The sequence below is a fragment of the Apis laboriosa genome, unplaced genomic scaffold (genome assembly GCF_014066325.1).
Source record: "Apis laboriosa isolate Shangri-la unplaced genomic scaffold, ASM1406632v1 scaffold112_cov148, whole genome shotgun sequence".
Taxonomy (NCBI): domain Eukaryota; kingdom Metazoa; phylum Arthropoda; class Insecta; order Hymenoptera; family Apidae; genus Apis; species Apis laboriosa.
In genome coordinates, this window is record NW_025220865.1 from 315931 (window position 1) to 388019 (window position 72089).

At 30.9% G+C, this 72089-nt stretch overlaps 4 protein-coding genes across 5 annotated transcripts; 2 read left to right on the forward strand and 2 right to left on the reverse strand.

Moving 5' to 3' along the window:
* The first annotated feature begins 2854 nt into the window (after positions 1-2854).
* On the forward strand, positions 2855-13553 carry LOC122711389 (homeotic protein caudal-like). Its single transcript, XM_043930140.1, has 3 exons — positions 2855-3809; positions 12182-12327; positions 12957-13553. Exons 1-3 carry the CDS (start codon positions 3158-3160, stop codon positions 13227-13229), a joined length of 1071 nt encoding a protein of 356 aa, XP_043786075.1. The 5' UTR covers positions 2855-3157; the 3' UTR covers positions 13230-13553.
* Positions 13554-19606: 6053 nt separating this feature from the next.
* Positions 19607-30097, reverse strand: LOC122715258 (phosphatidylinositol 4-phosphate 3-kinase C2 domain-containing subunit beta). The gene is made up of 25 exons (XM_043937305.1): positions 29531-30097; positions 28763-29016; positions 28434-28643; positions 28110-28344; positions 27422-27683; positions 27102-27322; positions 26919-27024; positions 26670-26828; positions 26329-26558; positions 26155-26254; positions 25640-26059; positions 25359-25560; positions 25104-25277; positions 24783-25043; positions 24447-24635; positions 24153-24378; positions 23913-24059; positions 23587-23835; positions 23042-23478; positions 22821-22977; positions 21997-22232; positions 21724-21924; positions 20690-20886; positions 20353-20600; positions 19607-20268 (listed from the first exon to the last, which is right to left on the reverse strand). Exons 2-25 carry the CDS (start codon positions 29014-29016, stop codon positions 20095-20097), a joined length of 5295 nt encoding a protein of 1764 aa, XP_043793240.1. The 5' UTR covers positions 29531-30097; the 3' UTR covers positions 19607-20094.
* A 1252-nt stretch (positions 30098-31349) lies between these two features.
* LOC122715206 (probable cytochrome P450 6a13) lies at positions 31350-35631 on the reverse strand. Its single transcript, XM_043937194.1, has 5 exons — positions 35277-35631; positions 34423-34990; positions 32964-33185; positions 32068-32319; positions 31350-31612 (listed from the first exon to the last, which is right to left on the reverse strand). Exons 1-5 carry the CDS (start codon positions 35622-35624, stop codon positions 31455-31457), a joined length of 1548 nt encoding a protein of 515 aa, XP_043793129.1. The 5' UTR covers positions 35625-35631; the 3' UTR covers positions 31350-31454.
* A 6685-nt stretch (positions 35632-42316) lies between these two features.
* On the forward strand, positions 42317-50135 carry LOC122712930. 2 transcript variants are annotated; one of them, XM_043932966.1, is made up of 13 exons: positions 42317-43776; positions 43960-44148; positions 44271-44506; positions 44593-44804; positions 44991-45067; positions 45224-45420; positions 45512-45672; positions 46033-46201; positions 46329-46522; positions 46609-46738; positions 46921-47110; positions 47257-47399; positions 47499-50135. In XM_043932966.1, exons 1-13 carry the CDS (start codon positions 42492-42494, stop codon positions 49623-49625), a joined length of 5310 nt encoding a protein of 1769 aa, XP_043788901.1. In that variant the 5' UTR covers positions 42317-42491; the 3' UTR covers positions 49626-50135. The 2 variants fall into 2 exon arrangements, with proteins under 2 accessions (XP_043788901.1, XP_043788910.1); XM_043932975.1 differs by having other exon boundaries at positions 43963-44148.
* Positions 50136-72089: the final 21954 nt, after the last annotated feature.

Below are 72089 nucleotides of genomic sequence, written 5' to 3' on the forward strand. Positions count from 1 at the left end.
TTACATCTCATCATCAACGAAAATGTGATTTCTTATGATATTCATATGAATTTTTATTGACATTCACGAAACACATCATTTTTCATATATATATCTCGAATAAAGATGCGAAAATCTATGAATAATTTATTATTTTGATTTGATTCTGATCTTGATTGTAAAATAGATTGTAGGATAGATGATTGATCTTTAATTGTTGGATAGATTTTTTTTATTTTTTTGTAATTAAATAAACAAAAAATTAATAATTTTTTTGTAATTAAATAAACAAAAAGATGAACAATCTGACGTAGATAAATAAGTATACATATTATTTTAAATCAGAAACAGAAAATCAAATCGAAAAATATATGATAAGAATAAAAACATATTTATTATAAATATATATAAATTAATAATTGTTTTATTTGAAAATTAAAATTTATATAAAAAATGAAAATTTTTATTTAAGAAAACTATGACCATGATACAGTCATTATAACCTTGAATATCAAGACAAGGTCAATATCAAATATATTTCTGAAGCATGAAACATTTCTTTAAAATTTTTTTCAATAAAATTTAATTAAATATTTCATGATAAATTAAAGACTGATATTTAAGTAATTTCATAATTTTACAAATAATTAGATTTTATAAAATAAATTATTTATACTATTAAAAACGTTAAAAAAAAATTTTTTAAAGTTTAGTCAGTTTATAAGATACTTACTTACTTATCTTTCTAAATTTTAGAAAAGTTTAAAATCGATATTTTAATCATAAATATATGTAAATAAGTAAGTACTTAGATATTTTTATTGAAACTGACTTATCTTATTTCTAGAAGTATAATCGATATAGATAAAAAAAAATCAACTTTTAATCTATTATCAAATCAAATTTAATTGAATTTAGATAAAAAAAAAATATATTTACATATGTTTATATATTTTGACAAAAAGTAGATAATTTGAATTTAATTATAAGTCATAAAATGATATAAAGTCATATAATATATATATTTTTATTACTCTATTATTATTATTATTATTATTATTATTATTATTATTATTATTATTATTATTATTATTATTATTATTATTAATTTAGAAATAAAAGATAATTTTTTAAATATATTTGCAAAAGCTTGCAAGAAAATTTTACTAGGTTTTCAAATTTTTTTATCAATCATTTTTTATCATTTCTAAAACTTCTAATAAAAGTAATATGATGCGATACGTTTAAATTAATTTCCAAAATATATTTAAATGATATATATCTACGCTTATAAATTTTAATAAGTGAATTATATAGCTTAAATTAATTTAATGAAAAATATGTATTTATGTACATGTATTCTTATACACGAATGAAACATAAAGAACACGAGTTTCAAGTCACTGGAAACAAATATAGAGTATACTGATAAGCAAGGGATATCTATATTATTGTTGAAAATAGTTTGAATATAGATTGTCCGTGCAATCGTTATGCGCAAATGTTTAATTCTCATTTAACGGTTATGTAAACGTAATAAACGATAATGATCGATCTTAATCATACTCATAGCAAATTCAAGTTTTTAGCTTTAAATCATTTTCACAGCGTGGTGATTTATGAACCGAGCTGTTGCAATTTATAATTGTTATACATTCTTAATTATGTATGATTTTGTTACGACCACGCAATAAAATATCATACTAATTTGTTGGCTTGGTGCAATGAACGCGATTCCCATCCATACATCAATATATATAACTCAAAAATATACATCAATTATCTAAATATACTTATTTACATGTAATATTAAATAAAATAATATAACAATACAATATTATCGTTCATAATTATAATATTTACTGTAATAAAATAATTACTTATCATTTAAATTTTAAAATGTTTCAATTCATAAAAGTAAAATAAAATTAAAATTTAGGATATTATAAATGTAGTTTTTTCTATTATTTTTTGCATGGAATTGATTATATAAATTCCTTCTAAATTTTATATTTTTCATTTTCACAATAAAAATGAATAAAAATATTGTTAATTATGATTTTTTAAAAATGGTTATAACCATGATGTTATTTAATTTATATGATATTTAACTATAACTAATTGTAATATAACTACACAATAACAAACTTTCATAGTAACAATTTTGTTATATACATTTATATGTACGATTAACTTAAAAATTAAAAACATTAAATTATTTATATTAAAAATTATATTAAAAAATTTCTCAATTAATAAGAAATCATTATTGGGGAAAGCAAAGTGTAAAAAAAATATTAAAAATTAAATTATACTATACTATCAAAATAATATCGTGAAAGTCAAATCTAACAATTTTAACTTTCTTGTATGCATCCAATTAAAAGAATTCTCCCACTAGAAGTAGAGGTCATGTAAACACACAAAGACAGAAGATATATTTTCATAACGTGGACAAAGTGCTGGTAAAGTGCGATAAGCGGGAAAAATATTGTCTATTTCGCATCTTTTACATGGGAATCGCGTTTTCGGAGGCGTGAGGACCGCCTTCTGCGCGTATTTTATCGAATAGCGGCATGTTTGGGCGTTGGGACGATGGTCGAACGGCCATTACGGTTGGAGAGTGGAGAGCCGAATGACGATTGGCGGAAAAGTGACCGCGTGGTGGGGATAAAAGCACGCTGTAGGCGGACTTTGTTATTTAAGTAAAGCTGTCGCATCCTTCGATGGTCACAAATCAGAAAGCAGTCGTAACCAAGAACTCAATAAGATCGCGGGTGTTCAACGGCCATCTAACTGATGGCCGTTACCATTGGTTCTGTGTAGTGTACCCCGAGAATCCGTGCGTGCATCATTCCACTTTGGAGAACAGTTTCTTCGCTAAATACATAAAATATATACTCAAGTGTTAATATTTCTCGATTCTTCTCAGTGCTCCATGAAAATAATAGAAATAGACTTGAAAAATTTTAACATTTTTAAACCACAAAGTTAAATTATGAAAGACTTGACTAATTAATAATATTTTTATATTGACGACAGCTTCATTGATAAGCTGGAATATTTATTAATACAGCTTAATTGTTAAGCTGGATATTTATTAATATAGCCTAGTGATAGGCATAAATATATATATATATATTTATATAGTACAAGTGCATAATATCATCTTACCTCAATGGCGGATATCAGCGGGCTCGGTATGATGCCTTATTACACTCCGTTCGCGATGTACCGGCAACAACAACAGATTGTTGGCCAACAACCATTAGGGCAACAGATGCAACAAACTCAAGTGCAACAGACGCAACAGCACGCGAGTAGTTCATCTGTTGCCGACGGTGGCCAACAATACTGGTACGGGTACCATGGACATCCGCACGGAGTACACCATCAGGCTGCTGGACAGCAGTATTTGGATCCCGCGGAGGTTCTACCGAGCTGGTCACATCATGCTCACGCGTACACACACCTCCAATACCAGCATCATCAGCCGGTGTACCAACAGTCGCAAGTAAGCGGAGTGACAGATTGGACCGGCGATGAAGCAAACACAGGGGTTGGAGCTGGAGAGACTAGTCCGCCAAACACCATCAGCGGAAGCGAAATGAGCAATTCCAGCAATCCAACTTCTCCACCGACTAATAATAGCAACAATAGTATTTCATCTAACAACAGAAACAACAATAGTAATAATATGGGACACAATAGCAATGTGAGCAACACTAACACCAACGTGCACAACAACAGCACGACACCGAGACCAGCTCAGGTTAGAAGTCCATACGAATGGATGAAGAAGACATCATATCAGAGTCAGCCGAATCCAGGTAAATGAGAAAAAAATTTATTATTAAGTAAGAAAAATTATTGTAATAATTGATAGTTTTTTGAATTAATTTTTTAAATTTTAAAATTAAAAATTAAAATAAAAATTCAAAACCGTGAATTGCAACAAATAATTTGATATCGATATAATGATGTAGTATCTAATAAATAAAGCGCGATAAGAATAGAAAATAAAATTTAAAAAGTAAATATGTTCATATTTACAAAATATACTAATTAATATTCTATAAGATCATTCCACTAGTTCAAGATCTAGAAATTGAAGAAGTTTAATTTTCCTTTTTTTTTTTTTTTACATTTAATAACTAATAATTGATGATATTAATAATATTGATCTATAAGATATATCTCAAGATATTCACCAAAGTGAATTGCATTAAATAACGCTATTACATAAATTCGAATTAGTAAATCAAATAGAAAAACGAAAAATATATATAATATATAGTGTAAATATATATAATATAATATTAAATATATATAAAATATATAATAATAATAATAATTATATATAATACAATATATTATATAATAATAATAATAATATAATAATAATATATATAATATATAATATATAGTGTTTCACAATTTTCAATTTACCTATATAGAATATAGTTAAATTATTCGATTCACTGATGTTCTATTATGATGTTCTATTTAAATTCTAAGATATTTTAAACTCTAAGTACAATTAATTAAAAAATTCGAAATAATATTTTATGAAATCATTACCGGTTAAATTTTAATCCATGTATGATGAGATAATGGAAATGAAAATGAATAGAGATACGAAATTATTTATTTTTTCTAATAAAATTCGTGTAAAGATCTGAATTACTGAATTCGTCAGACTGATTGATATAAGTACGTAATGAAAAGAAAATGATAGATAATAAAATTTTACAAAATCGTTCGTTAAAATCTTAATGCCTTTTCCAATGTATCAAATTCGACATCAATCGTATTTATACAACATTTATACAACTCGTTAATGATAAGAAAGCAATTTTTCGATTTGAAAAATATATAAATATATAAGTTGATAAATTTTAACATTACATAATTTTAACATAAATTTTAGCGTAATTACTTTGTTCACGATTCGTTCGTAAAATAAAATTCATTCTTTAAACGAAATTTTAATTATCACATTAAAGCAATTTAAAATTTCTTAATACCGATAAAATATCCGTGTTAATGGAGTCGCGACAAAATCTTTTCATTTCACGTACTTTGTACATAATTCTATTTTTTTAATCATATTATTATTCCTGTAAAATTAATAAATAAATCTACAAAGAAATATTTTTGATAAATTCTATTTCAGCTATTATATCGTATTTTATAGTTATTAAAATATTTGTTTGATTTAAAATATATTTGAACGAATTATAATTTTTACAGGACGTTAGTTTTCTATGTCGACAAATACGATGTTTTTTTGTTTACAACAAAAAATTCGAAATAATATGTATGTCTACTTACACTTTTGTTGTATATCCTGTAGAATATTTTTCGTTAATGTTTTGAAGATATTTTGAATTTCTTCTTGAGCCGAATTTTTCTTGTTAAGAAATTCTTATAATATAAAAAATATAAATTCAACATAATGATTAATTAAATTTTATAACATATTATAAATTGATTAATTATGCGAATATACGAATAAATGAAAGAAAATTTAAATGAAATATCCATGGAGAACTTGGTGTACATCGTGCACGGTTACAAACACGTCTGCGGTCTAGATACGAAGAACAATGTAAACACGGTAACAGACGAGCAAACATCTAATTGCTCTCAAATATTTGTGAGATAATCTCCGTCCTCTCTTGCTGTCGCCCCGATTTTCAACCGGACCAACGAAAGCGGGAATGCTACTCTTTCGTGTCATGGTGGTTTCAGCAATCATGTAATGACAAAAGATTTCGTTAAAAACTTATTTACCACTTATTAAAATGGAAACATTTTAATAATGTTATTAAATTGAATTTCAAAATTTCAAACTAGATTGTATAAAAAAAATTTAGCAAACAAGTAACGTATAAAAGTTTTATACAGATACATATATATTAATGACGGTATACATACATTCAAACGAAAGGTCAAGTCAATAGTTTTAAAGAATTTATATTTTAAAATTATATTTAAAATTATAAATTTTTATATTGAAATTATTTCTTGATTTATGATATTATAGATTTTAATTATTTTGGTAAATTTTTCGGTTTCTTAATTAATTTCTCATATAGATATAATTTATCATTTGAGCTTCCTATTATAGTATTATATCTATTTGCGGTAGAAAAGATTTATGGCTTAGAAAATTACGATGTAATTTCGAATTGAAGAAAATATAATGTTTAAAATTAATAGATAAACGAATTAATAAATTATTATTAAGAATTATTAAGAAATTTATAAAAGAAAATTTAGATACTACATCTTAGTAATTTTAATAGTTGGATGATTCCGAAGATAAAAATTCGATTCGATATAATTGATAAATCCATTTTTTATTGATTAGGATGCCAAGGATATTTATGTCGCGATAAAAATATTTAATTATTTAGTGTAATTATTTAGATGTATTTTCTATCATTGCAGCATGCAACATAACAATAAACAACAATGCAGATTCAACGGTTCATGAAGTCTGCATCATTGATACTATTGGTACGATAATATATCGTTTGCTATATTTTATATTATTTTTATTTAAATAAATGTTTATATATGTATGTATGCATATAGATGTGTTATTCTCGAATATTTTATGATTTGCATGCTACAATTATAAATTACGTTGAAGCAATTATCATTTTAATTAATCATTTTATATTTTGAAGCTCGTTTTATATAATTTGAGCATGTTTTATATAATTTTATTCATTATTTCATAAAAATTATTTTACTAATAATATAAATGTAATATAAATTGATGATAATATATTTAGTATTAGATATATATATCTGAATGTTTCTCTAAATATATTTCTATATATTTCTAAATATATTTCAAACATTTTTCAAATTTTTTTCAATTACTTTTCATATATATATATATATTGTCAAATGTAATTGCATGATGTTAAGAAATGATATTACGATTGAAATAATTTTTAATTTCTTAATTAATTTTGTATTGAATCTTTAATTAATTTGAATTATTAGTATCAACAATCAGTTTCAAAAAAAGTCGAATTCAAAATTTCGAAAAAAAATCCTCAACATCTATTCTAGTTTATTTTCAACGTTTCGTATCCACTGACTTTTTCTCGTATATAAACATAAAACTATTAATTTTAAACCGTCGTATTCAAATTGTCTACGAAAATATAAACACAAAAGGTCCTTATTTTCAACTGACAACAATTCAAATACAGACAATACAGTTAGTAGTAGCATGTATACGAAATAATCGTGAAGACGTCAGAACGAGCATCAAAGCTCTATCCTGTTTTCTTCTTGCTGCTCAATTTCATCCTGTTTTTTCTTTTTTCTACGGTTTCACAACCGTGCGACCCTTCAATACCTTCTAGCGGCTATTATCTGCATTTTATGGTTATATTGCAGGCAGCCGTTGCTCGTATAAAGACGACTCTCGCATTCAGAATACGTATTACAATTTCGTGGCGGGTATTCGCATATTCCTGTCGATGTGCGATTTTTCCTCGTAATTATTAGTCCTTCGAAACGACCGCGTTTGCTCGATTCTTCGATAGAAATAGGTATATTCGCGATTTCTCCGGACTTTATTACTGAAGCCATTTTAGTTGCATCGTGAGAAGATTGGTGAACGATCGGATAATAATATTTTTAATAGTAATAATCTTTACATAAGGATGAAAAGAAATTTGATTTAGTTATCACTTTAAAAGATAATAAGATAATAGTTACGATGTACGAATATTCGTACAAAATTATATAATCATTTTATTAGAAATATAAAATATTTAAATAGCTCTAATTTTTTAATACTTTAACATAGAATTTACAATTTTTCATCTACTCTTCTTTTAAAACAGATCATATAAATCTTAAAAATTTAACATCATATAATAAATGTATTTGAAAAACTTAATCATTTACTTAAAAATTTTATTAGACTATTTTTAATCGCTTTGAAACTAATTTTATCGCACGAAGAAGAAGAAATTATCAAATTTATTCAATATCAATATTATAATTATATCGTAAAATATTTTCGAACGATTTGTTTTGCCAATAGTAAAGATTAATTAAATTAGTCACCAGTTGAAGTCGACGGGAGATTTACCATTCATCTAAATCTTAAATTCTTTTAAGAGAAAAATATCTTTGTTCAGTAAACGGTATCGAATGATTCATTTCTTCTTTTACCTGACCCTTTGTTATTTGGCCACAACTTAAGAACTGACTGGTAAACTTCTTTGCACGGTAATATCATAATAAGATGAGGGTCAAAGTAGGGATTTTTCTCGACACTTAGAGTGGCCAGAGGATCAATGACATTTTAATCCTCTATATTGTTTCTTGTACCTCTTTTGGGAAACAAAAACATAAATTGTTTCCGGATTTGCTATCATTATTTATTACTCATCTTTACATTTCAATTTATAATTTGCAATTTACAATCTTGGTACTTTTAAACGTTGTAATGTTGGGGGACGATCATTGTATTACATACTACGAAATATACCTGCGAACCACTCGAGATTGCAATTCAATTAAATTCATAGGATCAGTCGAATCAGATTTTTGTAAACGTTAGTGTTTATGGTATCGCTGTGACACGCGTAAGTGCTGCTATCGAAGATAAATATCTCATACTTCGTTTAATTACAGATAACGATTTCTACGATTCAGAAAACTGTGTATATTGCGTTTTACTCTTCGATTTTGATCTTCATTGGTGAAAAAGAGAAAAGTAATTTTGTGTGTCAAGTAATTTTTTTATCTAAAGTCATCTTTATTTTTGCAATTATAACTTAAATTATACTATCCAATCAATGGAAGAAGATATTACCTGCAAAAAAAATGTGAAATGTTAAATAACAATAAAATATAATATTTTATTGAAAAATTAATTGCTAATAATTGTTGGTTATTAATAATTGAAACAGTTAAAATTTATCATTCGATTATTTTTTCAATAAATATTGCTTTCCTTCATAGTAGAATAGAAAAAATTTCCTTCACCTAACTATTACTATTATTATCACCTAAAATTAATAGAAAAAAATCTCATACAAGTAACAAGTTTAATCAAGAAAGCAGTGTCTTGCTACCGATATTTGATATGCAATATACAAATGTTACACGGTACAATAGAGGTAATGCCACTGACGAATGGTACCCGAGCGGATCCAGAAGCATCGGTTAAAGCGGAGGAGTATGGGGATCGCGGTTAAGAGGGTGACAGAGAGTAGTCGAGAACATCAGTGGAGAGTGGCAGGAAAAACGGGGCACGCGCTTTCACCATTTCGCCATGCGAAATGGAAGAGCAAATGCTATAATGGGGTGGCAACGAGCCCCAAGAGTCCTGTTTCTTTGCTCCCTCACTCGCTTCTTCTCTGTCTCACTTTTCTACCGTATCGTACGCAAAATATTCATCCCTCTTGTTCTATCAAAATATCGAACAACGAAATCGTGGTACGGATTTGGTTAATTAAAGTTCAAGGACCGTGCTGTCTAATAATGATTTTATATGCTCAGAAATAGTCAAGTGTCTAGTAAGTTTAATCATTTAAAATTTACGTAAATGTAAAAATGTAAAAGTTATGTATTCAATATAATATAATACATTGTGTTTTTGATATTTTTTGAGATATTTATTTGAAATTGCTACACAGATAAAAAAAAATCGACATATCTATTCCATCAATTCAATATGTTATGAAAGATTTTCCATGTAAAAATTAGGGTTGATCTCGCGTTGGATTCTTTTACGAGTATGTTGACTCGACTTTTAACGATGGAATACATTTGATGCTTAAGGCAGGCGAAGGTTTCGAAAGAAGTTTCTTTGTAATCTCTGAATAAATATCGTACGATATATTTCTATGTAATGCTTAAATTCTTCCATTTGTAGTACATACACACTGTGCTGACGATTTACATTCATGGGTGTTACGTTGTTTTTTTTTTCTTATCGAACATTAGAAGAGTTCTTGTTAATATATGAGTTACATAATTTTCGTGAATTAATAACTGTTCGAGAAATAATTAAATAATTATGAATATCATTTGGAATGTAAAATTTAAAGAAAATATTTTTCTCTTATATATATTATCTTGACTGACCTGGTGTAACAATTACGCTATTCAAAGTACTAGTAGATCGAGTGTTGACAAGGAACCAGAGGCGGATAATCGTAGGTGCGAGTTTCGATATCAGAAAGATGAAAAAGACCGACGGTAATCCTTGCCGACTCACACAACTAAGCGTTTCTTATATCGAAAAACCGACTATTCTCCCCTTCAAACAACATTCTCCGTTGGGATTCCGATAGACTTTTTCGGATATATAAAAGTTCAAGTGGTACAACTTGAACAGTTAAAAATCGGAGTGCCACGAAAGAAATCGGTTTATGATTCGACACAGATTAATTCCTACGTTCTGCAGATCTTCTCGTTTATTACCTTCTTTATTTTCTAATATTATCTTTTATCCATTTATTTAGTTTCGTATGTTTCTTATAATATTTAAATGACCAAAAACGTTACGTTTTCACGATAATTGAATGAAATCTTTCAAGAAATTTTTACTTATAGTATATAGAAGTACTTACTTATATTGTGCGTAGGAAAATTTATCATAATTAAGATGTAATATTGCATAGAATTTGGAATTTTTTTTTTTGTTTCTGATGACAATCTTCCAAGATAAAACGTCTGTCGATAAGATTTAATGATGTTTTACATTTGTTTATATACATTGGTTTTCAGCAACGATCGTGTTTAATATGGCAAATATTTGTGGTTTTGAACAATGTTGAAAATGAAATGATATTCGAATATATCATGAATGAATTCTCGATGATACTATTTTGAAGAATGATATATATTTCTTATGTTTAAATTGTATGAAGTTTCTTGTTGAAAAAATAAAATATTCACAGAACTCATAATTATATTCGTAATTTTGCAAAATATTTCATTAAATTTTATCCATATTCGATATGGATAGAATAATTTATTTTATATTTGTAATAATTTATTTCGTTTAATGTTATTTTGTGTTAACATAATCACCAGCGCGAAAAATTGAAAATGTTCAATGATTCAATGTTCTATAATTATAATCTGGACAAGATTCGAAATTCGATGTATTATAATATATTTGAACAGACACGATAAATATCTTCTGAATCTCATTCGCTTGCAATAGTCAAATATCTATTAAATATCTACTTTAATACAGTTTAATGATAAAACAGAAATAAAAAAGAAAAACTCGAAACACAAAGTTGTCATATTCATCAAGGACACTTTTTAATTGGAATCGATTTCTCTTTGGCACAAATTTTCTGTAATCTCGATGATTTTGTGCCAGCCATGCTGAATTCAACTTATATACCATCGAAAAAGTCTAAGGTCGAAGCTTATTCGTGATGTCTCGAAGGCCTCGAGCACTGTTATCGAGGAGTGGTGGATTAACGTGCACGCCTTTGATCTTGCCGACCTGGTCTTATCTAATCGTTTTCCTTTCTCCCGTTCCGTCCCATTCCCAACCATGGCCTCTTTCTCTTATTCTCTTTCACTGCGTTTAATCCTTTTCTCATTTTGTATTTCATACTGTTATTGCAATCATTTCGAATGCCACGTTGAATTCACATTATCATCGACATCAACTTGTCGGCTCCTCTTTTGCTATTTTCCTCATTCGAAATTCGTAATCCGCGAAGAAATATTCTATGCTATTTTCTTCACCTTTCTCCCCGTGAAAACTTTTACTAGAGAGAAGTTTCTTCTTCTTTTGTTTCTACAAGCAATTTTCAATTAATATAGATAAGTTATTAATAATTAATATTAGAGTAATCATATATTTCAGTTTCTTTAATTTAATAATATTTTAATAAATATTATAGATATTTATTTACATAATGATTAGTATCTATTTATTTTTTTATCATGATTTATCGTTCGTATGGATTTATAGATTGTTGCATGTATTGAACATTTTTTAAATCTCGTTTTACTTACTTTATTAATTCCTCTTTGTTCGAGATGTGTCTACGAGTATGATCGTCAAAAGCGTTATCTCTGTTAACACGTTATTGACAAGAGAATTAGGGAAGCAGATATTAAATGTGTAATAACGTCAGTTGTTATCTTCGTTTTCTATTTTCTTTTATTTTTTTTTTTGCAGGAAAAACCAGAACAAAAGATAAATATAGAGTGGTCTACACAGATCATCAGAGACTGGAGCTTGAGAAAGAATTTCATTATAGTCGTTATATCACAATCCGTCGTAAAGCCGAGCTTGCACTCAGTCTTTCACTCTCTGAACGACAAGTAAGTATATCGAAAACATATATCTATTAATATTAATCTACAAAGCCTATTAATGTGCCTATGTGCCTATTAATACGAAATATAAATCGCATAATAAATAAAAAGAGATTTTAAGCAATATATATTAATAAAATCGAATAATGTTAAAAAGTAATTGATAATTCACTTTCGATATTTATAATTCCTTAAATTAATCGTGAAAATTTTACTTTTATTCTTAAAATATCTAATATTCTTCTTTGTTATAATATTTTTTTTTATAATCATTTGATTTATAATTATTAAAAATTAGATATTTATTAACTATAATATATTAACTATAATATCTGAAATATTTCATGAAGATTCCATTGTTCTCAATTTTTAGGAACCGGGTCTATCAAAATAATTAATAAATTATTTTATTTATCAAATTATTTGAAAATTTTTTCTTCTTTCACTATTAAAGCATCTAAAATTTATTAAAACTTCTAAAAAATTCTTTTCGTGCAAAATTCATTTCATTTGATTTCACAATTATAATACTAACCTGTAATAAATCTAAAATTTTATGCTTACATTATACTTTTCATATTCCATTATTTTTGATTATTTTTATTTATAAAGAGAATGTTTTGTTGATGTTATAGGTAAAGATCTGGTTTCAAAATCGTCGGGCAAAAGAACGCAAACAGATGAAAAAACGGGAAGAAATGGAGAGAGAAAGAGAGTTGAAGGCAGCAGAAAGTGTTACAAGCGCGAGCGGTGCAATGGCGAGTCTATCACTTGGAGGAATGCTGGGTGGATTGATGCACAACGGTAACTCATCGTCCCTGGGTCATAGTTCACAGATGTTTAGTTTGAACCACGCACCCCCTACGCTGCAGGCCACACAAACGCAATCTATGCCAAACAATCTATGACCTGAATATTCAGTAACTTGGTCCAATCATGACTGACCATTTTTTTCCGTCATATGCAATACAGAAAAAATGATATTGATAGAATAAGAAAAAGAAAAATAGAAATAGATATATATTGTGATATATGATCTCACGATAATTTGAGGACTCGTGAAAATCGCTTTCTATAATTACTCCTATTAATTAATTATATCTTTTTCTTAGTTTATAATTAAATAATTTATTACTTGATTATCGATAGTTTAAGTTTAAATAAGATTGATTCAAGGCTCCATTAAACTTGAATGTGTTATATAAAAAGAAATTTGTAGCTATATGTTAAAGATGTAAACATCGAAATGTACATATGTAATTATTTCTTAAATAATATAATGTATATATTATGATAATTATTTCAAAGGATTCGATTATAAAATTACTCTTTATAAATTATAAAAATATAATTATATTTTTATAATTTACGATGGGTAATTTTATTATATTATCTGGTTGCAATACTATCAATTTTTACGTCTATCTATTTATAGGAAATTAAAAGAAAGTTGTGCAATTATATACTAACTTTAGCAAATGTTTGTTAAAAAATTAGTAGAAGAAATTTATAACAAATCATAATACTTTCTTATCGATAAATGCAATATATTATTTTTTAAATACAGTCATTGAAATCACATGAGAGAAAAATGTGAAATTACTTTTATATAAATAAATATTTATAATATTCCATTTATATAGACTATTAATATATTCGTGGGATCTTTCTAAAAAATTGATTTTAGAAGGTAAAACAAACGCAAAAATTGATATAAAAAATATTGATATTTATTTATTTATTTAAAAAATTTAAATTCACTAATGATAGAAACAATTAGGCAATAATATAATAGAAATAAAGTTATATTACTTTATTTCATATTATTTAATGCGAATTTAAATTGTTTCTAAAAGTTTTATTTTATACATCGATTTTTGTGTTTGTTTTTTGATTTCTAAAATCATTCCTTCAAGATATCCTACGAATATGTTAACATTTTGTATAAATATATGCCTCAAAAAAAGGACACGAAAGATAGAACGTATCGTTTTTATGTAATTTTCTTTTTTATTAATTTTAATCAGACTTATTAATTTTAATCATCGACTTTTATTATGATTATATTTTATTATGATTCTCAAATTTCTCGTTTAAACTCATTTTTCTTTTTATTTCTTTTTTTAATTCCATGTTAATATGTTTTAATATGTGTATATATATTGCTACAACTTCAATCAGGAAAAATTTCGAATTTTAATCACGACAATAAAAGAAATGAACGATGACGCTATTGTTAATAAGACGGAAAAAAATAAAAAAAAATTGCTGATGTTTTATGCGTGCCTTGAAAGCGTAGTTATTAATTAAGTATTATACATATGCAGACTGCAATTATAATGTTATTATAGATGAAGATATAAAAGAATATGAATGAAAATGTTGAATGAAAATGTGCATGTGAATTTGTATGATTGGATATATTGTATATATATATATACATGTATATATATACATATATATAAACATTAAAATTTGTAAATTATTATTATATAACAAATTAATAATATAATAGTGTAAATGTTACATAATCATTAAATTTAGCATTATTCTGATATGTGATCAAAATAGATAGCATTATATTTAATAATAATCCTTTAGCTCTTTATTATCCTATGAATTTATTATCCTATAATAACGCAAATACTATAATTTAAAAATTTGAATTAATATAATTTAATTTGTTAAAATTATTATTAAAATATTAAAATTATTATTAAAAATTACTATAAATAAAAATTTAAGTATAAAATAATGTCCCTTTTATAAAAACATTACTAAATATAATTTATCATATTATCAAATTTTATCAATTTCAATAAAATTGTACACAATATTTTCAATTATTGAAAATTATCGATAATATCGAACTATTAATCAAAATTTGTCAAGATTCAAGTGTGAAATATGATTAATAATTAAATCTATAGAATAGTAAATAAGTTTATGATGCCATAATTTATAACAATATTCTTAATTACTAAAAATCGACAAACAATAACTATTAAAATTCTATTAAAATTTATCGAGATACAATCATGAAATACGATTAAATCTATAGAATAGTAACGCAGAATAGTAATAATAACATTTACGATCTTTCGATTTGTTTGCGATTTCTCCGAGATGGAAAATTTTTCGCTTCATCTCGAGCAACGCGACGGCCGTTCGAATGGCTCTCGTTAAATCGTACATAAATACGAATGTAAAAACGTGTAATGCGGTTTATGTGAATGGCAAGGAAACGATACCGATGGCAACATGTATCTGCAGAATACACACAAAGAGTGGTGCAAATAAAGCAAGAGGAGGAGACGAAGCTGCGAAGGTAGCAACGAGTCCCTTGAGAGCCCTGAACTTAACTACCAGATCGATGTCCGACCCCAGTCTCTCTTTATCCCCTGAAAGTAACTTCCGCTGTTTACACGCAACCGAGTTCTCTCTACATAGTTTCTCTCTCCTCTGTTCTTGATCTTCTCATTTTTTTCTTCTATTTTTCTTTTTTGCTCTTTTTATAAATATCTATTTGTTTTCTTTTTCTTATTTCTTTTTTTTTAGTTTTTTTTTTTATTTCTTTTTATTCTATTAGATTTCTTTCCTATAATTTTTTTCTATTCTTTTTATAATGTCGATACTTTTATTCTGATTTCATATATCATTAATAAAGAAATTTAAATTGTTTCATACTTGATCGAATTAACTGAAATCAAATTAACTTTATAAATTTCTAATAAATTCGAAATAATTTAAAAAGCAAGTAAATAATCTTTTTTTACCTTTCTATAAAATTTCATTTTTGTCAGATGATAATGTTAGAATGTAACGGTACAGAAGTTCCACTAATGCAATATATGGAATAGGTATCTAATACCGGATATTAATCATTTTTGATAATTGAAATGCTACCAAATCTTTACTTGTAAAACTTGTTAAATAGATAAAATAACATTTTTCATATTTATTAGATACTTTTTCACGTTTCAGTCATACATGCTTAGCTAAAAAAATTGATTAATTATTGCGCTTATAGAAAAATTTGTGTATTGTATAATTTAGATTATTATATATATTTTCATGATCAAAAAAGTGATTTATGAGTTGCGTTATTATATTTTTTGATAAATATTCTTTCTAATTACTTTTGTATTTTATATCGTTACGAATATTGTATACGAATATTTTTCATAAAAAAAACTCTAATGGATCCTTGATTTCGGACAAAACATTATCCTCTATTATCGTATAATCTTGTGTGTCTCTATTTCTATTATATTCAATCGTCATCATATTTTTAAAGTTTCATTCATAATTTTTAAATTCATAAAAATTCATCGAAATTTTTAATATTTAATTCGAGGTTAATAAGAAACAGCACAAATAGAAATATTTCGAATATTTTCCTAAAAAAATAAATAAAGAAGTATTAAACATATAATCATTCATAATTTTATTGTAAACATTTATAAAAACATTATAAATATTATTCCTGATATCAGATGCTAGAAAAAAATAAACAAAAATAAGAATATAATAAAAATAAGAAAATAATAATTGAAAATAAACAAAATAAAAAAAATTAAAAAACGAAAAAAAAATTAAGAAATAAGTTCAACAAAATTAAAATACCAAGAATGAGAAAAATATAAATTATGTAATTGCGTAATTTGTTTAGAAAATAATGAAAAGGATATAATGTTTAAATTATCAAAAATGGTCGCACAAACCTTGTACTGATATTCCCAAGTATTTTTACAATTATATTTATGATCGTAATGAATTATATTAAAATTAATAAATAATAAAAAATAAATAAATTTCCAATTTATATTAAGAACTTTCACTATTCGCATTAGATACTTTTTGATCACTTTTTAACTTCTTACAAATATACAAAACGTTTATTGCATTATATATTACATTTCTATATTACTAAAAAATTGACACAATTATATTATACATTTAATTTCATCAATTTCAAATTCATTAATATCTTTTTTTTTTTTTAGTAAAAAATATTTTTTCTATTCTTTTCAAATATGATATGCTATAAAATATAAAAATGTTACTGATAATTGCGATATATAACCTGAAAATAGAAACGAATATGATTAATTAAATTAGTATAATTTTATAATATATAATTAAGTATAATATGATATTACTGGCCAATAGTTTGAAATCAATAACCAATTTTATAAAATTCAAATATAAATTTATTTAAAAAATATTTAAATTTAAAGATTAAAATTAAATTTCATCATACAAAATTCTATTATCAAAAATCTATCAAATTAAATAAAAAAATTAATGTCTGTAATATTAATTATACATTAATAATAATGAAAAAGATTCAATATAATTAGGAAAAGGTAATGATTTCAAATTTTCAATTGATAATATAAATATCTAGTCTGAACAATAAAAATTTGATTTCCAACCTTTTTTCCTACTAGCTATGATTTACGACATAGAACTGACAAAATCGTCTGAAATGGTATAAACTAAAAATCTCAACGTATTCAAGGATAAAGTTCACGACGAAGTCAAAAAATGCTTTTTCATGGACACATACAAATATAACCTTAAGAGCAGTGTATATTATATTTAGGCATGTTTCACGATGAACGATAGAAATCAAGATAAAAAGGAAAAGAAAGGGATGCGCAACGTCTTTGGAATTGTGTGTGCGTACGATGCTGGTCGGCAATCCGTACGTAATTGGACCCTGAAACATACAACGTTTCACGTATACTGAGAAATTCTGAGGGATACACGGAGAATACCTTTTTGTTCGAATTGCTTGGTCCAGTCGGTCCAGCCGAAAACACCAAATAGATACTTTTATGGAGGGCAATAAAGTTCTGAATTGAGTATCGATGGTTCCAAAGGGGCTAATCTGCGGATGAAAACTGTAATAAAACGTTTTCTCTACGTATGTATCTGAAATCCTTTTACAGTAATGTGCGCCCTTACTTTACGTGCTACCGACTCAGGTATAGAATTCCTTTTGTTGGCATAGCAAAAATGTTGTTTCTTTCGTCAGTAAAGTTCCATTTAATCATGTATTTCATATTAAATTGAATTTGTTCGTGCATTTTTTTTAAATCGAATCAATCGTGAAGTAATTAGATAAGTAATTATTTAATAATATATTATTATGTTCTTATTTATTGTCACTATTTATACATACTTTGAATTATTATTTTTTTAATTATACACATTTAGAAAGAGAAATAAACCAAAATTTAAATTATCAATATTTACTATATATATATATATATATATTTTTGTTTCAATATAGAGTTTAAGAACTCTATTGAAAAATATTAACAAAAAAGGAATCATTAAAATCTAATAAATCAAAATACATTTAAATTATCTTTTTCTATATTTATGTCAAATAATTGAAAAATCACAAATAAATCCAAAATATAAATAAGTTATTAAAATTTACATGATTTTATATCACAATATAAAGAGTGTAGAAAGCACATGCAAAAGCATTTGTAATGCAAAAGCAATAAGCTTGAGCATTTATTAGCGCAATTCCTTTTTTAGAATTATAATAAAAAAGTTACGCAATTGTAAATAATGCAACTTGTACCATTAAATTATTTCACTAAATTGTAAATATATTTATAATAAAAATTAAAGTTAAAGTTAATTATATTAATATACTAATAACAGGAGACTAAATTAAGTATATTGTTTCATATTTTGCAAAATCATTTCTTTTATAAGATAATAAAATCATGATAATAAAAGTCTATTTCTTGCAATACATGTCAAATAATAAAATTTTTTAAAAATGAAAAAAAGAATTGAAAAAAAGCCATTATTTATAAAGTTAGAATTTAATTTAGTAATCACCTGTTGATATATTAACATATATCTGAAATATAATACTTTATATTATTTATCAAGAAAAACGCTATGAAATATTACAGTATATAAAATAATTATAAAAAACATTTGTAAATTTAGCATATTTACATAATTTCATTCTCCTTTTTCATGCAATAAAAAAATTCCTATTAAATATTGACATATGCAATTTTCTTAAATAGATTTTCCTATTTTAATAAATAGAATCATATTTTGATTATTCTTATATATAATTTTAAATTTTTATATGAAAGTAAAAAAGTTTTCTTTTTATTTTAGATAATTATAGGCAAGTAACTTATGAATAAAATTTCTATTATGCACTTATAAAGATCTATATTGTTCATATAAATATTTAAGAAATCTTATATTTATTTTGCTATAATAGAATAGAATAGCAAAGTTTTAACATTTATTAATATCATACATATTAGAGATTATCTTTCGGAAGAAATAGTAGAAATATCTTTTATAAAATCCTTAATAGATTTAGCACTGTAAACTTAAAATTTTTTACAGTTTTTATTAAAACATTTATATTAATCGAATTAATCGAATTATTGTGATTCGTTAAACACGAGATATTTATTTTTTATACTTTGGCAATTCTTGCAAAGAGAATAATTTTATGAAATATGCCTCTCTTGTTTATGTATACATTAGTTGAATGTAATTTTATATAATAGATTGTACAATGTTATAACTTTTTAAGAAGCATTTTCACTAAATATTAAAAGCACGTGTCGATTATTCTATTTTTCTTATTGCACTATTATAGTTGTGCATTTTAATTCAAAAAAATTTTATAGTTAGTATTGTGCGTATTATTTAGAGCAAATATTCATAAATATTAATAAATTTTTTCTTAAATTTCAATTGACAATTCATTCATCGAATACTTCCAAGTGAAAACCATTCAATTGTTTCAATTGTTAAATCAAAACGTCTAAGCGGTAAACGTATTCCTCCAAGAAATTCGTTTTCTTGTAAAGTATCGTGATTCCATATTGTAGCTTCCAGAGTTCTTTCTTTAATAACATCCAAAGCCATTCTATATTCTAGCTGTAATAAATAAATATATTTTATTTATATATTAAATTTGAAAAATTTGAGTGATTCATTTATTTAAATTTATTTCCATCATACCATTTCCATAAATGAGGGATGACAATTTTTCTTTACAACCTTTGTTTTTCGTTTTGTCTTTTTAGTAGGATCTGGTTTAAGATAAACTTTAACATATGTATTTGGTTCCTGACAATTAGCTACTTTAGGCAAGCCTCTAGCATGATAAACCATCACATAAAATGTTCCACGTGTATAATGAAGAGACATTTTAATTTGTCCGCTTTGTACGTTATCTCTTACTCGTTTTTCAGCCCACCAATTACCAACTAATTAAAAAGGGAAAAAATGACATTTAAAAAACTTATGATAAATTTTATAGAATTTCTTTATCAATATTTTAGAAAATTTTATATACCTTTTACTTTGCTTAAATGAATATCAGCATTTTGTTGATCTCTTAACAATGGATGAAAGAAAGTATATACTAAATCACTCTGAGAAATTTCTGGTGCCATTTTGAATAAACTTACAAGAAATTTTTCAATATCTGCTCGTCTTTTATCAGCAACTTGTTTTATGTTAGATCTTCCGACGCTAATACCACTTGGTAAGCTACATTAAAATAAATTATCACTTATATCATTATTTTATAAATAAATTAAATAAAATTTGCAATTATTTTTTAAAATATTGAAAAGAGAAATACAATTTAATTTATTATTAATCTAAATTTAAATTTAGCTTTAAAAAAAGATTGTTTTATATATCATAAATTTTGATCTGATTAGATAGTATGAAGCAAGATAATATATCACAATTCTTAATATCATAATATAAAATATCAATCAAACAAAAATAATAATAAAATATATTGTTATTTCATATTTACAGTTATTGCAGCATTGATTTAAAGTATTTAAATAAAAATAAAATAGGTATGTATTTTATTATTAAATTAATTAATTTATTATCAAATGAGATTTAATTATATCGATTTTTAAAGGAAATTTGAAATAATTAAAAATGGGTATCAAACCATTCCGTGCTCAAATATCAGTACAAAAAAATTTATCTAAGAGATCAATTATGCTTGAATTTTATCGAAAAATATCACAAACTGATTCTGCTATGCAAAAAAATATAAATAATAATTTTAAGAAATCTGTTAATGTTGATATCAAACAAAATAAATTTTCATCTTAATAATACAAAAATAAGGTAAATTATTAAATGATATTATATTTATATTTTATTCAATAGATATAAAAAATAGATATAAAAAAATCATTTATAATATATTTTTATAATATATATATTAGTATAATATATATATTATTATTATAAAAAATTACAAAAAAATTAAAATTAAAAGATATAAAATTAAATTATTAAGAATAAAAAATCTTACATTGTTAAAAATAAAACAATAATATATAATTTTGTACTTACCTAGCAAGTTTTGCAAGAGGAAAATGTATACATAATTTTTGATAAAATTCACAAAATTCTTTATATGATCGAAATAAATAAGTAGGGTCTGCATGACCCTTTCGTTCTATACGCAAGATATACATATAATATTTTTCAGGATCGTATCGTTTTTGATATCCATGTACTTGAACGCTTGTTAACTGTCCTTCTTGTTGCATTCTATAATAAACACGTATGTATAAATAATTTTAAATTTTTATATAATTATAAGAAGCAAATTACTAAACTTACGTATATGTACGAGGTATAAAAGATAATAATGCTCCATCATTATGATCACTCGAAAATCTAAGTTGTGCTAAATTATGTAGAAAGAAATTAAATTGTGTAAACCAACTTTTGAGTGAACTTTCTATCATTCGAGCAAATGTTGCAGCTGCTTCAGGATTTGTTTGCTCTGGAAGAAGAGCTTTTTGTACATAACTAACTGCATCCACAGTCACACCAGAAATACCAGATGAAGTCATCTGTGAATTTGTGTAATTATTCATTTTAGATTTATTTACTAATTCTTTAATTTCAATGTCACTAAGCTTTTGTTGTATAATACGCAATTTATATAAATCAGTCATATTATATATATTTTTTTGAGACAATAAACCATCCATCTTTGTCAATATTAATTCTTAAAATTGTATTAAATTAACAACTATTTATTATTAATCTATTAGTTTTCACTTGTTTGCTTTACTTTTAATTAATTCAGACTGCTGCATTATTTGGTATTACAGGTCGATTCATTAACGATAAATGCTAATTAACTACGCATTGTATATAATTTAATGTGATACGCGAACCGCTTTCTGATAAAAGACTTAGATAAGTTCTTCCGTTATGGTTTTGTTATTCTCATAAGACAAATTAGATTTAAATTATATAAATATTAAATTAAAAATTTTTTTTTGTTTTTTTAAACATAATTATTTTACAAAATAAAGTAAATCATTTTTTATAATAAATGAATGAATTATCGTTCAATAATATTACAATAAAAATTTTTATACTATAATAATATAAAACTTTCAATATAAATAATTTAATACAAAAATAAATACCAATCCAAAAAGATGGAGAAGTAAATTTCCATGTTTTCGTACTACATTAAATGCTTGACAACATAAATCCACGAAATGATGAAATTTAGCTGATGGTTTATCTCCACCATTTATAACATAAGCCATGTCAGATGTTAATACGAATGGCGTTCTATCCCTAATTAAAAATATGAAAAATATTAAAGTTTAGTTTTACAAATATTGAATAAAAATATATATACCTTTTAAAATTTCCAAACATTTGTGCATCACCCAAAAATTTTCCAAAATCAATATGAAATAAATGACCTGATGTTTTTAACATAATATTGTCATTATGTCTATCACAAATTCCTAAAATATAAGTAGCAACGCTATAACCCGCACAAGATGCTGTGAAATTCTCAACTGCTCGTTCGTATTCCAATTCTGAAGGATTATGCTTTGCCAACCATTCAGCAATCGGACGATCTTTAAATGATCCAGTTAAGCCAAATTCAACCTGTATTTTTCTTAACGTTTCTGCATTTGTAACCATTTCTATCATTCCACGTTTATGACCAGTAGGTACACATGCAAATGTTACCATTTTGAGATCAAGACCTTCTTTTAACCAGAGTTTATCCATAATACGAACCATTTGAAGAGTTAACATATCTTGCTGTAAATCATCTCCAACCTTAAATATATTAGTTTGATATAAAATTAATCATTAATAATTTAAATAATTATGAAATTCTATATAAAACAATTATGATGAACTATTGCAAATGTTTATTAAACTTACTTTAAAAATCGCTGAACAAATTACATCATCACAACTAATGAAATTAATTTTCAAAGGAAGAGTAAGTGATGGAAAATACGAACAACTTTGTACATTTATACCAAATACTTGTTTACTAGGAGATAATGGTAAACAAGTACCATCATCTTCCATTAATTGACAATGTATATTTTGTAAACCAACTTTAAGAGTATCCAGACGTAATGATTCTTTTGTCTGCTTAATATTTTCTGCTACTTCATGTAAGTTCTGTAATAATGTAATAATGTGAATGTATTAATTTACAATTTTATAAAAAAATATAAATAAATATTAAAAAACTTTACTTTAACAAGTAATTGTTGCGTAAGAAAACTATTTCTTAATGCATCTCCTATAACGGCCAATAATGCTCGTAGCATTAATTGCAATCTTCTATGATAACGTGCTGAACTAATATTTTTATCGTCTTCTGGTGTAGTTTCAGCAGAATTCTAAAAATAAATATATGTTAAAATATACTAAATATTCGTTTAATTTTTTAAATTAATAGAAATTAAAAAATCATTTCAATTTGAATTACATACTTGAGGACTTTGTCCTGGTAATGCTTGGGTTAATAACCAATAAATATGATGAGCTACACGTGGAGAGAGTAAGGCTCGTTCTAATAAAAACTTTGTAAGTGGAGATGTTTCATATGTTTCATGTTTTAATGCTTGTAATAATTGTGGTAAATAATCTACAAGTTCGTCATTACTTAATTCTCGAATCCATCCAACTGCCATTTCTCTAACTTTCATATCTGGAAAACTATAAAATATCTTTGATTAATTATAATTATTAATGATTTTCTATTCATATTTAGAATATCAAATTACCAAGGTAATAATAATTGTAAAGCTTGAACAGGAGGCAAAGGATTCCAAATTCTAAGAGATGCATGAAGATCAGGTAAACATGCCCAATCCCAACTATGAGCAGCTAAAAGTACTTTAGGTAAAGCTTCAGGTTTATTGTGTAAATAATGTCGTTTTTCCCATAAAATTTCTCTTTCTTCAATAAGTGGTCTATTTAATTAATAAAGAAGAAAAAATAAATATATATATATATATATTTATTTTATATATATATATATATATATATATTAATAATCTTTGTTATCAATATTTATAATTTAAAAATAAATATTTATAATTAAAAATTTAAAAATTTACTTTGAAAATGTAGTTTGTTGTGTGATATCTATTAATAATTCTTGTGTATTCTGATCCAATGAATTAAAATCAAGAGATTCTACATCATAATCACGTAATTCTGTCGGGAATAATACTCTTCCTCCATAATCAGGTAATTCCACACCAATAATAGCATGAGTATCTCCATGAGGATGAATTCCAGGTGCTGGAGCAGGACCTAATCTTTTATCAGCAATTGCTGGCCAAAGTGATAAAAAAAAGCTTCCTTGGCTCATAATTCTGTAATGAAAAAAAGATATAATCAAATATTTTTTTATTTTTATAAATATAATTACTTACCCTTCATAATCAAAAAATTGAATTGCTCCCCATCCTAATTCTTCTTTCTGCATGATATTCTCTGCTGAGGAATTAGATTCATGTTCAGTAGGTTGCAATGTACGACCATACAAAACCAGTACTAATCTAGCTTCTCTTGGTACTTGACATACGCTTATTCCGCGAAATTCTAGCCTTTTATATGAATGAAAAAATAACTTACATATTCATAAATTTAAAAAATAATTTTAAATAAATTTAAAATAAAATCATTACCATGCATTAAATAAAATTCTCGGATAAAAATTAGAACTGACTGCCATAGGTTCAGATAAAACAGGAGTTCCAACAGGCCTTGTTCCATGAAATATTTGAGCTGCGATGATATAATCATCATGCTTCCATGATCCCGGTAATCTGTGCAATGCTCCAACGCGAACTAAAATAGTATCTAATACTTCAGACGAGATTAATATATCTGAAAATACATAATATGAATTAATTCTTTTTGTAATTTATTATGTTTGAATATAATTTTATAAATTTAATATTCTCACTTGTTGGAATTTCTCCCTTGCTATTTAATTCAAAATCAACTTTAAATGCATGACAATAAGTTTCTACAAGATCTTGAATTGCATTGCGAATTTTTCGACAATGAGATGCAATAACGTCTGGAAATTTTGTTCTTAAAGTCACTACTGAATAATCTCCATCTTCATGCAAAATTTCGGGTTTTTTGCATTCTATATTTGTTGTATGAACTTGAGGTAAAAATTGACAACATGCGTTTACGAAATTATCAACAGCTTCTGTGATTTCAAATGTTTCTATATTTCCCATTAATGCACACACTGCTTTTATTGCTTGAACAACACCACGGGGTTGTAATTGTGGTAAAAGACTGGATCCATGATTAGTAGTTGCCAATTGTATAGCAGCAGTTTCTATACGTTCCATTTCTTTTTCTACAGTTTCTATAATTTTTTATATATAAAAATATTAATTATTATAATTATTTTAATTTACTTTTTTTACATAATTCTATAAAAATAATGTTTTGATTTCATACCTAACAAAATAAGAAGCGTATCATACGAAATAGGTTGTACTGGTTCATTTGGAAGAATATCTTCTAGTTTAAGACATTGATCACGATTATCATCTTGCAGCTTTTAAAAAAACTGAATAATGTAATATCAATAGTGATTGAATTAAATATTTTTATATTCAAACGTGTACTTACTGTTCGTGCTATTGATCGTTTTATTTGTGCTTTAGTTAAAATAGCTAATTCAATATCTTTTTCTAATTTGATACATTGATGTATATATTCATATTGTGCTAAAGTTGTACTAGGTGCAAAATATTCTGCTAAACCCCATACTCTCAAACAATATTTTTCTATATTTACTGTACCTTCATCTTCTAAGGAACAAGCGACATTAAGAATAACATGCTCAATACTACAGTTTACTGAAAAAAAAAAAAAAAATGTATATTATATATTAAATTATTAAAATTTATTTAATATTTATAAATTTATAATGATTTTATATTATAAAATTTTTGTATATAAAAGCTTACCATCGCACGTGAACGAAATGGACGGAATATTTTCGTCAAAATCTATTAATTGTGGATGTACTACTAATTTTATACTTGTGCCTTCAGGATATAAATTCTCCATCATTGGACTGATTATATGTCCAATATTTGTACTAGGATTATTAAATGGAAATTCACCTAAACATATTTTATGTTAATATAAATATAAGTATATAAATATAAGTTATAAATATTATAAAAACATTAAATTTGTTATATTTTACTAACTTCGTACAGATTTTATCATTTCATAGAAAGCTCTAAGATCGCAATCACGAAGTGATGGTCTAGTTTTCCTTACTGTTACATTTTCATATAAACGTGTTTGTCGTTTCTGAAAAATTAAAATTATTAACATTTTTATTATTAATTATTCATTTAGAAAATTAATTATTGAAAATATGTATATACTCTTCTATCTAAGGAAGTTCTTCTTCTTTCAATAGTATTCCAAGCTGATGAATTTCTAGGAGGTAGTGGAGGTGGTGCAGCTGGAGATACTGCTGGAGATTTAGCAGATTTTTCAACAGCAACATATACTGGATCTGAATTAACACTTTCATTTGTGCTATACATATAATCAAAAGGATCAAATGGGTCATATACCGATCCAGTAACTTGTGATTGCATTTCTGTTTATACATATTAATTATATTATTATGAGATTATATGTTATATTATCAAATATTTATATAATTATTTCTAATTATATATCTTTAAAAAAATATTACCATCTTTATGCCCTTGCGCATTATCATTTTGATCTTCAGTCTTAACAAGTAATGGATCAAATGCTTCTAATACACTAACTCGAACATTTGTTTTATCTTCTATTTGATCAAAAGAACTCAAATCTATAAGATTATTATTTGGCTTTTTCTCTATCACTTTTAATACATTTAGTTGTTCATCATCCGTACAAAATGTAGATTTTTGAACACCACATATAGATGGAGTAATACTTGATCTGTAATTTATAGGTAGTGGAGGTATCTGTAAAACAAATTATGAAACTTTATTTTTAATTTTATATCTAATAAATAATAAGTTTCATAATTAAATTTAAAATAAAATAAATAATAATAATACAAATAAAAATAATAAATTTTATATTTTGCTAGAAAATTATAAATAAATTTAAAATTAATATTTTTTTTAAATTTCAGATTATTCAGGATATCATAAAGGATATTAGGAAAGAAAATATACGTACTAGGAATATTAGGATATTAGGTTAAACTGAATTTAAAATTCTTGCATATATATATGTATACCTGTGTAAAAAAATAATATTTAAAATCATTAAGATTCCATGCAGGCTGCAAGAATTATTAATAAAATTATTTCTATAATAAAATAATAATACACCAATGCATTCTATATTAATCATATTTAAAAAAATATTATCATACTACTTACTTGTGGTGTTATGTCAGGTACATTACTGTTAATACTACTAGATCTTGACATGATAGGACTAATTTTTGGAGTTCCTGGTGTACAAGGTGCAGTAGAAGATCTAGGGCCTGGAGAAAGAGATTGATATCTAAAATCTCTGGAATGATAACCTGCAGAACTAGTGCTACGTGATATTCTTCCTTGTTTTTTCAACAATGAAGAATGAGTTTCCCATTTTGGTTCCAGAGATGTTTTTCTATTATGAAAATATAATTTATAGTTATAATTTTAAGAAATATTTATATAATAATAGTAATTTATTAGTAGAATTAATTTTATTCTTACGGAGGTGGAAATGGAGGTGAACAATAATCATTTAAATTATCTTGTTTAACTGGACTTGTAAAATTAATCAAATCAACAGTATGTTCTTGACTTGTTGTAGCTGTTGTTGAATTTCTTCTAGATGGAACAGGTGGTGGTGCTAATATCACAGCATTTCTAGATTGATTAGTATTACAGAAACCAGGCCTTGGTCTACTTCTACACTGAAATCTATCATTTTTTTTATTATAAACAATTTAACTTCTAGAATAAATAAATAACAAGATAAATATGATTTCTATAATATAAACAAGATAATTATAAGATAACAATATTAAGATTTTATTTACTTTTCAAATTGCATATTATCTCTGTCTGATGAACTATTATGTACAGAATTATTTCCTCCATGTTCATGACTTTGTGCAATATGTTGTTGTTGAATATTATTAAATTCTGATCGTTGTTTTTGTAATTTAAATTTTTCTAATGCCAAACTTTCTAAACTTAATGCTTGAGCACGTTCTAAATCTTCTTGAAACTGACGTTCATAATCAATCACCGCAGATCTTTGATTATTTGTACTTCTATTATAGTGTGACATCTATAATTAAATTAAAAGCTAATTAACACATATATATAAAATAATAAATATGTTACAAACATATATATGTACATAAATATATTTAATATTTAAATATGACATGAATATAAATAAACTACTAATGAAAAAAGATTTGAGATATATATTTCAAAAATATAGGACATAGTCATTTTAACCTATACTTGAAGTATAAAAATAAATAATAATATATTTATATACATTATAAACAAAATGAAAATAAAAGATAATATTAATTTATTTATATATTATTAATTTATTAATATTATCGAAGATATTAATCTACAATTAAATATATATTTTTAAGTAATAAAAATTATAATAAAAAAGTAAAAAAAATAAAAAAAGTAAAAAAAAATTATTTATATTGATTGTAATCATAGCACGTGTTATAAAAAATGAAAGAAATATTGGCATATACTTTATCGTTAAAACTATACTATTTACTAAGCTGACAGACACGTTATGCATCTACGTAAACAGATTTACAGCTCACCCTGGCATTATTTTCAGCGAAATATTTCGCTCTTATAAATTGCAGAAAATTTTCAAGCAGAAGAGGGATACAGTTTGAAGAAAAAGCACTGTCACTTAATTAAGAAAATGACATTTTTGATCGTATAATTAGCTGTCGTATACTGTACACTCAGCTTGAATACCTATACACAAATCGCTCTACGAAGAGTGCACTGACTTGAAGCTGCTGCCACTGATAGACAATGCATTGGTAAAAGACATAACAAATATAGCTAGCATATATGTAATGAAATACTGTATTATATATACATATATATATGATACATCTTATAATCAATACAAAGATACGATATAACGAAAGACTGACTATAGTGCGGATGTAATTGAAAGTGGTGACGGTATACAGTTAGGTTACATTAACTCTTTCCGGTGTATTGACTATTTGGATAGTTAATTTGTTTAACCAGCAAACTTTATTTGATTAAAGCTATGCCCTATATGAAACGCATGAGATTGCTTAGAGTTAGAAATTCTAATTTCGTGTTAACATGCATTATATATCTATTCATGGAAAGAAGTTTATAAATCTAATTTTATATCTAAAAGTTTTTATCATATCAAAAATTTGTTTTATTTTTTATATTTTATAGTTACAATTGTAAATCGTATTGAATATTTTTTTTTAATATTTATTGTATGTTAATAAATTTTTAATAGATTTATTGATTTATATATTTTTCGAATAAATCTATTTATAAATGTTTAAATTATTAATAGTAAATTATTTAATAAAAAAACACTGAAAATTTCTTTTTTATAATTTTTTTTTTTATTAATACGCATAAATGAATCAAAATAATACTCAAATAATATAAAAAGACTCAAATAATATAAAAATATTTTTATGAAATAAATTGCACTGAAATAAATAATATTCTACAGATATTTAAAGATGTTCTTTCAAAAGTTTGTTATAAAAGAACATCAAAATAGGTTATTTTATAATAAATGTATAATAAATTTATAATAATGTGTTTTTAAATTATATAATATTTCATATATATTTATATATCTATCTTGGTTTATTAGTAAAATAACTGGAATAAAATTATTATAATAAATTATATTACTATAAACATATAATATATAATTATATTACTATAAACGAATATAAAAGTATAATTATATTACTATAAACATAAATATATATGTTTATATTACTATAAACATATATTAATAAAAAATAAATATTTAAAAAGTATATTATAAGATTATTATAAAATATATTTTATTATATATATAAATTTATAATAATGTATAAAATGTTTACAAAAATATAAATGTTTTATTTTTATAATAGAATCATTTTTAAAAATATTTATATAGTATAATAATATTAATTACTCTCAAGTACGATCCATTAAGATATGTAATACATTGCATGTAAAACAATTGTATTCAATTCAAAAAAATATTATTATATTTATATATATATATTATTATATATATATAATATAATATATAATATATATATAATATATAATTATATATTATATTATTAATTATAACTATGTATATATATATATAATTAATATATATAATAAATATATATATATAGAACTATAAGTATACATACATTTATTGTTGATAATAATGTAAAATATATCATTGAAATTTTTTAATTATTGTGAAAAGTGATACTAATTATTTTAAATAAATAATATAATGTATTTATAATGTATTTAATTATTTCAATAATGTATAAAAGTAAAAAAAAAGTAATAAAATATAAATATCAAAATTAAAATTTTTTACTGGCCTCACTAATATTAAGAATACTAAGAAAAAAATTATTAATATTGATCATTTTTTGAGGTATTTTAAGTACATAATAAATATTATATTTATATAATTTTTTTTCAAATTTTTTAAATTTAAAAATATTATTTAATTCTAAGCCAAAATCCTTTCTCGCTAGTTGTTACGAGACTTCGTCTACTAAATTTTATCGGTGTAATTGTTTTCTGACATGTTTCCACTCTATGGTTTCTAAGAAACGAGATTATTCCCACTTTGATTTGTAATAATGCAAATCGCATTCCTGGAACAAAAACGGTGCTATTAAATATAGTTAATAACAATTTAATCTCTGGAATGTCATTTGATATTAGCTAATGATTGTAAAAATTGTAAAAAAAGTTATGATTTATCGGATTAATATCGGATTAATAAATGTTATGATTAAAAAATTTACAAATATATTTATATTTTAAGATCTTATTATAATATCATATTGCATAACAATATGAAGTTATTTATACTAAAAATTAAGAATAATGTGTACATATACATAAGCGATTTCAATTGCAATTGAATGCATAATTGTTAATAATTTATGTTATAATGTTTAAAAGCAGAAATAAAATTTAGAAGAAATATATTTTAGTAGATATTTTTATGAGTAATTCTATATTATTATTTATATTTTAAAAATTTACAAAATAAAATTTATTTTATTTTTTAAATGAATCGAATTAAAATATACTTGATAATTACCTATGCAATTTCGTGGTCCTTCACCAAATGGAAGATACGCATATGGATGTCTGGTTCGTTTATTCTCTTCTGTGAATCTTTCAGGATTAAATATTGCAGGACTTGGATAATAATCTGGATCATGATGAAGTCCATAAATTGGTATAATTACCCGTATGCCTGCTGGTAATTCGACCTTACTATTTGGTATTTGGTATTGATATTCGCATCTCCGAGATAGCATTGAAGCTGGAGGATATTTTCGAAGCGTTTCTAAAAAGAATTTGAAAAATTAAGTTATTTTTAAATAATAATATTTTAATATATCACAATAATATTATTTAATATGTAAAATAATGAATAAAATAACGAATAAAATAATGAATAAGAAAAATAAAGATTTAAATGATAATTTCAAATGATGAAATTTCTAACAATTTAAATCTAATGTGATCTAATATTTGTATAATTTAAAATTAAGATGAAATAAAAATGGTACATAATTTACGTATTTAGATTTAAAGAAAATATTTAATTGAAAATAGTTTAAATTATATATATATATATATGTACTTAGATATCAATGATATAAAATATATTTTTTTTATATATTCTATAGTTTATTTTTATTTTAAATAATTTTTATTAATATAATTTTTAATTAAAAAATTGTTAGCTATTTCAATAAAAGATTATTTTTTAATCTCAGTGATATTTTTAAACTACGAATATAAATCACTATATCTATTACGAAATTTATAGAGCAACAAACAATTCAAAAAAATCATAACTGTATAATGAAAAATGTATAATATGTATAATAGATACAAGAAAATAATTAGTAAGAATATTTCATGATAAATATTTCAAAATATATAATTTATAGTATATGAAGATTGATGAAAATGAATTTTCACCTGCAATCACCATATCAAGATATTTCATATCTTGTACAGCATCATAAGTCAGTTTGCCATTTCTGCTGTCGATGGCATCTTGTATATCGCGTCTCGTTTTTTCCTGAATTTCAGTATTCAACGCTAACTCATGAAGACAGAATGCAATAGTGTTTGACGATGTTTCATAGCCGGCGGCGAAAAACACAAACGCTTGCGCTGCAATGCTGTTCTCGTCCAATTCTATAAATAACAGCGCCTTATATGATAAAGTTCATGAACAAAAACTTTCTTTATAAAATATATTCATTTAGTGATTAAATGCGATAAATTCTCAATATATACGTATGTTTTTAAGAAGAAAATGGAGTGATTTTTAATTTTTTATTATTAATTATGAATCAGATTATTATAAAGAATCATATAAGTATATTTTATTTATTGAAATGTATGATGAAAATATGATATTGATTATTTAAACCAAATATATATGATATATTTAATAAACTGTCCTATTTTTCTTAAAAATAATAAATTGAAATTTCGCAATTAAGTAATATTAAATGCAGGTTTCAATTATGAATTGATAATGTTTCTCTTTTATAAATAAAACATTCATTAATTTAACAATTTTATTGTTATTATGTGAATCTTGTGACAAGTATATATATAGATAAAGCACTTACTGTCAATTTTATCTTGATTAATTTGTTAGGGAATTGCATCGTTTGTAGTTAATCATTACAACTGTTTGAAACGTGCAATGAACAGCTTATATTGAGTGAAGAGACTTATCAATTATTATGTAACTTTCTTCTTTCATTGATACAATTAAATTATTAGGAAACAGTGCGAATCAGTATAAAAATTAAACTAGTATATTTCCAATAATAATTTTCATATGCTCTAAATTTTGCAATTATTGTTTATTCTATTTTAATGTTATATGTATATGTAATATTTTAAAAAAGTGATATAGTATGAGAATTAAATTTATAAATTTTTATATTTCAAATATTTATTTACATTTCTATTTTTTTTAATAATTTTGCTCTTATATTGAATTATGTGAAAGTTATTTTCACATCAATTTCTTTTTTCTTTTTCAATTCATTATTATATTTAATATTTGAAAATAAAAAAATCTTAATCTATTTGATATATTTTAATTAATATTTTTCTAATGCTAAATTCATTTATAGAAATTAGAATTTATTTGGCATTGTTTTTTCGAAAAAAAATTTGTACGATGAAATAGTACAACACTATCAAGCATATATCAGGCCACATGTTAAAACGAACGATTTCTCTTGTAAAATATACAATTTATCTTCGTATAAAGTAATCTATATAAATGATACAGGCATAGTGATACACTGAATTTATCCAGTTTCAACGCTTTCGCAAGTATTTTCGTGTTTTTCCTCTTCGATTTGAACTATTATCATTTATCTGCATACATGTTTAAAAATTAACATACCTATTTCATCTGCTGTTTCTGCATCTTCATCATTGCAAACCAGTCCACTTCCAATCTCATCTAAAGTACCTTTATTTTTTAATTCAATTAATAAATCCATAAAATCATGCCTTTTAATACCATATTTACGTTGTTTAATCATCTGTGATACAACATCTTTAAAAAACTTGGTCACTTCAGGATCTATCACCTGAACCCCTAAAAATTTGTATAATCTTGGCATGGCAGTTCTGAGCATTCTCCAAAGGGTAGCTTTGTAACTCGGTTTCGAAAGTTTTTTAGCAGCTCTATGAAATTCAGATTCTTCATCAGTAAGTGCATTTATTTGTATGCCAAAGGCACAAGTACCAATAACATCTATTGTAAATTTTGCGGCCAATTCACGAATCTCATATGGCCGATCGGTTTCGGAAGATATATCAATTAATTTTTGAAATTCTTCGCCGCATTCTGCTAGCAGATAGAACATCCTTTTTAATTTGCCGGATGAAAAGGCTGGAGTTAATTTTGATCTTAAACTTTTCCATTTTTTCCCTTCTAAGTTAAACAGATGGGCAGATAATGGATCCTAGTAAAAAGAAAACATATTATTTAATTAGCTTTACTTTAATATTACGCATTATGTATTTTTTAACAAATTTTTAGAGAAATTTTTTTTTCTAAACAATAAAATTTTTAATTAAAAAAAATTTAATATCAAAAGTAATTTATAAAATAAAAATAAAATAAAATAAAAAAATTATGGTTTAAATATTTAATATGTAAAATCAAATAAAATATTTAATATGTAAAATCGATATTTGAAACTAATTCTCAAACAAATTCATTTATGAAGCAAAATATTTTTCTTTTACCTGAGAGTTCACTGGTATGCCACGATTCGAGAAACAAGTAAAATTTTTTATGCAAATGTTCTTCACGAGATCTGGGTCCCGTAGGATCAGTACAGGTGATCTAACACGGAACGCTCCAAAATATCTTTCATCTTTGAACCATTCGTACATTTCTTTTATACCTTCTGGTAAGGATTTTCGGAACAATAACATAGGAGCAAAATTTCCGAATAATACAGTGGGTTTTCGAAAGGGTACACCGCGATTCTTCCAAAAATCAAATGTGGAAGTAAGAAAACAATATAAAATACCTAAGAATAATCCCGGTAAAAGAAATTGTTCCAATAATTCTCTTATTATGTTCCACATTTTGAATTCAATAGAATTTTTAAAACTTTTTATTATATTGTATTTATACGATTATCTTTTTGAATATATTTATAATCACAGCACGATTGTTGTATTTTTTTTATTTTTAACATTAATAGTAATATTTATTATGTATCGTAGCAGAGATTATGTGTATAATGTAATACTCTGATAAATACTAACACAAAATTTTTTTTTTTTTTAATAATCTACTATACATATAAATAATTTATTACATATCATTTCAATCAAATTTCTCTTCTCTTTTTCATTTTAAAATAAAATCATATACAGGACATTATGTTTTACCGGAACGTCAGAGTGCACCGGATATCGGTTCAACGTTATCGATGCGAGGTCAACAGTAATAATAAAACAAAGGATTACTTGATGTTTGTCGCGGTTCGAATTACGCAGTTCGATATTCCAATCGAATCCCTGGAGCTGTTTATAAAAGTGGAAGTACACTTGTCGGTGAGACTGACTCACGAGCGCGCGTATTTGCACTCTCTTGTTTCTCCTGGTGAAATGTCAGTGATAGATGTTCGCTCGAATTTTCTTGGTACGCAGATGTTTCGTCTAAGCATGTGATTACCAAGCATCAATTTCAATATTCGAATGTTAACAATATGTTAATGATTGTATTTAACACTATTTATTTGAATTCTAATCGCTTTACTAATCATATTACTAATCATTTTATCAAGTGCGCATTTCGCGCATATTTTTCCAACGTCTAATTAAGATGATGAACATGTCACGCTTTCGTTTACGATCGTTGGAATGTGAAAACTATAAGACAATGCTTTTTAAATAATTAGCCAGTTATTATTGTATGAAGAATCAAGAAAGTTTCATATGCTTTCGCATGCACTCTTTATAATGTTCTACAATTAAAATTTAGAGAACGAAAAATTCTTCTGAATTTTGTTTTATGACATTTTTTTTGTTTGAATATCTATGAAGAATATTCGAAAGAATTTGTTTTAAAACAATAATTATTATTTTATAAATTTTTAACACTTGATTTTTATTAATTTGTGATATAGATGTTTATGATTGATTATCACTGCATTAATTTAAATTTTTTTTTCATTTTATATAATGTTCCGTTTCAATGTTTTTATTTCTATGAGATTAACATTATCACACAATACTTTTCTTGAATAAACGCATATGTGAATACACGCGAGCATAAAGGACGTAATGTTATTAAAGTACACTGCACAAGTTTAAAAACAAAAAAAAAAAAAAGATAGAGAAAGAAAAATGAGTGAAAGAAAGAGAATAAATAGAGGAATAGAGAACGTCACATATACGCAACGAATATCGTTCTTGCCGAAAGGCTGACCTCCCACCGACTGGAAATCATGAACGCACGCACGCACGCATTTATAGAGACCTTGTGTTCCTGCTTCGGCCAGTTCGTACCCAAACTCGTGTTCCGGTCAAATGTCGTGTGTTTATGTTTAACTTCTTGTTCCTTCTCTCTTTCTCCTTTTAGATAATTAGCTGATTTTATTCATAAATTTTCATATTCAAAATAATTCGTAACTTTCTATTCAGATATATCTTTTTATTCATTGTGCTGCATGATTAATCAGATGAATTATGAATAATATCAATTTGAAAAGAGATATCAACTATTAGATTAATAACAAATATTAAAAATAAAATGGAATGGTAAGTGAAATTTCTTATACAAACCCAAAAGAAAAGATTAAATTTGTAGTTCCACATCATATCAAATTTTTAGAATGTAGTTTTATGTTATATATTATAGATAATATGGTTTACGTCACGATTTGGACGCATATCTGTCAGCAATCTGCTGCAAATGAATATAGATCTTACTTTTACTGTGAGTTTGAACTCTTCTTCTTATGCTTTTAGATGAAAACAGATGGTAGAGCATGAAGGAGCTCGTTCGACTTCTTCCTGCGTGCCTTTCTCTACCTTCTATCTCCTTATGATATACTAGGTTACCAGAAAAATAGAAGCAATGCAAATGAAAATTCGAACAAATTGAAACAATACACCTGTCTTTTTATTTGTGACTTGTTTTTTTCATTACTATTATTATTATATATATATTATTATTATTATAGTAATATTTATGCATTTATGCATTTAAATTTTATAAGGAAATAATTTTAGGTTAGAATTTATAAAAAATTTTCAAAAGCAAAAAAAAAAAAATCAAAATTTTGAAAAGTGATGTCAATTGTGTTTTATCAAACGAAGAGATAACTGTATCAAGAACCTACCTGTAAAAATTTTTAGTCTAGCATTTTTATTCTATTTTCTTATGTTTGTTATTCCCATGAAATATAAAATATATGCGATAGAAATACAAAATTATATATTAATACAAAAATTTATTTATATAAAATATATATACCTGGAATATATAAAAATTAAATGAAATAGATTTTATTGACATTTTTAATTAACAAATTGGATATGGACGCAATAAACCTCATAAAAAAATCACTACGATATTTTCAGTCCATGTGAATTCATAAGAACAAGGAAAGTAAATAATGAGAAAAAGATGGAGATAGTTAAAAATTGTGAAATCAACGCCATCTCTAGAGTGCCGTAGATGAAACATACACAGATAAGGAAAATATATAATATAAGAAGGACAGAGATAGTTAAGAATTAATCATCCATGCCATCTTTTGAATATTAAAAGTATCTTTTGAGAAATATGATAAGATAGAATAAGAATTAGCGTTATTTGCTGAATATTTCTGACAAATGTTCTTGACATTCAAAAGATGGCATTCAATAGTTTTTAATTTTTATCCTTTATCTTTCGAAGAAATATATTTATAAATAAATAAATAAAAAAGAAAATTATTAATAAATTGATAAAAAAAATTAAATAAATAATTAAATGAATAAATAAATGATAATATAAATATATATATATAATTTATAATATATAATATATATAATTTATAAATAAAAAAATAACCATAAATATTTAAAAGAACAAGTAAATTATTAAATAAAAGTTGGAATAAATGAATAAATAAAACTATAAATAAATAAAAAACAAAAATTAATAAATAAATTAAAATAAAATTAAAATTAAAATTAATAAAAATTGTTGAAAAATTATAAATAAATAAAAGAATAAATTTAGAAATAAATTAATTAGTAAATGAAAAGTAAAAAATAAACAATTAGAATAATAATAAAAATAATTAGAATAATAAGTAAATCAAGAAAAATATATATAATAAATATATAAATATATAAATGAATATATAAATAAATATAGTAATAAAAAAAACATAAATTAAAAATAAAATTAATAAATAATATACAATATAATTAAAACAGTAGTATTAAATGTTAATTTAGAATAAATATTATAAATATAAGTAATAGAAAATTATCCTTTGTATTATAAAAATTTAATCAAAGTATTCTATAATTCTGATCTATTCACGAAGCGAGCTCGTTAGTAAATGATGACTTTCTCGCAATTTGCCTCGTATTTATATACAATCATAATAATCGTTATGAAAAACGAATGTTTATATTAAAACTAACTTTTCGAATTTATGGATATTATATAAATATAATAATTTATCAATTTTTATATTTTTATTGTTAATAATGATTGTAACAATTTATTGCAATTAAAAATTTATATATTAAACTGTAAAAATGTATTTATATGATATTATTTTTCTATTTTTTGTATTTTTTTTATAATTTTATTTATTATTTATTTTTTTATTTTTTATTTATTTATTATTATTTCATATAGTTTATTTACTTATTTATTATTTTATCTATTTATTTATTGATTTATATATTCAATTATTTATTTATCTATTTAATTATTAATTAATTTATTTATAAAATTATCAATCCGTTTATTAAATATCTCATTGATAAAAGTGAGAAAAAAATAAGAATTAACTGTTAGCGCCATCTTTTAATGTTGCAGATAAAACAAATATAAACAAGGAAAGAGAATAGCTAAAGAAAGACAGAGATATATTAAAAATATTGAAATCAGCGCCATCTTCAGAGTGCCGCAAATGAAACTCATAAAGAAAGGACGGAAAATAGTGGAAGAAGGATAGATATAATAAGAATTAACAGCTAGCGCCATCTCTTATATTTTAAAAGTACTTCTTCGGAATTATTCTTCCAAAAAATCTTAAAAGATGGCGTTTATTGTCAATTCTTTCTACCTTATCTTACTTTTGATGAAATATTTTTAGGAATTATCAAAAGATGGCACTTGTTGTCAATTCTTATTTATTTTCTACCTTATCTTACTTTTGATGAAATACTTTTGGGAATTATAAAAAGATGGCGTTTATTGTTAATTCTTATTTATTTTCTATCTTATCTTACTTTTGATGAAATACTTTTAGGAATTATCAGAAGATGGCGCTGATAGCCAATTCTTATACTATCTCTATCCTTCTCTTATTATTGCTCTTTGTCTATATTTGAGTTTCATTTGCGGCACTCTGAAGATGGCGCTGATTTCAATATTTTTACTCTATCTCTGTCCTTATTTCATTATTTTCTCTCTTTATCTATCTTATTATAAAAAATTCACATCTATGGTACATAATAGACTTATCAAAGGGCTTCGGTGTAACATTTTAATATCATTCGTAATTTTACCGATTATCTTATGCAATTTCTTTTTAATTAATTTTTTTATTATCATTTAAGTAAAATATAATTAAAATTTTGTAATTGAACTGTTTTTCTTATGAAAAAAAAAAAAAGAAAAAAAATTAATTAACATAAAAATGTTGCGATTCTTATAGATCTTGTATGTAAAGATGAAAATTGAAAAATTTTAAGATTGAACAATTGAAAAAATTTTATTTTTAATAAAAAGAAAAATATAAAATGTTTTTCCACAATTAAGAAATTTAATAATCAAATAAAAGAATGAAACGAAGAAATAAATTTTATATTTAAATAGATTTTACCCAAATATATCTGTTAATATATATTACAAATTTAATTTTATATTTCGCTACATTCGACGATATCATGGATTCATCGTCATTGAATATATTTCTTAAAAACTATTATAGATTTTCTCGAATTTTGCGTGAGCAACAGTTTCGATCAAAAAAATATACAAAAAACAGAAAACTGTTCTCGAAAAACACGTTGAAATATAAATCCTCTGATTCTTTTTTCCCAGAAAAATGACTAATAAAATCAAACATCGATCTCGATCGAAATATCAGACTTTCTCAGTATCTGGACGATTCCCAAAAGTTGCATACCAGACGGCGCACCGTCGAGCTAATTCAACGAGACTCGATGCCAGAAGAAAATCGCGACAACCTTCGCAAAGGTAAGTGGTGTCGTGGGCGAGCAAGCGGGCATTATTTTCGAACTGTATTCGAAAATCTCGGCGATCGGTCGAGGAATAGATTGAACTAGGGATGCTTAATTGGTTGCTCCGAGCCACATTCGGCTCGTTTCTCCACTTGGTTTATTTTGCTAAAGCCTTCTGTCTATGATGCATCGTATCAAAGACGCGTATACGTATGAGCTGTAAACGAACATAAATGTAGTCTCCTATTCAAAGGAATTATTATAGCAAGTTTTATAGCATCAATTATTAATGAATGACAATGAGAGACAATTCTGATGCTTTATAATTATTTTCGAGATGAAATATGAAAAAAAAAAAATTTATGCAAAATGTTTGTAACTGCAAAAGAAAGAAGTCATGCAGATGCAGCGTAAGAAATAAATGTTCAGAACAGTTTTTTTGACTGATTTGATTTATTTTATCGAATTGGTAAATAATCGATATATTTCATTTTCATATACAGTTATACAATGATATTTTCATATACAGTGATGTGGTAATGTTGGATTACCCAACGAGTAAAACAAACGTGCGCTTAAGCCCAATCGAGAGAAGGGGGCACCACTTTAGAAATTTTCTAATTTTTTACAAAAAACAAAATTTCATAATCTCTATCATTTACGATTTATTTTTTAACACATTCTGATACTAAAAATTAATTAATCTCCTTTCGTAAGCTTTCATTAGAAAAAAAAAAAAAAAACATTTTTCGATCACTTTACTAAATATCAATAATTTATAAATACTCGGTTGAAAATTTCTCTATAATAAGAAAAAAACTCTCCCCTCTCTCCCGTACAAGAAACTTCTCAAAATCTTTGTAAAAATGCTCAGGGCTTGAAAAACGCTTGATCCGACGTTGATGGCTCGCGACAAGGAGGAGGAGAAGAGGAGGAGAAGAGAAGGAGGAGGAGAAGAAAGAGAAGAAGGAGAAGTTGGGCAGCGAGTTCAAGCGTTGAACGGTCGTCGTGGTCTGTGGAGGAAGCATTGCGCAACCAGGTTTGGCGGAAACGTGGGGGACCACATGGCGCGGCGATTCCGTGGAAGGCGCCTGCGTGCTCACGATCAAGCATCAAGCCAGCCGAGAGCTTCCGAGATGTTGATGCTAAATAAAACTTCTAGCTGGTTGGGACGATGCCATGCGTTCTAATTTTCACGAAGGCCGCTGGTGGATGTCGGTAGCCCGGGGACGTGGTACATTGTTGGAGTCGGATGATACGATAGTATCCGGAGAAGCTGTCCGGGTTACCTGTTCTTCGTGGCGGAGGAGAGGAAAGAAAAAAAAAAAAAAAAAAAANAAAAAAAAAAAAAAAAAAAACTTTCGTCGAGGGCAAGGGAAGAGGAGGAAGAGAGAGGAGGATCGACGCGTATCGAAAGAAATATATACGTATATATACATATACATTTTCGAGATAATTTTTTTCTCGTGTGAAGATACATCATCCGGTGGTGCGATACTTTTCGATACGAAACGTTGAGGTGATATGGCCGTCGCCCTTTTGGGCAAGTGCGTCGGTTTGTTGGCTCTGGTGCTGTTCCTCTACACCTGCTATGCCTTCCGCATACGCGATCATACAATGGGGCAAATGGCCTTTACATCATCGGCGGAGCAGCCGCATCGCGCTGCTTGCGCTTCTGCCTCCGGTAGATGCCAGGAGAAGAGGATCGCGGGTACGTTGACCAAGAGGCACGACACCACGGCACAGACTCATGCCAGCATCGCTCGGAAACCACCTGCCGAGCTGGTGTCGTCGCTCGACGAGGGGGGAGGGTTGGAGGGGGTGCGCGTGAAACACGAAAAGACCGCGGGGGTGAAGGATGGCGGGGCATCGCGGAGTGCTGAGGATCTTGAGGAGGAAGAGGAGGAGGAGGAGGATGAAGAGGAGGTGATTGTGGAAGTGGAGACAGTGGAGGAGATCGCATCGAGCGATGACGAGGACGACGACGATGATGGTAAAAGGGAGGGCGAGGAGGATGATGGCGAGGATTACGACGGAGGCAGGGAGGAAGAAGAAAAGGAGGAAGAAGAAAAGGAGAAAGATGCGGAGGATTCTCGGGGAAGAGTAAGCGGAATAACGGTGAAGGGTAGGAGGAAAATTGTGGAAGATGAAGAGGATGAAGAGGAAAGCGGGAAGATGGATTTAAAGAAAAAAGTTAGTCCGGAGAAAGGATTGAAGGAGATAATTAGAGCTAAGAAGCTAGGCAAGATAGATAAAGATGAAGATAAAAAGGAAGACGATGATAATGATGATGATGAAGAGGAAGAGGAAGACGAAGACCAAGACGAGGATGAAGACGAAGATGAAGACGAAGACGAGGAAGAATCGAAAGAAGTAGTTGCTACTCCTCCACCGAAAAGGCTAGAAAAAGTTAGATACGCGGACAAAGATAAGATTAAATCGGTGGAAATTACATATGATGAGAAGTCAAAAGTTGATAACGTGATAAAAGCAAAAGCCGATGCGATTAAACAATCAAAATTAGAGAGGAAACCAGAGGAAATTGCAAGAAGCAAGATCGAAACGACGAAGGCGGATGAGAAAAAGTTGGTCGAGGGATTGTCCAAACCGGTTGAAGCCACGAAGAAGATCGAGCCCGTTAAGATAACGAAATCTGAATCAGAATCGTCCAAATTGAAGATGAAACCGGCGGAAAAAGCGAAAATTCCGGTGAAACCGGAAGTGTCGAAGACGCGAGAACCGTCGAAAAAAGAAACAACGAGTCCTCAATCTGCTCGAATTAAAGTCTCAAAAATTAAACGATCCGACAGTGAGTATCGTGAAAGATCGAATATCCATTTTTGGATGTTTTGATTTTCAGAATTTATGCATTATTATATTATCTAAGAAGATGAGGAAAAAATTATCGGTTGTTTTTTTCTTTCTCTCTCTCTCTCTCTCTCTCTCTTAATTTTTGTTGTATAGAATGAAAGGACTATGATATTGTTTATAGAAGATGAAACGAAAGTAAAAACGAAAACGCACGTGGATGCTGCTTTCGCTTTGGCTCGATTGAACGATGCGATATTACGCGTGCCGACCTTCGTGCCAAATTTCACAGCCATTGAAAATTTCGAGTGTCAGCAGCATATCAAAATTTTTCTACGACAGTTAAGGGGCCACAAGTTATGGGCGTTGCAAAGTAAGTCGACATTTTCATTCACATTACGAAAATTCAAAAATTTCAAAAATTATATCGCGATTGAACGATCGAAGATGATTTTTAATTTTGTAAATTTTTGTATTGTTATTTGCACGAATCAGTGTTAGACTCGAGCGCGAAAATTCCATCGGGTCTATTGCGAGGAAATATAAATCAATTTGGAGATTTTGACGAGTGTTTGGGCGTAATGGCGCACGTGAAATTAGATGAAAATACGATAAAGGTCCAAGGCAAATATTGCTTGGCTTACATAGACTTGTCTCCGTCTCGTCCAGACATGAAGCTTCCTGTCAATATGATGCAAGCACGTGCCGCTATCAGAGCGAGCATGCACGATGTAAGTAGATTTAAATTAATTAAAATTCCTTAAAATTTATTTGTTAAGATTAATATCTGCATCGTAACGAACGTTCGACTTTTCAGAGTGGTTATTTTATTCCAAGATTCCAGACCGTGAAGTGGGCATTGTGTCTTCCGGCAGCGTGCACCGCGGAGGACGCCCAAAGCATCGTTGAACAGGCGTTGAACGACTATAATTCTACTGTAGGAATTCAATTTATAGTAGATGTCGATCCTAAAATGTGCTATGTCAAACAAAAATCACGAAGCTATTCAAAAGAGACGATCTGTGTTTTGTATGTATCCGTATCTACGACTTTCAAATATTCAAATTGAGATAATATAAAAAAAGAAAAATTCGCTTTCGACTCGTTTTAATCTTTCTTAAAAAAAAAAAAAAAAAAAAAAAAAAAAAGAAAAGATTATTAATCGAAGAATACATCGAAGAAATGGAACGAAATTTTTTTTTCTTTTTTTTACAGATATTTCTACGCGATGGTCGTTTGTCTCGCCATTGTAGCAACCGTGAGAGATTATTTGGTGGTATCGGAAGGAAAAGGTAGATTCTCATTACTATCTATATTTTCTGTAAGTTAATGCGCTTACAAAGGATTTAGCTTTGTTTGTACGCATTTCAAAAAAAAAAAAAGGTAATACAGAATGTTTGAAACGAGATGTTACAATTGATTTTTTTTTTTTTTATGGTTTACCGCAGGAAATTATTCGGAGAGAATAATAATGTCTTTTTCCTTACGAAGAACCGTCAGATCTTTATTGAAGAAGGAATCGGGCAAAGGTGGGATCCCGTGCATTCACGGGATCAGATCGCTCATCACGATTATGCTTTACATTTCCCATCAAGTCATAACAATCTCGATGTTACCATTTTCTAATCGAATCGAGTTCACCGAGGTAACTATAAAAAAAATATCGTTAATTTAATCGATCTTTATCTTTCGTTTATCTGTTTGATTTTTCGTAAATCATATCGATGTTGAAATAGGTGACGAATAATCCTTTAACTACCATTCTAAGGGGTGGACTTCTTTACACGGACACGTTTTTATTACTTAGCGGTACCTTAACGTCTTTCAACATGGCACACGAGTTTATAACACGAGGTGAGATTCGCTGGTTTTGCCGTTTTATTGCCAGATATATCAGGTAAGTTGATTATCGATTAATCGACAGTTTTATTATTAAACGAGTTTTTAGATAGCCATTTTGTTTAATAATCTCTTGAATAAAGGATGTGAATGATTTCAAATACGATACACAACGAAAAATAGTAGAAAAAATTAAACTGTGTAAACTGAATTTTTGTTCAATTAAATTATTGATAAAAAATCAATATTTTTTTTCTGCTTTTTAAAAATGTAATATAAAAGTAAAATATATTCAATTTTGAAACTAAATTCGTAATAGTATTTTTCATTTTTATTTATAGGGAACACTTATTGCTTGTACAAGTTTTTTTTTTTGAAAAAATATTAATTTCTCTATTCGTTGTTACTTGTTGTTCAGACTCACCCCAATGTTACTCGTAGTGGTGTTTTGGTATGCATTTATAATGGAGCATACCGGATCGGGACCACAATGGAACGACATTATATTAGGAAATGCTGATCTTTGCAAAAGCAGCGCGTGGATGAATTTGTTGTATATACAAAATTTCTTACCTTTCGAAGAAGAGGTAATTCTAATTCCTTTTTAATTATCACAAATTATTTAAAATAATTAAAGAAAAATTGTCAATATAATTTATATCATTTTAATCGTACATTATTATACAATTAAATTTTTTTCTTCTTCATTGATAGTGCGCAACTCACACCCATCATTTGGCTTTGGACGTGCAATTATCGTTATTAGCACCCATGTTGGTATTCTTTTTGCAATGCAAGCCCATCATTGGGATTCTCGTAATATTTTTCTTCATTTTATTATCAGCCACACTCCGTTACATAACAACGATGAGTAACTATCTTTCCATCGTTGTTTTCCACGGAATGTCGTAAGTATATATAATATTCTTCAATTTTTTTTTAATTCACACATCGCATCTTTCGTCACGTTGAATATTAATTCTTTTTATTTTAGATTGAAACACATTTATAAGACTGTCAATTTAATTTATATAGTACCTATATACAGAATCACGCCATATCTGTTCGGTGTAACGCTCGGTGTTCTATTACGTTACACTGGGCCAGAAGTAAGGATACCCAAGGTATATGAAATCATTATTTTTATAAAATATTATTCAATTTGGATATTACTCAAATAAATTTTACTTTTGAACGTTTTTCAAATTTGATTTTTCTCGTATACAATTTATATTGTCGTGAGTTTTCATTTCACAATTCCAAGATCATGATCAGATCATGACCAAACTTGACGCACTAATTTCAGGTGTTAGTGATCTTGGGATGGTTGATCGCAATGGCCTTGGCATCGTGGTCGTTAGGATCACCCTGGCAGTTGGCCAAAAGGGACTACGTTTACGATGTTGTAGAAGCAACTAATTACATCGTGATCAGTCCAGTTGTGTCAGCTTTGGCTTTGTCTTGGATCGTGTTTGCGTGCTACACGAATCACGGAGGTTTGCCCCCTTTTTATAACTTCGATTATAAAAATATATCGAATCGCATTACGTGCATCACACCTTCATCTTTATTCTCAATCAGACAGAAATATATTACTTTAAAAATCTAGAATCTTTAGATTTTAATTTTTAATTCTCTACAGGTATAATAAACCGATTCCTTTCACATCACTGGTTAATAATCTTCAGCAGGATATCGTACGCCGTATACTTGACCCAATTCATAGTATTTTTCTACAACGTTGGAACCGCCAGATACTCCAACGAATTCCATTTCTATAGATTCGTACGTACTTCTAAACAAAAAAAAAAAAAAAAAAAAAAAAAAAAAAACCAAATATTCAACCAAATTCAAACAATCTCGATTATCACATTTCTGTAACAGTTAGATCCGTTGGAGGCGGGTGCAACGATATCGATATCGATCGTTCTCACTTTGCTGTTCGATCTTCCGATGCAAGAGATCAAAAACGTGTTGATGGAGAGCACGGACATCCTGAAAGTAACCGTGCCGAGCGAGGAAGGATCGACGAGGACGGTGAATCTCGAGAAAGTCGCGAGGCGGATTGAGGAGGCGAAGACGCGGGAGAGGAAAGCGTTCGAGGAAGACGAGGTGGCGTCGACCGGTTGGGACTGGCAACGAGACATAGTTGACGGTGGGAGTACAAGGTACAGAGATAACGAGAACGTGGAGGACGAGGAACAGGTGCACATGCCGATTCTGAAGGCGTCGATCGGCCGAAGGAGATCGTTCATCAGCCGCGAGCCAACCGAGGCCGAGGCCCCGGAGATCTTGACCAGGGATTGGGCAAAGGATGCGAACAAAAGGTGGTCAAGGGACAGCGACGAGTACAGGGAGCAAGGGAAGAGGAGCAGAAGCGTTCAAAGGGATTATCGGGAGCAAGGAAACGACGTAGCATCCGGTAGTCTTTCCAGGATGCAACAGGAGCGGGAAGAAGCTGTTAAGCGAGGCAGGCGTTCGCTCTCGAGAAGTTTCGACGCTAAGAGATTGTCAACACGGGGCAGCGAGGAGGAGGAGGAGGAGGAGGAGGAGGAAGAGGCGGAGGAAGAGAAGGAGGAGGAGGATCGAAGGAGGTACAGGAGATCTAGGTCCAGAGGGAGATCCGTGATTACGGAATCGGACGATTATCGTTCTTGGGAGTTGGTCGGTAAGGAACGTTCATCCTCCGGGGGCCCGGACTCTAAAAGGCTCTCGAGAAAATCGGAGGAGCGCGAGGCTCCGCTCCAAAGACAAACAAGACCGCCACTCTCGAGATACGGGGAGGCGAGGAGAGCTCGCTCCTCCGAGAACGAGGACGAGGTATCCTCGCAACAGAGGAAAATTGAAAAAAGGCATCCGCCCGTGGAGCCGAGGATAAGCGACGAGGAGGATTGGGAGAGCGAGTTGAGGATACGGAGGAAACAATTTATGGAGAGGCACGCGATCCGGGAACGGGATCCTCGTTTCGAGGACGAGGAAGATTTAAGCTCGCCGAGAAGGAGATCCTCGGCTGAGGGTAAGATAGCCCTGCTGAAGGACCCCGGCTCGGACGATAATATGGACTCGTGGACGGTGAGCGTTGGAACGCATGCCGCCGCCCAGCTCGGCTCGTCTCAAGAGCGGAGCGAAGAGGAGGAGGAGGAGGAGGATGTCGCGTATACGTTTCGGCGAAGGGAGTATCGCGAGCGAGCGCCGCCACCGAGGGAGGAGGTGGAGGGAGAGGGGGAGGAGGCGAGGAGGAGGCCGTCTTACGCGAGCAGCAGCGAGGTGACTTCTATGGAGGAAGACAGCGACGTTGCAGGTTATAACTTCGTGCTGACGAAGGACAGTAGGAAAAAGTCTTTGCAGGATCTCTCGAAGCTGTCCCGGGATGACTCTGATCTGACGGAATCTGGATGGAACGTTGTGAGGCAAGATAGCGGGGAAGGATTGCCCAGATCTTCGTCCACGGGCCTGTACAAACGCGAGTCGATCGTAAAGAGCCAGGCCAGCGAGGAAGATCCGGAATATCTCGTCGTGGAGAGACCGAAGCTCGTTCAGCAAGAACGGGAACATCCGTTCAAGAAGGCTTGGCAGATGCAGAAATCTCGTTCCGAGGAGGATGGTTCCGCGTATACGATCAAAGAACCGAAAGAACAATCTAAAACGGAGACGGCGAGATCGAGGGACGAGGATCCTCCGTCGAAAGAGAAGGAAAAGGAAGGGGATGGGGAGCAGCAGTACGGGGAGGACACAGGCGCGTCTCCCGACGATGATTCGGAATTGACGCACAGCAGAAGCAGCGACACGGAGGAGTACACGACGAGGAGTTCGAGATCGGAGGGAGCGGAATCTTCGTCAACGGAGAGGAGCAAGAGTTTCGAGAGCAACAAATTTGGTCTGAGATCATCGGACGTCGAGGAGGACTCCTCAAGGTCTAATTGGCCATCCGAGGACGAGCAAGTTTATAAAACAAGTCCGAGGAGTAAATTGGAGGAGACGGAATGGATCTGGGAGAGGGAAGAGACTTGATGGATTTGGAGCGACTATCGAAGCAAGAAAAAAGATAATAAACGTAACTATAACGAGATAAATTATTCGTGGGGAAGTTATTGGTTGGATTCCTCCAGAGAAGAATGGACGAATTTTTCGACTGGTTGGGAGAAAGGTTGACGGTGGGTTTTGAAAGGAAGATTGTGAATCTTCGAAAAGTTTGGTGATCGACGATTTAAATCGTTGTTCCCTTGTGAGAAGCATTATCGAGAGATTTTTAGAAGAGTATCGATTTATAGGATATTTTTACAATCTGTGTATTATCTTTACGTGTATTAAAAAGAGAAACGATTTGTATCCGCTCTGTAGTTCTCTAGATGTTGGAATTTTAAACGTTGAGAATGACAAGACCAAAGTAAAAAAAACTACTTTTCGTTGAACAAAAGTTCATTATCAATAGCCTGTTATACTTAATTATATTATTGAAATTTGATGAGACGTGTTCATTGTAAAAATATTGATAATAAAATGATTCTAAAGAAATGGAAACTTCATGTAACGAAGTTTTCTTTCGAAAATATCACAAAAATTAATCGTTCATTAATTTCAAATTTTACTTTATTTATAAGATATATACGTTAGAAAAGCAAATCGAGATACGATTTCATAATATTTCAAAGAAAGTCTACTTACATTACCTATGTTCAAGCAATTTTCATCACACGTCTCACACGTGATCTCTTATCCTCGTTTGCCAATAACTTACGATCTACTACTAAGAGCTTGGTTCACTAAGAAAGAATATCAGCGAACGCAATGGAATCAGAGTAAAAAGAAAAGATTGCTCTCCCTCGTCGTTAGTTTACGACAGGAGGCCTCGTAAAGAGCTCATACGAGCACATAATGGCCGCCGTTTGTTCGCAAGCTGATTCTCGTTGTGGACGTTATCCAAGGGCGGGTGATGTACACGCGCGTTTATAGCGCCGTAGGGATTACTTCCGTTCAGCATAGGAAGCGACCGCAGGAGATGGCCGCTTACGGTGCTTTTCATTGCATCGCAAGCTCGATCGGCGTGGCTTGGCCCGTTTACGTCTGTCACACGGGATCAGCGATGTCTTCATACCATGTACACATCCCACGAATGGATCAGATACTCACCTATACGTTCGAGCTAAGTTGATCGAAAGATACGTCGTATTTCATGTTCCAATCTTTCTTTTATTATCGTTCCTTTCCTTCCTGTGCACTCTTCTCTGCAAAAATGTGATTTAGAAAAATTATGTATATTTCTTTCTCCTGCTTCTAATTTCGTTTTGATTTTGACTTTTCTATTGAATTCTCTGTAGTTTTTTTTAAATCTCTCTATTTTATTAACGGAATTACCAAAAAAGAAAGAAAGAGGAAAATAATCGAGACACGTAAGTTGATATATTAAAGTCTTAATACATTCGATTGAATGTTATTATTTGATCCAGGGATGGATATTAATTTTTACACTCAAATATGACAGACTCGAGCGTACATTTGAATAACATCTCAATAATTCACGTAATCATTGACCAAATGAAAGCCATCTGGTGGATCCTTCAACCCCAATTGTCCTAGCGCAGGCCGGACATGAATGTAGCCGGAATTTATACGTATAAACGGAGCTATGGATCGGGGCGATGCGATATCAAATTATCTAACAGAATCCTGGCGCGAAATATACGAATACTCGAGGACTTCGATAAGTGGTTCCAGTCCCTAGGCGTTCTCAGGTATGAAACCACAAAATGGCATAGCCATCGTGAACACGGACGTTCGAGGAATTCGAAACGGTCGAAACGCGAGCGGTACGACCTTCCACGGATCACTTGCCACCAGTTTGGACTACCACGGGTTCACGGTGCCGTGGCTGTGAGCGAAAGCTTGGAACGGGACTCTTGAGATTCTAGAATCCAGGGCCACGAGCTGCACGACCCTTCATAAGCTAGGAATGCGACCGCGGTTCTGATTCAGGTGTTTCGAATCTTTGATTGTTTACTCGTGCAAAAATACTATCCTTTTCTTAACTCTTTGCCTCGATTCAGTCGAGATTGAAATCGATGATGATCTAGATTGTTATAACGTTTTGTCATAGAGAAAGAAACGTAAAATTGGAATATTCTTCTCTTTATCTATTTTGCTTTCACCATAACAATTATATACTTATAGCTTAAATTTATTTTTAAAAATTCAGTTTCCACGTAATGCTTTAATTATAAAAAGTACCTCAGATCTATCTCAAAAGTGTTCAACTCAACAACATCAAAAGAACAAAAAATCTATTTCGTCTTATTTTTTATCAATATCATTCATTCAATGATTATATTTATTAACGTGCTAGCAAAATTTTTCAATTTTTCTCGAAAATAACACACACGTCTCTTTCAGTTCTATCGTGTCTCTTCCTACTTATTTTATCGTTGAGTCTTTCCTCGAACGATCTTCCCAATCTTATTCAGACTTATTCCCTTTATCGTTTGATGGCAGGTATGTTGAAATCGCGGCCGTTTCGTCAAAAACACGATCCATCGGATGTGATCTCTTGTCCATCGTCTCGTTAGTAGGCTGCTTATCCGCTTTCCTCCTCGACGAGCTATGCGAACCTCGTGTTCCCCCATCGTCGTTGATTTTCCTGCCCTGCGTCCACGTGTACACGCGCCTTTGTTGATACACGTGCACATACGTACACGGATTCCAGCAGCTGTGTACATGATGTCCCGAACTATATCTCGTTCGAGATATAACGTTTAAACTGATAGGTTATGATGTTGCACACATGGCTGTAATAATTTTCTTACGCGCATTTCAATCTATTTTTAAAGAAAAGCTTTTTTTTTCTTCTCTTCGTAGAAGAAAAATTATATTTAAGTTTCATCTCGAAACGATCATAAAAATCTGAATAAATAATATTAAAATATTATTTCTATATATATTTATACGTATATCATTAAAAGATATTCGAATTTTAAGTCGAAAACTTATTTCACGAGGGACAGAAGAGTACCACTTTGTTCTCGTGTTAAATTTTACGACATTTAACAAGACAAAATAACTTCTAAGTTAATGCTTTTTTTATATAACCGGATTTACTTCATAAAGTTCCACACATTTTTCACTTTGGAAAGATAAAGTTAGAAAGTTCATACGTAACTTTGTAGAGATCTACAAGCAAGAACAAAGAAACGCGCGCGCGCGCAAAAGAAAGATATAATATCATATCGCCAAAAATCTTCAAAAGTTATTTAAAAGCTTTATCCAAAACAACTTTATCAACTAAAATCATTACTCGCAGACTAATCAAAACAGTTTCCAATTACAAACACGCTCTCCACTCTGTATACACTGCAATTGCTATAATCGTATAACCTATATAACCCAAAGTATCATTTGAAGCGATAGTCCTCCCGAGACACCCCGTATACGTGTATATATACATATACACTGCATCTGGTGGATCGTGCAAACACGAGACACAGTCCTCTCTTCTCCCCATACCGAACGACGTGGCCAGACTGCGGAAATCGGTGATTTCCACAATGCGTTCCTTTACAGTTGCGCCTGTAGCGTTTCCAGCGTGCACACAACAGGCTTTCCTTTTGGAGACCGTATTCGATGTACTTGCCAAAATAAATACCGATGCACCCGTGAACCCGGGGCACGCCTACTGTCTTAACCGCCACACGGCACAGTGGTAGTCGTCGTAGCTCGATCTCGACCGGTGCAAGAGGCGCCTCCTTGGCCACTCAACGTGTTTACTTTGGTCGAACACGTTTCGGTCCCTGCCAATCACGAGCAATTAAAGTGGACGAAAGATGACTGCGGTTCTCGCTACGTGATTTTTATCGAAGATTCGATTTCGATATCGAAATTTCTATGAATTTTATTTATTTATTTCGACACGATTATTCAAGTTTTTCAGTAAGTTTTCTTTTTTTTTCAAGTGACTTCGTAAAATCAAATTGTTTCTCTTTTATCGTTATAGATGTACTGGTTGTATGTTCCATATTTTCCTATAAGTTGATCTAATTTGATAAATATGTGTGAACAATATCAGCAGTGTTAAAGAGATGTAAAATGTATCGATATTATTGTTCAAATCGATCTCAGGAAAAGAGTTTTTACCTGTAATATGGTAGCTATAAGGAAGAGGGGAGAGAAACGTCTAACGAAAAGGACCCTCGAGTGATGTTCGAAGGCGAAGAGAAACGTCTAATGCCGTGGTGGCATTTGCATACTTGGGTATTCATGCAGGGAAAGCTTTCGTCGGCGCATTACACGATCCGGGATTGTTGTGCGAATACGCAACAGTTCTCGCAAAGTAAGTGAGAGAACGTTGAAGAGGTTGTAGATACGTTGTTGCTACGTTGAGAACACTTGAAACTATGAGTATATAATATACATTGGATGTCACTCATTCGATAAAATTCTCAGAATTATTTCACAAAGTTGACATTGTATGATAACTGATAATTTATTCATCGTAATTTACCTCTTTCCCATGCACAACTCTAAGTCTTTTATTCTCCAGATTTGATTTTTTATTTTTCTTAAATTTTTCTCAAAAAAAAAAAAAAAAGATCTGAAAACAATTCAGAAACAATTTAGTTTAATTTCTAATTTAATAATAAAAACTTATTTCGAAGAAAATTTAATTTCAATAGAACTTCTTCTCAGTCTTCATCGATTCACAGATTCTTCTTTACGAAGATTATTGATGTATAAATTTTATAAATAGAAAAATTTATTTATAAATCGAAAGAATCGATATGATAGATAGATTATTTATGACGATTAGAATATGACGGGCATTGTTCGCGCCGGGCTCATAAAATATCACCACGTGAATCTTTCTCAGTCGTAGTAAGTTTCAATTTATCCCTCGACGTCAAACACTCGCGCAGGGAGGTCTGCCACCCAATTTCCGGCGCAGCAATTTCCCGTAGCGTGGAGACAGCTAAACACGTAGGAGACATCTCCTTAACATTGGGAGGAGAGACACGCTTTTGGCATGGGGGCTCATCTACTCGAGCCGATATTATCAATCGATTCGATAGAACGCCGGTAACACGAAATAAAACTTTTATTTTCGAATAGAAGGGAGGATGTTTCCTCTTTCGTATCGTGTCGCTCAGGCCTCGGTTGGATAATTGCTTCGATTATTTACAAGATTTTCTCCCAAGGCGGATTAAAGCAATACCTCCATCCCCCTCCTGTTACTGTTGAGGGCGATACTTCGTCTACTTTGAAGAATGCTTCTCCTCCTTTCTTTCATCTTCATCCTCTATCCGTTTATCGTCTCCTGGTCCCTTCCATTCCTGCCTGTACGCGTCCTCGTCGATCTGTCTTGAACTCGATGGCCCCTCTCGTTCTGTCTTTCAAGCCCTAATCGGATTACCACGGAACGAGGTGTTCGTTCGGGTGTAACTTCGCGATAATGGATATTGCTATTCAAAGTATTTCTCGCGTTAAATGACGTTCTCCGTATATATCCAACCGAGGAGAAGATTTTGCGGTTCGATGCGACACTTAATTCTTTTCCTTTTTTTCTTGTCCCCCATCCTAATATTCTATAGGCAACGATGCTCGTTTCCCGCTCGAGTATCTATGTACTTGTTGTTTCTATATACGAGAGAATATCCGCCATTATGGATTTTAACGAAATGATGTATCTTTTTCGAATGTTATTTTTATTTAAAATTTTTAGTCAGAATTCAAAGATTTTTAAGTTGGATCGCTATCGTCCTCGGCACATTGATCTAGACTTCAAGATTTTATTGCTAGAAAAATTATTGAAATTCGAAGAATAATTGTTTCAATATTTAACGATTAGTAATAGTAATTATATTTTACACAATCTTAAGAGGTCATATATATATATATACTTGGAGGCTGTCATGAAAAAGAAAAGAGGAATAAATCAAACTCGTTCAAGGGTTAAAGGGTCGAAGAGGCCGATAAGTGGTGCTTGACATTGAATTATGAATGCGTAGCGACGCAAGGAAAGGGAGGGTGTCTATAAGCGAAACGATAGCGTCAAGAGGGTGACAGTAGGTAGGTAGAAGCGTGCCGCAACCGATCCCACATCGTAGGTATTATAAGTTCTGTCGAATCCTTCGTGGGAATGAGCGGCTTGCTCTTGTGAGACTCACCTCTGCATTACTACTAGCTCGTCCCAAGTGTAATCTCTAAGCTCCTAAAAGGTGCTCTTCCCTCCAAATTCAACCACTCCGTTATACACTATCCGCCCTCTCCCTTTCTATAAATCTGGATCGCACGCAATGATGCGGGCGCTTTTAAATATAATAACAGTGAGAAGTCAGTGAGATTTTCCCGATTCCTGCCTGTATTTGCATTGAATATGCAATGTCTATGAAACAATGAATTAGGAAAGGAACAAAACTCGTTTTCGAGAACAATGCAATCGTTCATAACTATGGAATCGAAATCCTGGAACGCTGAAGGGTATTAATAATCATCTCAGGATCGAATAATAATGGTATTCACAAATGAAAGGTAGAATATCACCGATTCCCCTAAAACTATTCATAGAATTATAACATTGGAAATTAATAGCGTTAATTTTGAATCATAAGCAAATCCGATTTCTCGATTCCAGATTAAACTAGAGTTATCGTGATTTTCAAATTATTTTTTAATTCTCATCGAATTCGTACAAATGTTAATAGAAATCCACCTTATTGTCAATTATCCATCTTTTATGCTGTGTCTTATTCCATCGATCTTCTCTCACTCGCATTCCTACACACGCTTGAAAACAGTTTATTCGTAGATACACGTTGGCGCCATCCCCTGGCGCGGATGCGTGCGGTTGAATTTTATTACAGGACAAAGGGGTGTCGATAATTGCGCGATCGGTGCAATCAAACGCGGCCGACAATGAACAATATATAATATTCGTATCACATCAAACGGCAGGCTGATCTCGAATGCCTCGCGAAATTTTCAGACGCATAATGGCCGATTGCGTAAAGCAATTTCGCGGGTCATTGCCACTGAAAGGCATCGGTCCCTTCACCCATCTCGATGAATCGATGTCCTCGTGGGATCCACTAATTTTTCCGTTGAACGGTTTAAATCTTTGTAACGGTAAGGTGTTATTTATTTCTCCGGAACGAAATTGAGTTATCTCTTGCGTTAACTCGTTTATAGAAATATTTATGAAGGGATTTGTAGACGCATATTTGATTCGAGTCACGTGCTGCTTAGTGGGGTAGTTGTACTATTGTATTAGTTATCGTGTACATATATGCAATTATATGATCCTTATAAAAATTGAAAATTATAAATATAGTGGAAACTATAGTATTTTAATATTTTACCAATTTTTAAAGAGAATTATAAAAAAAAAATGTATTTGTCTATTATAAATTTGAAATACATTCAATCGAATTAATGAGAACGAAACGTTGTATCATTATCAAAAATTGATAACGAAAAGAGATCGAGAAAGGATCGAAAAGATTAAAAAGGTAAAATTTGATTAAAGAACGTGAATTGTAGTATCGTTGAATTGTAGTTTACGATGTTGGAAGTCAAATTGACACAACGTGATTCCCAATGGTGTATAAGAGGGAAGCGATCCTACTTTACTAGCCTCCTTTGGGAACTATTGCTATGTAATACAGTGAACAGAAGTTCTAACTAGGGCAACTCGACGTAATAAGAAATAAATATTCGAAATTGATCGTCCATGCACGATGAAACAAGGCGGAAGAAATCTTATAAATTTTTAAAATTTAATAATTTTTTTTAAAGTGGAGAAACAACTATTAAAAAAATAATTCACGAGAATGGTTAAAAGTTAAAGAAAGCTGGAAAGAAAGTAGAAAGGAACCGTGTTCTCCACGGTTGGTTCTCGTGATCTATTACAAAGAATGGAAGTCCTTTTGTGACGAATAAGATGCTTTAACTTTTATACAGGACGCTTCATCGGATGATATGGCAGTTCGTGCAACAAGTCACGAAGCTTCTTGACATTTTCTTTGTAACTAAATACGAGAAGACAGAAAAGACAAAGAGCTTAATTACTTAGCAACACTATTATCCGGATTAAAGGCGAGGGAGTGTCTATTAGAGAGAGTACAAGACTCAAAAACATCTGCAATAAGACGTTTAATCGACGAATATTGATCGAAATGCGATCTTGTCTAATTATTTTGCACCTTCGAAGTTTAAATGTATTATCTTGAGATAAGATATCAGTACGATAAACATTAAAGAAAAGAGATTATTTCTTATTTACATCTATCATATCTATTTCGATGATATTCAATTTTACTTAATCTCTTTAATCTATTCAAAAATTTATATTCGCGAAAGATGAATACTAAATAAATATAAAACAATAATCTTTACATCCTACCCAAATATTAATGCGAAACTATATTCAATCACGGATCTTTTTTGAGAGAATATTCTCTCGTTGAATATAAAGATATCTATAATACGAATAATGAGAAATAATATGCGGATATGAACAATGATCAATCGATCGAATCGCGATTCGATCAGCTAAGCAATTCTAATTCCGATTAACCAAAGGTTAATATTTGATCGTGATAAACGAATTTCCATCCGAAATTCTCGTCTATTATCTTTTTTCCACCCCCTCCCGTATCAGTGATTCTTTGGTGTCTCGTTATAGGATACAGGATAGTGAAAATGCAGCGTTACCATTATCATCGGTGTCGGAGAACGTCATTGGCTTAATTGGTGTTGGTCGGTCGAACGTTTGGCCGGTGGTCGGGCATGTATTCGGTGCAACCGTGCAGTTGAGCGCAGCCACGCGTGATTTCCCTGTGCACGGCCATCTGCACGCATCACAAACCCCAAAAGGGTGCTCTTTCACCCGGCCACCATCGGCCGGGCGGATGGGTGGGTGGCACGAGATATTGCCGGTTGCCTGGGTGAAGAGTCGAGATGGCGGCTGAAGGGAGGAGGGGGCCGCCGGTGGTCTGGAAAGCGACGGTGCGCAAGTTCCAAAACAAACATACGACTTGAACGGCTCGAATCGTTTTCTGGTTGGAAACCTGCCCTGGAAAATCGACACGAAACTTTGTAGAGTAGAAGGGCAGCGGCGTGGCGAGTTATGGTCATCAACCTCCACGATCCTTCAACCCGTCGATTCCCAAATACTCGTTATTTTTTCAACACCGGCTAGACCAGGATTTGTCGTCCCTTTTTTGTACCGGATCGAACCCCGGTTCGATTCCACGATTATCGACGTTAAACGCTTCGTTTTTTTACGAGTGGAGATTTTTTCACAATTTTGACAATTTTTACTTGAATAAATAAGCTTTGATTAATATGCACATCATCTCGATTCAGAGACAGATATAGAAGTTGATACGTGAAAGTCTCGCTTATTAATTTAACAATTTGTTCGAATTATGAAGAGTTATCTTCATTCATTTGATGTCTAGAATTAATCCTCCAAGAATGTTCTGTTAAATTCTATTGAATTTATATCGCATATATACATATTTCGAAAGTGACGAAACTTTGAGAGAAAATTTAAAAAAATCCAAAACATTCACTCAAGGAATTGACGTTCTACATGCGAAATAAACATGCGAAATGAAACACAATTATTCTCATCATCGTGAAATCTTGGAATATCTCGAATTATCGAGTTATATGGGATCGAGTTCCAAGAATTGAGTCCTAATACTAGTAACAGTAGGTACGATAAGGAGGAAAAAAGAATTCTATTCTTTCCACCGCGCGAAAGAGATAGAGGGTATTATCAGGGAAGTAATTAAACTGGGGCATAAGAAGTGGAATAAAAGAAATGATTGTCGAATGATTATCGTTCTTTCGGGTGAAGATCGATGCGCGTTCCGTTTCGACATCCTTCCAACGTTTCCAAGAGGAATGCAGACCGTCTGTCCGGGAACGTAACTGTGGACTGTTACATGGAGAATGGCGGCGGTAAGTCGATGGAGGTAACGGTGTCTGTAACTCTGCCCTGGTTCTACGAGCGTTGGTACCGGAGGCCGGAAAGTAATTAGGCTGCAGGCGAGAGATGTAGCGGATATTGTAGCACGCTGCCTGTTACCTTGCCACGCCACCGACTCGGTTATACAGTTGTTGTTATCTAACTTAAATGAACCGTGTAATAATATCGTTAGAGGTATTTCGCCGTTGAGAACACCGGCCTCTTTTCGTTACTTCAACGTCCTGGCCGTTGGGCCGAGAGAGCGAGAGAGAGAGATATGTATATATGTGTACGTACTTTACGTGTTGCGCGTGTTAGATGCAGATTCGTGGATGAGCAATAAGTGGCGAGTATGTAGGAAATTAGTGTTGTAGTTATCGTTACGTACAGATAGACAGGGAGATAGGATAAGTGTCCAATAACAACCAGCGACTAATAATTTTACCGAATAGAATGATGTGTAATACGACGTACCGATAAAAAATAATTTTATGATTAAATTTGGAATTTAAGAAAAAAATGAGATTGTGTAATGAAGGTGTGAGAAAAAATTGGAACAAAAGATCAAGATTATATTTATTATATAAAATCAATTATTATAGACGTATAAGATTCATCTTAAAAATGGAACGAATAAATAAATAAGTGATATTTAATTACTTAAAAAATAACAGTTATTGAAACAAAAGCAGTCGAATGATTTTAGAAATAAATCACAGATCGAGAGAGAAACAAGAAAATGATTCGGGTAAAGAGCATATGGACGGATGTAACGTTGAAACATGACGGATACGTCACGTGGTCGACGAAGGAAGTAACGATACGTGTAACGCAATCAATTTCGACCTGGGCGCGTGTCAAATGTTCGGTTCCGCTCATTCCCGGCGGGACCGAAAATTCCGAGATTTTCCACGGGAATAAACGGCCCGTTTTTTCGCGCTCTGATGCGTCCAGCAGCGGGCAAACAACGCCTAAATCGTTTGAAAAACAAGGGGTAGGGTGTTTTGTTTCCAGCGCGTTGAAGCGGCCACGCCGCGACCCACGCGCCGCCAATCTGTCATTGACGACAAAGTGACTGACGACGAACAATCTCGTCGGTGGGACGGGGTGTGTTCTCGTATACGAGGATCGACGATGATAGAGGATATTTCCATCCAACGATGATTTAGATCGAAGGAGATCAATGGAAAACGATAACAGAGGATAATATCTATCGTCAATGACAATTGTTATCTCGACGAGAGAGAGAAAGAAAGAGAGAGAGACGCTTAAGAGTTAATCTCATGACAAAGAATATTTCCATCCAGCTTCCATGATTATTTGTAGAAAGGATATCTTTTTTTCAACTTCGTGACTAGTTATCGATGGAAAGGAGACGCAGATAGAAAGTGATATGATAGGGATATTTCCTTATCACAATGACGATCGTTATCTAGATGAAACAGGTAGAAGAGAACGATGACGCAGGATATTTGGATCGGTGATTCCGAAGCGTTATCTAGGCGAAGGAGAAAGTTGGAAATTAAACGAGGCATCGCGGATGAAACAATTTTTCGATGAACCGAGATGGAGGCGGGTGGTGAAAAGGTGGAGAAGACCTCTCTCAAGGGTGTGAAAAGAGAAAGAGAGAGAGAGAGAAAGAGAGAGAAGGAAGAGAGACGAGATCGAAGGAAACGGCGAAGCGTAAGAGGGTAAGTGGGTGGGATTTTAGGTGGGACGCTATCTCGACTTATTTTCACGGATCGGATTTCTTCCAGGGCCAGGGGTACCGGTATCAGCGGTTTTCACGTCCCGCGGCAATTACATTAAAAGTTTCTTTAAGGGGCGCGAGAATTGAGCGGGAAGACTGGGATAAAGAGAGAAAATTTCGAGCGAAGCGAGAGACCAAGATCTAAGGGAGGGTGGAAGAGGATCTCGCGGCGAGGGTACGCGGAGAGGGAGAGAAAGAGGGAGAGACGTTGGACGGAGGAGCGGAGGAGTCCATTTAGGGAAGGGGGAGAGAGGGGAGAGAGGCGGGGGGAAGAATAAGAAATAGCCGAGACGCCTGCTAACGATCCACCAAGGTTTTTATCTCGTCATCCCTTAACGGTTCTCGTTGTTATTTAATGCCTCGTCATTATAACTCGACCCGCTCGCACTTCTTATTCCATCTTCACTATTAATTGTTCATTCACCCCTTATCGGGGGCGCACGCCTCATCGTTTTCCAGTTTTCTTTCCTTTCTTACTTTTCGATTTCACCTTCCGTTGCTCGATCTTTCGCGATTCGTCTCTCCCACGATAATAATAAACGATAAACTTGCTCGTCGTTGGAATAATGAGATTATGAGATCGTCGCTCGCCAACGTTAAAAACTTCGTTGTATATTTTTCTTAAAGAGCGAGCCGAGCAGGGAACTTCGTAATTGGAGCGTAGCCCGTGTTAAATTGAAGATCATATTTCGAGATAGCTTATTCAATACTATTTCTCGATTAAGTGTTTTCACTCGAGCCACTTTTGATGGCGAGCACCGTGATATCTTTTTGAGGATCGTTCGATTTTTTTCTCCCGCTCCAACTTCGATATTTTGATTCGAAAGATCAATTTTTCTTTTTTTTTTTTTTTTTCCCTGTCTAAATTTCTCTCTCGTTGTTTTTTATAAAACGCGATGGTTTCTATTTTGGTAAATAAATGGAGACAGTCCTGTTCAGCGGAAAGTTTCGATGATTCGACAATGAAATTTAAATCAGGGAGGGAGAGGAGAATACGGAGAGGAAGAGAAAGAATTCCTAAGCGGGGATAAGACGTCTGGGCAACCTCTAAGGATTCACGATAATCCGTGTCTTGGGAAATTTTAATCAGGTCGATATCCCGAGGCAAGGATACCACCTTGTATTTACATATCAAAATTATTGGAGCTCTTCACGGAATTATCGGGTGACTATCGTTCCTGGAATGAAGCTACGCTTCCGCGAGGAAGATCGTCCCCGATTCTTTAACGAGCAATCGGGAGAGCTCTCTGCTCCTCGAATATCGGTAGTCGTAGTAGTTGGATACGATGGATACCCGGCCAATGAATAAGGAAGTCGTTTCCTAAAGGCGAAGAAAAGATCTTTAAATTCCACCGCTCTTTGATTCGCGAACAGCTTTAATTACTTGTCGATCGGTAGCCCGGTTTCTTTCTTTCCGATCTTTTTCTCCGTATTGTGCCATTAGGAAGTCGACGACCTTTATTCGTGCATCGTTCGTGAATCTAGAGATGAGTCCGCATTAATCGTGCCAATCGTTTCTTGTAATTGAATTTTACGTATACAATTATATTTATTTGTATATAATTTAATTATATGTATCAATAAATTAGTATATTTTAGTATATTTTCATTTTAATGTAAAATTCTTGAATGATTCTAAAAGAGCTTCGTTATAAATTGAAATTATTATTTAAAACGATATTACTCACGGAATGACTTAATAGATGTTTCAACATAGAATTCAATAAATTGATTCGTTTTATATTCTTCACTCAACATAGATTTATATTCCGATTCATATATTCTAAATTATTAAATGATATTTTTTTCTTGGAATTATACATTGTTTCGAACGACGATTCCGTGGAAAAAGCGGAGTAACCATAATCTAATACGCGGTCCACCCATCCCCTACCCAACCCTCCCGTTTACATAATTCTTTTGGAATTCACCTCGTAGCGGCGCGAAGTTTTCCCTTCGTTATTTCCCTTTCCAAACCGATTAATACAACCAACGGGAGCGATAATATCGCGGGGATATGAAAAATGCATTCCTCGCGGTGTAGTTGATGGCGGGACCGTTGGGAAGGGGCCAAACTTTCGAGACTTCGGTTTCACCAGGCTCGGGCGCAGCTTCTTCGAGCGAGGAGACACGCGGAGGGGCGGTCAGGAGGGGCGGTTTAAGGAGGAACGAAGGGTGTACCGTGGCGCACGACACGTCTCGTTCCTCCTCATAATAATATTTAATCCGATCCATTGCATGGTACAGCGGTTCGCTCTTACCCCAACCTTCGAAATCTTTCTTGAGGTTTTCTGCCTTCTGGAGAAAGAACCCGCCATTCTGGATTTTGCCCCGATGTAACCCGTTGCTCGATCTATCCGCTAAACTATGCATTTTGTGAAAGGGTGGATGCCCCTTGTCGAATAATTATTGCTCGATCGTAATTGATTAGACTTTTTTTTTTTATAATATTCTTTAGATAAGTTCCAATGAGAGTATTTTCTATAAATTATATTAAGGAATTATACGTATCTACGTTTGAATTTTTTTTAAGATTTCAAAGATCTTTCAATGTTATAAAATAAAAAAAAAAAAAAAAAAAGAAAAAGAAATATTCCGATTTCAATTGTATTTCAATTACTGGTCAAGATGCGCGATTTATATATTAATATTAATTATAAAACGTGACGAGAAGGGAAACGAGACGAAACGAGGATATTTTTGCGGGTGCAAATTAGGCTAAAATAAATTTTTGGCGAATATGGAAACCGCTTTAATCTCGGACACACGAGCTAGAAACAGTGCGGTTTCACGGGCTGGTGCATCCGCTTTGTTTACCGCCTGCTAAATTCTCGGCCAATTATATGAGGTTTGTGATGCGTCTCGCGTTTAGCTTTTGTATCTTCACCGTGACAGAGGTCTCGTTAAATTTCACCTTGACTCTGAGGGTGCCTCGGTCGTGAAGTATACTTCAAAGGAAGGCAGGGGTAAACGCTGTAACAACCTGAACGTATGAAAGTATAACTGCAATTAGTGCTAGGAAACAGGCTTGGTGCTTCTGGAAAATTGTAGTGCAGAATTAACAACGTACTCATTCCGTGTCTAACATCTAAGTTTTGATGTCAGTCTCATTAAGAGTGCAGTTCGACAGCATTGCCTCGACAGAATTCTTTTCTTGTTTCTAAGATATTGTTTATTTTTATTAGAAGAAAATTAATCACGATTTTCCTGGATTTAATTCAACAATTTTGAAAGAGAGATTTAATTATCAATCGAATTTTGCGTATATCTTTTAACATATTTGTTGAATGATTAAAAATGTTGAAAGCGACGAATGTTTCGATTTTTTAAAGTATATATTAATTTTAATAATTATTAGTCACATTTGTGCTTGCAAGGAATGCGCAAACACGATCGAAAATTTCTAGAAAAATTAGTAGCCATAGCGGAGAGGAGTTTGACAAATATTCTGGAATAAGACTCCTTGATATAGGATATATTACAGTGAAATTGGATCTATAGGTGCGTATTTCACATTCGATGTCATCGTGCCAACATACTGTCCTAAAATTGGTAGTAATTTGGAGAATGTCCAATCTGGAGCGGAACTAGAAGAGAAATCATTTTAAAATCTTTCGCGGAAATTCGTATCCCAATAATTTTTACTTTTAAATAGCTTTTATGCAAAATTTAAAACTTTTTATATTTTAATCTTTCAAAAAAATTTCAATAATTCTTTTTTTTTCATAATAAATAAATTCATATTACTCAAATTTCATCAATACTGAAATTGAAACACGTTTTGGAAGCTAATATTAAAGTTATAAGTGCGCGAAAAACGAAATCTTTCGTATACTTTCGATCTTTCGGTAGGATTCGTTTCACGGTTGGCTCAGTGTTCCATCGACTTGCGAGTAATAAATAACGATTTCGAACGTCAACCAAGAATTCGCCGCGGTCAAATTGATACCATAGATCAAGCTATGGAAAAATGGCCCTGGCATACCTAGCCGGCTTTCCTTTCGTTCGATAAAGCTTTATCGAAGAGCCATCTCCTGCTCCTGGAAGAAAAGACTTTCCAGAGTTGGACCTTGAAAATTGATACTGTCATCTGAATCTGCGGATGATAGAGCTTTCTTACTTGTATGAATAACTCTTGAAAGAACGAGGTTTGTAATTATACGATAATAACTTTTCTCAAGAATTTGAATAACGTATTATTTATTCACTTACACACACTATTTCAATTCACTTCCCAATTATTTTACAAAATTAATTATTTCCTCATACAGATGAGAGAACTTACTACAAAAAAAGGAATTATTAAATATCTTATCGTCACAAGAAAAATATCATTACACAAAATAAATTACCTTCCCCAAAAAACAAAGAACGTCAAAACTTTTGCACGGATACGAGCAACATCTTGCACGTATTTTTGTCTATGAGGTATGCACGAGGGATTGAAAAGTTATAGGGCAAAATAGGCGAGGTGAGAAGGCCAGCTGTTTTCGTTTCGTCCGAGGCCGATAGATATTATTCCAGGGAGAGGAACGAAATAACGTCCTTTCCACCACCGTGCAACGGTGGCGTGTATCGTGGTAAAAGTGAATTTGGGAACTCGCCCAAATGTTAGCTCATCGGTTAAATCCATGCGCGGGCGAGAGGTATTTAATATTGTGGCAGCAGAGGTGGTTGCGGTATAGGCGGCCGTGAGCTGCCAGCGGACCCCTCTGTTTACCATATAGATGACTCGTTAGCGAATGTTAAATTACTGTATTTGCCTAGTGGAGATTTATCATTCATACCGCGGGCCAATCTACCCAGTCGTCGCGATAATAAGTCAGCTTCCATTCTCGTGCCTCCCCTCCTATCTGAAATACGCCCACGGCGTGATGCAGGTGGCAACCCCTATAATCGATTTACCACCGTACCGATTCTTCTATCGATTCCCACCTAAAATGCCGTGTAGCGAGCCTCGAATCCCGTTTAAACCACGTCCACGGCTCCTCGTTCACGGCTCGATATCGATTCTACGAATTGACACGTTTACGCGTTTACGGAAAATTTCATTGTTCCCGCGCGATTAATTTATGATGAGAGGATTGGCAGGATGGAAGCGCATGTTTCAATTGAATTTTTCAAATTATGTTTTTTCCTTTTTACGATTATCGTGTGTTTAGTTTAATTATTTTTTTTTAGTAACTTTTATAACGATGGAGAAATCATTTTATTATTTTTAAATATTCTTCTAATTCTATATTTAATTAATATATAAATCTTTTTGATCGTATTCGATTTCTTATTTTTGTTGATATTTAATTTTATCATGGAGTAAATTTACGTGTTTTAAATGTTATAATGTATTATGGAAAATGATAAAATATTTGGATACCCGAATCAAGAAACCAATTACGTTCTTTTCCAAATCGAATTTTTCGCGCTTTGATACGTAGAATACGTTTAGCCGTGCGTACAGATGAGTTTTCACTTTGACAAAGGGCCAAATCAATAGAGATTTCTAACAAGTAGGTGATCCCTTTTCCTTCCTTTCTATTTTCGTGCTAACGTCACCGCCGTGAGTGGGGCAGAGGTGCGTAGAAGCAAGTTGCTGAATACTGGCAGGCCTGGAATTTAATTTTCCGGTTTCATTGTGAAGAACTTATATCGCCTAAAGGCCTGCGCGCTGATGCCTCCCTGCCTGCCGCTGCGTTATTATCGTCAAGAAACGAATTCTGAATACTATCGCAAAGCGTGCGCATACACCGATGCGTATTGAAGAAATATCATAAAAGGATTTCGATGTTTTGGTTCTTGAGCTCATTTATCCCAGGAAAATTCCATCCATCAGAAATTCATATATTTATGCAGACTAACGATAGATAATACGTGTAAATAATATCTATTCTCTAACAATTTAATTTTATTATTATAATTCGTAGCGTAAAGAAATAATTATAAAAAATTGTTGAAAAGTATATCAGGTATACACTGAAGAAAGTATATTCAGAATTTCAAATCTCAATAATTGCCTATATAATGAGATTTAAGATACATTTATGCTCAACAATTTATTGAATTATATTCATCATGAAAGATTAAAATCAAATATTTTTCTAGATCGAAATTATCCGCGGATATAATTCCCACATTCAAAAATCCAATTCATCCCTCCATCATAAACAATTTTTTCTAAGAATAAGACATCATTGGGAGACCAGGAATAGAAGGAGGAGGAGGAGGCTTGCCCGGTTGAAAAACGAGCGAACAAAGGGACGAGGGGCGAATCATTGCGAAATTAAAAAAATCACGGCGATCAACGCGGGATGTAATTACTTCGAGAAGTACAAACGCGAGCACCTCCCTTTCTTCGTATTCACCATAAAAAATAATGGAGCTCCGGAGCTTCCATCTCGCAATTTGAATGCCGGTATGAATGGGCACTTACGCCTAGCTTCGAGTACGGCCGTCGAGAGATAAAAAGATATTCATGTTGCCAGCTCGAATTTCTCCTTCTCCGATTTCGCCCGTCCCTTCTCCTCCCTTCCTCCCTTTTTTCTCCTTCTTCTTTTTCTAATTACTCCTTTAAAATTAAACGAATTCAAACGCAATTCTGGACAAAAAAGGGAAGAGTGCTTCAAGAGGATAATAAATCATTGTCTTCTTTGGCATCCACGTCAAAGTTAATTTTTTATGCTTTTCATATCGTATCCTTCGCTCGTGAAAGGAAGGGGAACACAGGTAGAATTTTTTTTTTTTTTTTTGAGAATCTTTATATCTCAAATAAGTAAACATAATATATTAACAGTAACAGTTGATAAGGAAAATCCAAGATAAGATAAAATATTTCTAGTACAAATATTAATTCTGGTGATTTAGTAGAAAATGCAATTATGCATTGCACATGGATAAACGAGGAAATAACAATTATTAAATTATATAAATTTTCGTACGAAATTATCAAATTCAAATTAACATAATGCAACTCATCACGAAAAGACGCGAAATAGTAGAGAAGATAATTAATTTCAAAATTATATTTCATCGAATGATTTTAAAAGATTTAAAACGCTTGTTGAAATTATCAAAATTATCAAAATCATCCTCTCATTCTTGATGATATTTTTTTCTTTTCTTTTTTTCCCCCTATAATCTTTCATTTATCCCCTTATTCTTTAATTGTGCCTCGAAATTGCTAATTCGTTTCATCTCTAGAACTATCCGAGTTAAATACGATAAACAAACAAAGGTCTAATGAAACTTCTAACGAGTCCAATCTTATTATTATTCACAGTAGGAAGGAGGAACTTGCAAACGAACGAGCGGAAGAGGCACGGGATATCGCTGCGAGAAACGAGGTTAGGGTTAGGTTCGTTCGGTTTGAGGAGTAGGTAAGTAAGTTTAGTTACTTCGCGTGCATAAACACACGCCATTACTCGAAATAACAGGGTGACTCGCTCAATTGGTCTCGAGTGTTTTCATCAGTCCAAAATGGAACGGTTTTCTCTTTTCTCGGAGAGAGACTCCCTTCCTACTTCCACTTTGATCGCATATATTCATACCGTCATAATTATCCAGGATAATTACACCAGATTATATCTGCTTCCAATTTCCGATTTCCTAATTTGATTCACCGTTGCTTCAAAATTCGATCTCGTATAATAATAATAATCTCCTATTACCCGTATATACGAACACTGGAAAAATACTTTTTCACACGGCGCAATTATGAAATACCTTTTGATACGAAGATTGCTCCGGAGAGAAGAACAATGGACGCCAGAAACTACCGGAGGAAGCGGTGTAGAATTGGAAAGAGAAAGTGAAAAGGGGGAAACAAAGATGGAGGGGAAGGGGGGAGGGGTAAGTTGGCTTGGATCGAGACGAATTCGAATTATTCTCAATTAATTAAATACCGACCAATAGCCGAAGCTTTCTGACAAAAAGCGGGAAGGAGGAAAGAAAGGGGAAGAAAAGGAAAGAGGGGAGGGGGAGGGGAGGGGGAGATCCTCCATCCGTTGAAAGGTTTCTAGTTAAAGACGAATTAATTAATTCCTGGGATGTTGTAAAAGGGTCCGCGAGTAAGAAACGTTAGGGATTAAATTTGCCCGGCCGACTTTCTCCCCGCGACTTAATCTCGCCGTGTTACATATTGAACGTAGGAAGAATAAAAGGTGGAATGTAAACGAATTTAGAATTCAGCGAGGACCTTTTCTGAATGTATAATTCCGCGGTTAAAGCGACGCCCGCGTTTGTAACGCGGAATTTCCTCCGCGCTTCGAAACGTGCCGGCTCTGTGTATATAACATTGAATTTCTAAATTGAAAATGACATGGACGTGTGTGGAATTCGCGCGAGCGAGTGTTTAAAAGTGGAGGGAGAGAGAGAGAGAGAGAGGGAAAAAAAAATGGTAATTATTTCGTTGTTATACTCGCGATATCGGACGCCGATAAACGATTCCTCTCGTCCGCCATTTTAAATTATCCGCCTCGAACTTCGAACGAGCTCAGATATTCTGCAGCATGTGATTATAAACTAAGGGACATTTACATTTTCTTCTTTTTTCTCTATCTTCTTTTTTCCCCCCTTTTCTTTTCTCTTCTTTTTAATATCATATCATGCAGGACAATGACGCTGTCATAGCGCCATTGTTTGCGCTCGTAATTGCGCCTGCGGCACGCCATTCTGGATTAATCCCGCACGATTTCGGGAAATCCCTCTTCCATCTCTATCCTCTTACCATCCTCGACTCTTGTTTTTCCTTCGAAGGATTGCCAACGAGGGATCCACTTTCACTATCTTCCAATTTGCTCCGTCAAATGTCTTAATACGATTCGTTTTAATCTTTTTAGGATATTTTATCGTGTACACACTTGAGGATTATTTTATTAAATTTTATTTATCTTTAAAAGTGAAATGAAAATAGAAAGATCCGATTGGATAACAAAACTCTTTGATTTTGTCGTTCACTCTTTTCTACTCCCTTCTGTCCCTTTCCACCAACATTTCTCTTTTCCTATCGTCCGTTGCGGCTGCAAGAGAATTACTATTGAAAAGTTACTTTACAAATTAGAGTAAATGAAATTAAAAAAAGTTTCTGCTTTGCAGCCTGAATTTCCAAGGAAGTTTGCCAATGGAATGGTACTCTAGCATTCGACCGTGTTCCGGCCATGATGAAAGGAGGAAACTATTTTCTTTCTTCTCTTTAACAACCTCAAGTCCTTCTTTTCTACCTCTGAACATATTAACATTAACGTCATTATATGCGCCAATGAAATTTAATCAAATAATCCTTACTTAAATCTGTATCGTAATATCTTCTACGTTTAATAACAACATAATTCTACAATCAATATTAAATCAATTCTTCAAACAAATTTCCAACGATTTTTCATCTTTCATTCTTCGAAGAGATTATTCATCGAACTTTCGTTATTCTTTTCGCAATTCATTTCTTCTTTTCACAAACTAAAAAAAGAGTACAAAAAAAATTATATCAAAAAACGGAGACTAAACGATACATCGATCAATAATGATTCCTTCATATTTCAAGAATAAAAGAATAATACACACTCTCTAAGTGAAACACAGCGAAATTAAAATCTGAACTAATCTTTTGTAAGAATAATTAAAATGTGAGATACATACGCATAGGAAGAAATTGACGATGGCTGTCGAATAACTGATTTATTTCTTATCAAAATATTGGTAATTGGCGTTATCAACTTATCGGTCTTATCGAGTTTGTGCCAGATCGAGAGTGTGCCTGGGAGGAACGATGCCGCCGCGGGCGCTTGACTTTTTAATTACGTGTCATAAATTGGCCGACACGCTCGGCCCGTTTCAGGACACTCCATTTTCTGGGTGGCCGCAAGTTCGATCTACCACCTTCACTGCTTTGAGATAAGCTTCACGCTGCTTCCACCATAAATTGTCTCGCTTGATAAATCGACCGGCTAGCACAGGCCATCCCACGACGTGCACGTAATGTCGGAAAAAATAAAGACAACCGTGAAAACGTTTTCTCCGGGGGAAAACCTATAGAATTTCCCTTCCAATCAAGAATAAAAGAAAAAGTTATATAGCAATGACAATGATTTCAATTCTATTCGAGAAAATCTTGCAATTAAATATCTAATATATGTAATCCTGGTATTTATATTCCAATTCAATCAAACTCAAAGTTAACGAACAATAATTTCAATAATCTTGAAATACGTTTGAGGATGAATACTTTTCCTTCTTATACATAGATAGAAATTAAAATACAACCTAAAGTCAAAATTAAAATTAAGCCTAACCACGTACATTTACATCTCTTCATTATCATCAAAAAATGAATTTTCTTTCCACACAGCAACGAATATTCATCCATTTACAAATACAAAATACAATTTAATCGTTTTCGAACAAAAGAAAAATCTCCCTTCTGAAAAACGAGTATCGAAACCAGGGGTGAAAATGCACGATATCGAGAAGTCTCGGATCGTGGCCGGCACGCTACATCCGCTTCTGATATCTGCGGAGGAGCACTCGTAGCGGGGGCAGGCGTGATTCATGGCGTTTGTTCCGGGGAAATAAGTAGCGCCCGACCGCGAGGCAGGGCTCGAAACCGAGGGCACGAGAGGGAAGGTGAGGGTCTGCGGTTACAGGAGAGAGGCACGTTGCCGCGATTGACAAATCCTAGAACTCATATGCAATAAATCGTGGCGGAGCGGTTTGTCCCTGCGAGTTTTTTGTATTTATGGCCGGCGAAGATGCGGCTCGTGGCGAGGGGAGGTCGGTGGAA

Coding starts and splice junctions, on each gene's coding strand:
- LOC122711389 (XM_043930140.1), top strand. CDS start 3,158: ATGGCGGATATCAGCGGGCTCGGTATGATGCCTTATTACACTCCGTTC. Junction 3,810..12,181: donor TCAGAGTCAGCCGAATCCAG/GTAAATGAGAAA, acceptor TTTTTTTTGCAG/GAAAAACCAGAACAAAAGAT. Junction 12,328..12,956: donor TTTCACTCTCTGAACGACAA/GTAAGTATATCG, acceptor TTGATGTTATAG/GTAAAGATCTGGTTTCAAAA.
- LOC122715258 (XM_043937305.1), bottom strand. CDS start 29,016: ATGTCACACTATAATAGAAGTACAAATAATCAAAGATCTGCGGTGATT. Junction 25,044..25,103: donor CAATTTTTTGATTATGAAGG/GTAAGTAATTAT, acceptor TTTTCATTACAG/AATTATGAGCCAAGGAAGCT. Junction 22,233..22,820: donor TTCTCCATCTTTTTGGATTG/GTATTTATTTTT, acceptor ACAAATTCACAG/ATGACTTCATCTGGTATTTC.
- LOC122715206 (XM_043937194.1), bottom strand. CDS start 35,624: ATGTGGAACATAATAAGAGAATTATTGGAACAATTTCTTTTACCGGGA. Junction 34,991..35,276: donor GCATACCAGTGAACTCTCAG/GTAAAAGAAAAA, acceptor TCTTTTTACTAG/GATCCATTATCTGCCCATCT. Junction 32,320..32,963: donor TCTTGATATGGTGATTGCAG/GTGAAAATTCAT, acceptor AATTCTTTTTAG/AAACGCTTCGAAAATATCCT.
- LOC122712930 (XM_043932966.1), top strand. CDS start 42,492: ATGGCCGTCGCCCTTTTGGGCAAGTGCGTCGGTTTGTTGGCTCTGGTG. Junction 45,421..45,511: donor ATCGAATCGAGTTCACCGAG/GTAACTATAAAA, acceptor ATGTTGAAATAG/GTGACGAATAATCCTTTAAC. Junction 45,673..46,032: donor TTTATTGCCAGATATATCAG/GTAAGTTGATTA, acceptor CTTGTTGTTCAG/ACTCACCCCAATGTTACTCG.